At 46.3% G+C, this 60,948-nt stretch overlaps 1 protein-coding gene across 1 annotated transcript; it reads left to right on the top strand.

The window, feature by feature from the left end:
• The first annotated feature begins 740 nt into the window (after window positions 1–740).
• LOC144818411 (uncharacterized protein C9orf40 homolog) lies at window positions 741–30,952 on the top strand. The gene is made up of 2 exons (XM_078675785.1): window positions 741–1,133; window positions 29,960–30,952. The coding sequence occupies exons 1-2, from the start codon at window positions 777–779 to the stop codon at window positions 30,116–30,118; spliced, it is 516 nt and encodes a 171-aa protein (XP_078531911.1). The 5' UTR covers window positions 741–776; the 3' UTR covers window positions 30,119–30,952.
• Window positions 30,953–60,948: the final 29,996 nt, after the last annotated feature.

Genomic DNA, 60,948 nt, shown 5'->3' with positions numbered 1-60,948 from the left:
GACCAGGTGACAATTGCACTGCCAGGCCAGACCAAAAAAATCCCCCCCCCCCCCCCCCCCCCCCCCGCCGTTCTGCTGCCAGAGATGAACACCGTAAGTTCCCTAGGCATTGAAGTTACTTTAATAGCTTCACAGTGTTTTGTGCCCCTCAAAGTTCAAGCAGCTGGATGAATAAACAAAATGACCACACATGCATGGAGGGCAAACACTTTTTTGTGTGAAAGCAAACTTCTGCCCCATCAAAACATGTACTTGTATCTCCCAAAATGTGGGTGGAGCCAAAGACCCTCTCTAGTGAGTCTCACTTATTTGTCTGGCGACTGCCCCAGCCAGGCCATAAAAATGGCTATATTGGTCAGCTCAAGAATTATACAAGAACTGTTATCAAGAAGTACCCCGTTTTAATGACCCAGTCGTCCTCGTTTGAACTTTCCAATTACATAACCCAGGAGGGGTAGGAAGGACAACGAAACGGAAGAGAAAAAGAAGAGATGATACCTACAACAAAATATAACCAGAGAGTCAATTAACACTTGCGAAACAAGAAAACCGAGTGGAAAAAAAAACGCATAAAATCCTAACTAAGTAAGAAGGGCGAGTGCGAGCGGGCTTGCAGATCCCTGGACCTCTGGCAGAAATGGATGCGCCTTCTACAAGGCTGCACTCACCACTTGGGAAGAAACCATGGTTTGTCGGGAGGGGGCGCGCTCTCTTTCCCGCAAGGGGGCGGAGCTCGCAGTATTCGCCTTGTCTTCTGGAGGGTGACGCGGCGGCGCATGGCTAAGAGGCGAGGGGATTCTACGGTGGCGGTGCGCGCGCCCCCTAGCAAACGTTTCTTGGGCGAGGAGTGTCGCCGCGCGCCCTACGTGCCGCGGCCCCAAGCCAAGCGGAAGATGGACCTAGGGGAAGAGCGCCCCGGGGAGGGGCCTCGGCAGGCTCAAAGACCCCGCTTTGCCGCGCAGCCTGTCTGCCGTGCCCGCAGCGCAGACGGGGGGTTGAAGAGACCCCGCGTAGACGCAGGGATGCACGGGGAGCAGGAAGCGGTGCCTGACCCCGGCGCAGAGGGGGAAAGCCGGCGGCGCGGGAGCGCCGAGCCTATCAGGAGGAGCCTGTACGGCAGCCAAGATCAGCAGGTAAACAAGGACGATGTCGAGCCCCAGTACTCTTTATTGACTGTAGGGGGTAGGATGACCCAGATCAGTCTGTTCTCACCAGCCAACTGATGATTTTACGTGTGTCTGGTAAGTAATCTAACTACTGGCACGCGTCCACTCTGGCAGTTGGTAGACCACATTCTGACGCAGCAGGCGCCACTCAAAGATCGGCGGCTGAAGTACATATAACTACTATGTTTTAGGCTTGTTTCCAGTTGGATGCTACCTTTGATGACTGGGAGTCCGTCACTGCTCAGAAAAGCAACCCCCAAAACATTACTTTCGCTGCGAGCCCCCAAGTCTTAAAACTCACTTGTAATCCATTACAATCGTCTAACGTCAAATTGTGTAACATGTTTTTTTTTCTGGCTTGCAGCCCAGTTGTTGTTTTTGTTACGTGCGTTTTAGGTTGACGGTGTGCTCAGACACGTCTGATATCATTTTGTTGTTTCAAATACAGTTTTAGTAAACGTTGACGACCGGCGTTGTTTTGACTTGAAAGTTTAACGTTCCACGTAAAAGCCGAGCTAGGGAGCAAATCCATCACCTGTTAATTGCAAAGTTTTCACGTTGCACGGAGTCAGCAGGACTACATTTTACGAGTTCTTGGCTTTGTGTTACAAATCAGTGGTATGGTATTAATATAATACTGTGTTACCATTTGCTCCAGTTATCGAGCTGCCGGTAAAATAAGTTGGGGGACGCCGTCCACCCGCGTGGTACCCCGACTCGAGCCCTGGCTACATTCGTTTAAATGAAAGTAAGGACCGAGCCATTCACATGCACATTCAAGACTCGTTTCATTTTGCCCCTCGTTTTCTTTGCAGCTTATTAAGTCACTAGATAATGTTTTGGGTAAACGATCAGGCCCGGTTCTAGCAGGTGGGACAGGGCCTCCCAAGATAACACCCTGGCTCTCCGAAGGTCCATTTAGAGGTAGAAAACCTTGGGACAGATGTGAAGTCCGTGTGAATGGTGGCATTTAGCACGCACGTGTGAAAAGCCGGGGTACCAGCGGCACATTTTTTGTATCAGCAGAGGCCCACAAGCCTCCATCACACAGTACTTCAGAGATTACATAGGGCCAGAGCCTCTGACATTTTGATTCTGGTGGCTTCTACATAATAATGGATTTAGCCGCATTTGCCAGATTGTCCGCCATCTTCGACAAAATTTGCAGGTCTTGACACTTTTTTAATAGCTCAAACAGATCAAAAGTTACTAAAAGCACTACCACATCTCATGCTGTGCAGTGGCAGGACTTTTATCACACAGACATGGGTCACCTTTCTTTTGCTGATTGCTGTTTAACTTGTTAATGAGGTAAAGCATTTGTCCACCTTGTTAACATGTGAACATGGTGAATGCTGTTTCAAGATATGCCACACTAGGCCTCATTATGTGCCTTTTCTTGTTGCATTAGTTAGTACATCATACTGCATAATTTAGAATGGGGGTTGGGAGCACACTGCCTCACGGTCCCAGCACAGTTCGCCCCTTTGCATCCTGGTAAATGCAGTACACAGTTAAAACTTACTTCAAAATTAGCTGAAGTTTTTCACCAAAGTTGGTTCATACATTGCTGTATATCTCTAGACACGTGTTTCTGGGTTGAGCCCGTCTTTAGTAGAGAGCAGCAGTATTAGAGAGCAAAGAAAAATCATCTGGGGTTGCTGGAAATGCTGCCAAGTTTATCTCAGGTCACAGTACCACTCGCAGGCACACAGGTGCATCGCCAAAGCTAGTCAGCTTGCTGGCTCAAGGGAGCCTTTTAAACAGAATGGGGGTTGGGAGCACAGTTCACCCCTTTGCATCCTGGGAAATGCAGTACACAGTTCAAAATTAGCAGGAGTTTCTCACCAAAGTTGGTGCAGACATTGCTGTATATCTCTAGACACGTGTTTCCATCCTACTGCATAATTTAGTTCTCCCTTGCAGTGGCCCTGCATATGGCAGTACTAATCTGATGGGATTTTGCCACCCCAATATAAGTAATTGAGAATATGCATACAATCCATGTATTTTTTAGTAGTGGTTTGTTTTATTTTCTTTCTGCTGTGACCCTATCCTTAACTTTTGGCACTATATGAAAACACACTCCCAATGCCTCACGTTTTGAATTTTCTGAATTGAAAATACTTTTCCAAGTTTTACCCACACAAATACTGCATGGCGAGGAGCAGTTCCTGTTATACAAAGAACAGTATTGGCAGCACTGACATCTTGTACTGCCACTTTACTGCCTACTTCCAGTTTCCAGAAGTGACAGCTGAGTCAGACTTAGTTAGGAGCCTAAGACACGGGCCCTTAAGGGTGCAAGGAACTGTGCATTTATTATCTTCCAGCAAATGTTCTTTGACACATAGATATACTGTATTATAGGGCTTCGGTAACCCCCCCTCGGTCCTAAACCAGTAAGATAAAGTGGGCTAATGCACTAGCTGCCAAGATGTTCCTACAATCTGACTTCATACGTTCAAATATTACTACTCTGCTTTTCATTTTCGACTCGAGATTGTGACATTAGGTGCTGCGAAAAATGTATATGTCCTGCCACCATCCATATATAAATCTGAGTTTTTAGGTGTCCCTTAGCTGGGCAAACAACTCACTTATTTGAGCTACAAATGTGTTTTGAAGCATTTTGAAAGAAGCACATAACTCGTATAGACTACTAGTAATATTACCTATCAATTAACTCATAGCAGTGGATGTGGTGGTGTCCTTTCAGCAGAAATCCTGAACAACCCAAGTCCACAGCTTCCACAACTGTGGCTCTAAATGGTAGTTAACGTTTTTTGTAAATGTCTTATTATTAATTTTGTATTTAACACACATTAATCCTCTTCATACTTTGCTTACATGTTCATCCGTGGGGTTCAACAACCCCCTGCTATCACAACACAAGAAGAAGAAAATCAAAATGGCATGGCATATGGATTTGTTCTTACAAATCAGTCAAAGCATATAAGGGTTGTGTCTTGTAGGCTAAGTAAGAACCATATAACCACAAATAATAGCAGAAGACCTCATTTACATCACTGTCTGTGCCACCAGGCAGTTGCTACATCCTATAGGTACTTCAGTAGTACTACCCACCACCACCACGAACAATCTTAGCATGTAATTTGCACCTTCTGCCATGGTATTGACATCACCTTTGCCAATTGATGACAAAGGCCGCCCTACACCTACACAATTCATTAACAAATCTAGCATTCTGGAAAACCACCTATCCCATCTGAGATCACCAGGCATTGTGTGTGTGATATGTCAGATACTGTGCGCATAACCAGGGCGACCTTTTTAGGTTTCGACCTGGCGAAAAGCTGCGCCGTGCAGCTTTTCGGCGCAGGTCGAAATCTTTTGAGATACACTGTGTGCTTTAGTTCAGCCTCTCTCTTCCATTGGCTAGCTCCATAAATGGAGGCTAGCCATTGGAAGAGAGAACTGTCCGTCATTTCCCGAGGCGATTGGTGGGCATTCCCGACGATTCTTTCCCTCTCCACCCATTTCGCATCGTCATCGCTGCCGTGGGCGGGGCTTATTTTTTTTGGGCGTCCAGGTTTGTTTTGGCCATTCGGCGGCCGACCGCCAACGGAGGAAGCCTTCCTGACCCCCCCCTCCCGCTGTCCGTTCCCGCCCCACCCCTGTCCGTGTGCTTCATGTTTTTCCTGCGGCCTTCCTGACCCCCCTCCTGCTGTCCGTTCCCGCAGTCCAGGTGAGTACCCTTTCCCGCCCCCCACCTCTGAAGCATGCGGCAGAGCCGTGTGGGGCTGCCCCCAAGTGTGTGTTGAAGGCTGCTTGAAAGCATCCGTCTTTCATGTCTGAAGTCAACAGCTAAGAAAAATGCAGGAGCGCCGTAAGGCCAAGCCCCCAAGTGTTTGCAGACGAGTGCCATTTGTATGCCATTATACCATAACATGTACGACTAAAACGCATGTATTGCAAACAAAATGCAGAATTTTAAATACCTAAAATGATTGCAGTGTTTATTACTGTAGCGCCGAAATTGTAATTAAAAGCGAATCTAAGGGACCTTGTCCAAGAACGTCACCCCGAACTGTGATTCTAAACGCATTTTAAAACCACTGGAAGCCCTGACCTACATCTACAGCTTATTCTAGCGCTGGCCCTGAGCCCACTACTAACACCAGGACCGCCCATCGCAGCGCACAGCAAAACAGTATCACCGTCACTCTTAGAATTGTACAGATTTGTTAAAAGTTTATTAAAGTAAGAAAAATATTGTATTGTAATGGCATTTATATAGCGCTTACTACCCCTGACGAGGCGGCGAAGCGCTTTTTCTGCGGGTAGCCCGCTACTCCGATAACCATAGAGGATTAGTGTTGAATTAGTAAATAAAGTTTTTAAGATTCAACGTTGTAGTTTCAGAAGTTTTAAAGTCTATTAAATAAATATTTTACATTCGTTTTCAAGATTAAATATTTCAACATTGAAGTATTTTAATCGTACATTCTGGATTTCTGTTTTTATGTGTTTTATTGTATTCATAGCTGCGGCAAGCCATCGAAGAATGACTTTGCCCCGTGTGCATTTCTTTCCCCGTGTGCATTCATTGCTTGGCCCCTCTCCTGAGGCTGGCAGCTGACTGGTGCTGCGTTAAAGGCTGTTTTGGGGAAATGGGCAGCATGTCAGAGACACCACATCTTTCAGGAGAATTCAACATCTTACGGGTATCTTATCAATGTGATATGACCAGGCCAATACATTTTATAGAACGTTAGGAAAGAGAAGCAGGGAGCCATTGACTTCAGAGAGGCAGGGGTGTGGGTTCACGAGCCGACAAAGCCTCTCATTACTGAAGGGAAAGATCACACTAACTTTCAAGCGCCCTTATTAACCGTCCAAGCCTCGCATCCTCGGAGTACATAGACCTGTATATTTTTATTTACTTTTGTCGTTTGTTTTTTTAATTATAAAAGCACGCTCCACTACAAAGTACCAAGTGCCCTGTCCATTTGTACACCAAAATACATGGTATTGCATAGAACAAAAATATTATAGCATCAATAACTGTCAAATCGTTCCCTTGCTGTACATCATCCTAGAGCGGAGTATAAATGAGAATAGGTAGTACATGAATGTGCACGGTGAGCCAGTAAGAGGCGGGGAGAAGGGGAAGAAAGAGGGTGAGTGGAGTGAAGAGCTGCTGGAAGGCAGAAGTAACTCCGCCATTTGTCTAGTGATCTTTAACGAGTAGGATTGGTTTCTCAGTCACCCAACAGATAACCTTGTACATCTCATCCCCAAGGGCACACTTTATAGGAGCACTCATGGATACCTCTTGATTCTGATATGTCTCCCCAGCAAGAGAATTCTAGTATTGATTCAGATGATTCCGCTTCTGCCAAACCTGCAGTGACACCAGCAGAGGTGGTTCACAACTCCTTTGAGCCTCGTGGCATCCTGCTTGATGTGGTTCAATTCGAAAGGCGGGAATAGGAAGCCTTCAGGGATTTCTGTCCCTTCATTGGGTCCACCTGATGGAACCCATCAAACACAATTTCACTTGCCAATTGATGCAGCGGTGGTGTCTAGAAACCTTTGCTTTAAAATGTTCCCCTTTTCTGGCTAATAAAGACATCTGATTTGGCAGAGTATGGCTTGGAGGTCACTGTCAGGGAGCTCAGATGTGCAGTGATTAGGTGAGCCAAATCAACAAGATTATTATTATTATTATTATTATTATTAATCGGGTTTTATAAAGCGCAAACAACCCGGAGGCCTCGTAGCGCTAAGTACCGTCATACTAAAAGGGAAGGGATTAAATGAACAGATAAGTTTTCAGATCCTTCCGAAATTTTAAAAGACTAGGCTCACTGCGAAGGGAGGTGGGCAGAGAGTTCCATTCTTTCGCGGCATTCCAAGAAAAGGAGCGTCCGCCCCATCTGGTCCGTCTGATTTTGCTAACAGTAGCCAGAAAGGCAGTGCTGGATCTTAGGGATCTATGAGGGAGATAGGGTATTGCCAAAGAACAAATCATAGTGGGGGCATTCTTCCACATAGCTTTGTGCATAAGACAGAGATTTAAACAGCACTCTGGCCTTAACAGGGAGCCAGTGCAGTTTCTTCAAGGCAGTGGTGGCTGACTCTCGTTTGTTGAGGCCCAACAGGAGGCGGGCTGCAGCGTTCTGGGTCACCTGTAGTTTTTTTATTGTAAATGCGGGGGCACCTAGATATAACGAGTTCCCGTAGTCTAGGCGGGACAGAATAATGGCTTGAACCATTATTCTGCGGGCTTCAAAGGGGAGAAGGGGCAACACTTTTCTCAGCATACGCATTAGTCCAAAGCATGTGGCAGAGAGAGTGGTAGCTTGCTGCATAAAGCTGAGATTGGAGTCTAGCCAAATGCCTAGGCTCTTTATGTGGCACTTTGGTTGGGGTATGGGACCCATGCACGGTGGCCAATCTGACAGAGGGCTGGGAATGGTTGAATTGCCCAACACCATGAGCTCAGTTTTCTCGCCGTTTAATTTTAAATGCGAGGTGGCCATCCACTGAGCTACCGCTACCAAACAGTTACTTAAGTTGGATGAGGAAGAGTCTGCCTGGTTCATAGATACCACTAATTGTGTATCATCGGCGTAGGTGATTATATCAAGGCCGAAAGAGTGCACTATGTCAGCTAATGGTTGCATGTAAATATTAAAAAGGGTAGGGCTCAATGAAGAGCCCTGAGGTACACCTTGATCCAAGGGCCAGACTTTTGAGTGAATGGTACCCTCAACTACCCTGAAGGATCGATTTTCCAGGAATGACTGGAGCCAATACATGGCCTTCCCAGAGATTCCCATCCGATTGAGGCGGTGAAGAAGAATGCTGGTATTAACGGTATCGAAGGCGGCACTAAGGTCGAGCAACATAATTGCTGTAGTGCCGCCTTGATCCATTTGCTTCCTGGCCAGCTCAGTTACCGCCAGGAGGGCCGCCTCAGTTCCCAATTTTGGGCGAAAGCCCGCTTGGGAATCGTGGAGAAGATGATGGTTCTCTAAAAATTGGGTAATAGATGAGTTGACATGTTTTTCTAAGAGTTTGCTGATCCACGGAAGGAGGGAAATAGGCCGATAGTTGGCCATATTACCTGGATCCAGGGTGGGTTTCTTCAGCAAAGCCCTGACCTGTGCACATTTCCATGCGGTGGGTACAGAACCTGTGGAAATGGATGAGTTTAGTATATTGAGGATAACAGGTTTGACAATGTGCTCCATTTTTACTAACTGATAGGGAGGGGCAGGGTCTGTAGGAGATCCTGATTTCATTTTCATCATAATAGTCCCAAGTGAGTTCTCATCCAGCAGTGGAAACTCATTTAATGTTGGAGTCGTGACCTTAGATAAGCTGACTCCCATATCCTGGGATAGATTAGGTGAGCTAGAAGCTGAGGCAATTTTTTGTATTTTACTATAGAAATACTCAGCTTGACTTTCGCAGCGGGCCTGAGCTGTGCTTGGGTCAGCAGGAACCAGGGGGACATCAACCAGGAATTTTGCTATCTGAAAGATTTCTCTAGAAGAGTTGGAGGCAGTTAAAAAATTTTCCTCGAAGTATAACATTTTGGTTCGTCTAATTTCTAATTTATATTTTTTAATGGCCTCAAGGTGTGTTGTTTTGTCTATCTTACTACGAGAAATCCTCCAGTTTCTTTCAGATCTTCTGCATGCCCTTTTTAGTTCTTTAAGTTCAAGAGTGTACCAAGGTGATTCCTTGGACTTAGTTTTTTCTTTAAGGGCTTTGATAGGTGCAATAGAGTCCAGGGCTGTGCACAGCCATTTGATGTAATTCTCATATTGCGCTGCAGGGTCTGTTGCCCTTTGGGGAGGGGCGGCCGAAAGTAAATTGGCCCATTGGTCTGGGGAGACTTTGGACCAATCTCTTCCAAAAAGGGTGGTGCGAGGAGAGGGCTGAGATGGCGTAGCTGGGGTCCACTGAATAGGTATTAGATAGTGGTCTGTCCAGGTAAGAGGTAATGGAGTCCCTACTTCCAGTCTATTATCATTGCTGAAAACACCGTCAAGAAGATGGCCCTTTTCATGCGTAGGCACAAAGCCTTTCTGTGTAATCTGGAGAGCAGCCATACTGTCCAGAAATGCCTTAGCCATGGAATTGTTAGGATCATCTAAGTGAATATTTATATCTCCTAATACAGAGAAATTGGATCTACTAACCACAGAGTTAGCTATTTTTGACTGGAGTGAGTCAATGAAATCCCCTATTTGATTGGGAGGGCGGTATATAAGTACACCAGAGAATGAGTCTGTGGGTGAAAGTTCAAGAGTGAATAACATACTCTCACAATTAGAAATACCAGCCGATGAGGTTCTACAAAGATAATGATTTTTAAGAAGGATGCCTAGGCCGCCTCCTCTACCTTCTGATCTATCCAGTCTCTGCAAGGTATATCCCATTTGCAAAATAGAGGTGATATCCATGTCAGAGGTGTCTTTTAACCAGGTCTCCGTCAGGAATATTGCATCTGGTTCATGTTCCTCCAGCAGGAGAGACATTTGTGTGGCATGTTTGGTCAATGACCGGCAATTTAAAAGAAACATTTTGTAGGTTTTGTTAGATGGGGATTTATCTTGATAGCTGGTCAGTGAAAATTTACAGTGTAAACAGATACCGGAAGGAGCGTCCGGGAGGACAGAATGCTGACAGGTATGAGTGATCGGAGGCATTACGTTTTTTAGTGTGATAGAATCATACCTCATCGACCTGCCACACTCTGTACCGCCTCGCACAGGGGGCATGGCCCCTGGTCCCGTCCGGTCGCGGACGGGCGCAGACGGGCTCGCCTTCGGCGCGCCCGCTGCGCCCGCCCGCTGCGCGGACGGGGGACTCTGATGTTTATATCCAGTGTAGGGGGCGTGAGGAGGGCGGGGTCGCCGATCAACTAGACCGCGATCCTACCCCTACCCAAGATGTCGCCCAAAATGAATTCAGCGCCGAGCGCCCAAACTAGCGAGGCTTTCGAGCTGAGGAGGGGGTGTGAGGCCGCTCTGGGCAACGTAATTCTAGCACCAAAGGTAGGGCCAAACAGGATCTTTAAAATCGACCTATTAAAATATTTACAGTTTCTAAAAGTAAAGCTGTTGCATTCAGTAAATCCTGTTCTCTTTGCAATTCAAGAGGAGCAAGAGTGCTCAAGGGCCCCCGGCTTCCGCCTCAGGGGAGAAAAAGGAGTATAACAATACCTCGAGCAAGTGAGGAGGGACTCCTTTTGTATCCTGGGAGGGCGGGGTCGCCGATCAACTAGACCGCGATTCTACCCCTACCCAAGATGTCGCCCAAAATGAATTCAGCGCCGAGCGCCCAAACTAGCGAGGCTTTCGAGCAAAGATGGAGCCTAAGGCTGTTTCGAATTGTTCTTTCTTTTCCAAGTTATATTTGTCATAACAGAACATTCTTCTTTTCTATTCTTGTGTTCTACTTGAAGAGATGGGGAAAGTGAGAGTTTTCTATCTCTTAATCCTATTTGCCTGCTTGCAAATCATTTCTGGGACGGGTTTATAGAGCACAGCATGCTTCCTGCTCCTTCTGATGGCAGGAGAATGTGAAAACAGATACTCCAAGCAGACCATAACATGCTGTCCCTGAGCGGGAAATCAACTGCAGTGCAATGTGCATAGTTTTACGGATCGGGACTTTTTTATACATCACTTTGCCACGAAAATAACTCTAAATGCCTCGAGTTTGCCTCCCCCTGTGAAGTGTGTGTGGGGGGGAGCAAAGGTCTCTTAGGGATGCTTTTTTATTACACTGATCATGAAAGTTTCACTGTGCTCCGCCTCACCCCCTCAAAACACTAAATTAGTGATGTTTGTGGTATTCTCATTCTGCTCTCACCAGTTGTAGTCTTCATTCTTTTTCACCTAGCAAACAACAATTTTCTTTTGCTTCTCAAGTTCCAGATGTTGAAATGTAACTGGAGTAGGGCTGATTCATTGCCCTTCTCTTCTCTTGATGACCTTGAGAATCTGGTTCAGTGAAACATAAGTGTATGCTTATCTGTGCAGATACCATCGCTATCACATGTGCTGCTAAGATGGTATTTACAAGGGAGCAATGTAAGGGTGGTTGACTCAGGTTATGCTATTGGGCTCTTGAAATACATTTAAACCCATTGAAGGTGCCTTTAAGTGAAGTTTTATGTTTCATCGCACATTTCGTTGTTACAAGAATCTCCACTGTTTCTTGCAAATCTATCTTTTCCCGTAAAGGAAGGATAGTATTGGGAAGCTTCAAAGGGCAGGGTGGTTTTGGGGGAACACCGAGGCCTAGGATGGATACGAAAACTGCTTAACCGCATGCGTGCGGGCGGAATTCCGCCCGTACGCTGAGTTTTTTTAAATCGCATGTTACGTGACGAGCTGGGCTCGTCATGAGCGTGCGAGGAGGCTACCTCATGACGAGCCCAGCTCGTCATGAGCGTGGAAGGGGTTAAGGACTGGAAAACTGAAAGAGGGATGACAATGCTTCACAGGAGCTGGAAGGCTTCAGAGGGTATGGGGCATTACAGGACGTAGTCTTTCACAGGAGCGGGGATCTTTTACAGGATACAGTAGGGCTTGTGAGGCTTTATCAGTCGAAATTGTTTTTAGGTTTCGACCTGGCGAAAAGCTGCGCCGCGCAGCTTTTCGGTGCAGGTCGAAATCTTTTGAGTTACACTGTGTGCTTTAGTTCAGCCTCTCTCTTCCATTGTCTAGCTCCATAAATGGAGGCTAGCCATTGGAAGAGAGAACTGTCCGTCATTTCCCGAGGCGATAGGTGGGCGTTCCCGACGATTCCACACCTTGCTTGCACATGAGATGTATCTTTTTCACTTCCACAGACGGAAAATGCTATTGTTACAGACATGGATAACAGACAGCCCCAAGAGCTGCAGACCAGTAAATTAATTAAGGGGATTGGATAGTGTTGACCTAATAACACTTCATTGGCCTTATGTAGAGTTTCTTATTAGGAAGGCACTGGCATATCTTCGGACTCACTGGTGAGGCCTGCATACAGAATTACATTTCAGTCGCTCGGCTGTCAGCTCTCACAGCCCACACAGCTCTCACAGCTCTCACAGCCCACACAGCCCACACAGCCCACAGCTCTCACGGCTCTCACAGCTCTCACAGCTCTCACAGCCCACACAGCTCTCACAGCCCACACAGCTCTCACAGCCCACACAGCTCTCACAGCCCACACAGCTCTCACAGCCCACACAGCTCACACTATGCTGCTGTCTCTAAGAGAAGCACTTCCCAAATTCAAAACAGATCTCAGTTTCAGAGATTCATTCCCCAAATGCAACTACAGACATGTGCTTTCCCAAGGAAATATACTGCAAAAATAAAACAAGCATTTACAAGTGGGGCCAGAGACACGGACAGCGGGAGGGGGGGGCAGGAACGGGCACACGGACAGCGGGAGGGGGGGGGCGGGAACAGGCACAATCAAAAGGCAGAAGGCAAGAAAAAACAAAACAAAGTTGTATCTGTTATTTTGGTGCAGGCTAGAACCCACTTACATGAGCTAGCTGCACAAAGGCGGAGTCTCATTTCAGGCCTGGAGGGACTCCCTGCACAGGGAGGGAGACTGGGGACAGGCCTGAAGGGACTCACTGCACACAGAGGGAGACTGCACACAGAGGGAGACTGAGGACAAGCATGGGGGGGACTCACTGCACACAGAGGGAGCCTGAGGACAAGTCTTGAGAGACTCACTGCACACAGAGGGAGACTGAGGACAAGTCTTGAGGGACTCACTGCGTCAATCTTTTTGGTGCCCCCCCCCCCATATGTCCTCCTCCTTGGATCCCCTCACTATCACCTGGGCAAAAGTGCCCCTCCTCTCTCCATAGGCCTCTCTCACATACATTTCATTTGCTTTAAAGCCTGGTAAAGGCTAGATTTACTGTTCCTCTTAGGTATCCACATAAAATACAGATCTGTTCTTTGCAGCAGGAACATTAACCCTCTGTGCTACTTTATGGCAGCCAAAACTGCCTCAAGCTAAAATTATGATCTTTCTCTCTAGCAGAAACATTAATCACAAGAGTTATAATTAAATTTTCATTGCTGCCCGAAAGCTGGATGCACAAGGAACTCTGCAGCAGGTGCTTTTAAATCCTATGTAATTGCTAAACACAGCGCCTCCCTGTGGTAAGTGCCCCACCCTTCAAGGTCAGCACCAAGTGCAACCCCACTGGTAGCACCTCCCTAAAGCCGGCCCTGACCTAATTACAAGTGCATAACATCCTAAATCACGATCAAAGCAAGTCAAGGCCAATATTATGCCTGGGATTCCCTACATGTTTTCCAGCTCCTTTCACACAGAAACTCATACTCGCACACACAAACCCATGCTTCACACGCACATACATGACAACTCATACATGCACACTTACACACATACACACAATGTCATGCGCCCTGCTCCGCCTTCTTAACCTGAAGGTGTGGTGGTGGTGCTATTTGAGATCTGCATGGTATGTGGTCCAGTCAGGGTAGGCGGAAGTAGGGGGTGTGTGTCCTCACTGATCAGCAGATCCTAGTTCTGTGTGCCTCCCAATCTTGTGGGAGGGGGAGGGATGTCAGGAGCATGGGATAGGGTGTCTGGTAGCATAGTAGTGGCCAAGTCAAGAGATGAGCGAGAGAAGCTCTGAACAGGAAACAAGATATGGCGAGTGGAGGAAGAACATAGAAAGAAACAGTGAGTGGGAACCAGACAAGGGAAAACATAGGGAGCAGAGGAGGCTGGGGAGGGACAAAGCTCCTGATTTACAGTTTGTATGACGGGTACTTCGGCAGGGAAAACATCTGTAAAACCCCAAATAACACGTTTTTAAAAGTTATGCAAACCTCAGTTGAAGGCAGAGTTAAGCGTTCACTTAAAATGTAGATTCGTGAATTAATTGTGGGGGGACATTTTTTTTAAGTTTAAAAAAAAATGTGCGATTCCCCCAATCCTCATGAGATTATCAACAGACTGAGGAATGCCCTCGACATCTCTTGCCATGACGATGCTGCGCCATCAGAAACAAAGTGTGCATACAGTGAGCATAACCCAACAGGAACACCAATTTTTCTTTACAGGTGTCTATATTTAGTATGACGATTATGCAGGAAAATACGCATACGCTGCCACACTTAATGACATAAAATTAAATATGTTCATGTGTTGCTGCAAAATGGGGTCATGTTATAAACGTAAACACAGGTATGACAGGCAGCCCTTATATGCCGCTGCGTTATTTGAGACATTTACACCAGTAAAATACATTTATTGTGCTCAGCCTTCTAAACAGAGGCGCCTCAGCTGCAGACTGCCTTCGCGCCTGCTAGATTTGGTCGGTTTTAAGCACTTGCATGAAAACAGAAAGAAAAAATAACGATACATCGCTTCGAGCACCTTAAGAAGTGAGAAGGCGCTATATAATTTTCAATACAATAAAAAGGGCGATTTAACACAAGCTAGCCAATGAGATTATTTTATCTTGGGGTCAGACGGTCCTCCCCCAGCCCTCCCTTCTAAACCGATTGACCCCGGCAGTGCTAAAGGCATTAAAGTGTTGCAGTCTAGACATGAGAGGGGAGGCCGGGGCAGGCCCCGCCGGGGTGCTCGCTTTACCGTGCAGGAGAAGCCATAAGCAGAAGACCTCGAAGAAGGATAGCGTACCGCACTGAAGTCCAGCAGGTCACTCAACTCCTTGTCTGTCCCGATGGCGGCCATCCGCTGCTGCTGGGAGTTCATGTCAGCCACTCCGCGAGGACCCTGCACACAGCAAGCGAGAGGGGGACACTTAGGGAGCTCGCGGGCACCGCCTGCGCACTGTAGCTCAACACAGACTGAGGCACCGGCGACACACCCCCCACCCGGCCCCAGCGGGCTCTGCACGCGGCGGCGGCACAGAGCCCGACACCCGCGCCTGTTGTTCCTTCCGCCTATGCCCGCACAGACACTTTAATGCATCCGCCACCCCATTCCATTCCCCAGCTGCAACCAGGCGCACGGGGAGGGGGGGCACAACGCACCTCATAGCTTCCACTCACAACACAGCCATAGGGGGCGGCTGATCATTCATCCTGTATTATACATGCTTGAACCACAGGTGAACGGAAAGGCTGCTCCTGGGCGGTGCACTCAGATGGTGTAAACATCTCTAAATATTCTTGAATACACACAAAAAGGGCAGTCTGTTGCCTGTCAGAAATGCACCCGCGTGCATCGAGGGAACAACACTACTTCTTCGTTATACCAAGCTACTATTTTGCAACATCACAGTACACTAGCACCCTACAGTAACCCCAACCCTGTTCCACGGGTCTAAAACATAGAGGGATGGCCTCGGTGTCTCCAGCATCCTACCCTCCCGGTGACATTTATCCCTTCATCCAAATTCACTCACTCAGCCAGGACTCCAGACTCTCCTCTTCCGCCTCCGCCATCTTTACCGGTCGTACTCTCGTACAACGTCTCGCGAGAGGTAACGAACCAACAGCAGCAATAGTCTGGACCTGAAAAGGAAAGACGGGAAAGGATATTTTTCGACAAGACTTATTCCCACACCCTTCTTAAAATGTATTTTAAACATCCCTCAGAACAGATTGAAATAACAGACTTACTTTAAGGAAGAAAGTTTGCTGAACTTGAATCACGTCAATTAAGGGAAAGCGGGGGGGTGCGGGAAAGCACACGGACAGCGGGCGGGGGCGGGGAGGCACACGGAGGGGGGCGGGAATGGACAGCGCATCTGAAATCACTTTCAGTGAAAGGGGAGGGAACGGGAAAAACGAAACTCCGCCCATGGAAAAAATCTCGGGAACGCCCCCGAATCTGGTCCGGCCTTGACGGACAGATCCGGCACCCAATGGCTAGCCTCCATTTATGGAGCTAGCCAATGGGAGCCGGGGGACGTTCCTGAAGTCCTTATTGTTAGCAAAGGATTTCACCTGCGCCGAAAAGCTGCGCAGAGCGCAGCCTTCGGCAGGCGAAACCCAAAAACATGTAGATTACTCACACCGGAGGTCATCTGCTGGCCCACGAGTGGTGCGCACGCGCGCTATAAGGAAAAACAAGCAAAAGCACGGCCCCTTGTGTGTAACCTGACACACGAGGAATGCAGCTGCCCGCCACTGCTCGCTTCCGCAAGTCAAATGCTGTGGGAGTGAGCATTTGTCAAAAAGGTGAGACATGCGCCCGCGTTTAGCCATTGGCAGGCTACAAAAACAAAATGACACAGGCAACAGCCAACCAAATGCGTGGTGGTAGTCTGAACCACACTGAAAAGTTTAGAGTGATTACATGAAGCCTCCCATAGAGCAGCGCAGAGCTCGCCCTAAACAGGGGTTTGGGTCCGACTTCTTTGTTCATTACCTTATTTGTCAAATGTTCTTCAGACATTGGCTCGCTCAGTTGTTCGTCACTCTTTGGCCCCAACCCACAGCACTTCGTGGCTATATGTATGCACAGCCAGATAAAAGGATAAGTGGTCAAAAAGAAGGTCTTTGGTAGCAACTCCGTAAATGCATACAGTGATATTGACAACTTTCACTTACCAGAGTATTAGTGCACTTACGCAGAACTTTTCACACACATTTTTTCTAGGTTTAAACACTTGTACCACTTTGGTCTGTATGCGTAACCATAAATGCTGTTTTTTTCCAGCAAATTTAGATTTTATGTATGGGTGCAAACCTGCTTCAATATCTTATTGCAGCCTGAAGATGTAATTAAAAAAGTATATATTTAAATTTTTTAATTTTTTTAAACTTCTATTCTGAAATGCTAAGCAAGAAAGTGTTGCTTTGAATTTCTGTAGTCTGAGGGCACTAAATATGTCTGGGTTTCTTAGGGAATGTAGTGTGCTCAACTAGTTATGTAAAATTTAACACCAATCAAACAATTGAGGCAGAATGACTGTTTATCGTGCACAGGTCATTTCATGGCTGATATAACCCTGGGCGATATGGAAGCAGTAAACTATATATTGTCTAATTCTCTACAGATTAGGGGATCTGTTGGTGCAAGCCAGATCTTCCTTACTGTGACTGGTTTGCCAGTAGAAAACCCAGGTAATTCCCTTCAGCCTCCTTTGTGCAGGAACATATCCCTGCTTAGGTTTGACCACAGTTTTGATCCACTTAGCCTCCTGCTTATGGGGAACCTAAAAGTGATACTTAGTGCAGTGAATCGGGAAAGATGGGAAAGCAACTGAAAGCAAAATTTGTATTGTATGAACCAGTCTTTTGTTAACAGGTATCACTGCTGAACTGTTGACAATCATTCAGCAACCATATATATATTTTTTTATCATCTATGAATCCTGAGGTTTCTTTCTTGGGTACCTCATCCTTCACCATGAGTAGCAGGCCTGCAGGGTTCAATAAACGGATAACATGTTTGATTTTTAGCATGAATGTAATCCCATCAAATTTTCCTAATGCAGGAAAGTATATATGCCAAGTCTCGAACTCTTGCTTTGTTCCTTTTCCTGAGCATCAGGGTATCACACATGTATAGGTTTGATGTGAATACAAGAAATAAACTAGTTGCAGTGCATTTTGAAACTGCAAGTGAATTGCTGATTTAGGTTAATTGTTGTTTAGCCGCGTGTATTACCGGGTTGGGGTGTGTAATTCCTATAGCAAAGCAACCAGGACAAGGACAACACATTTCTATTTTGTCAGTGGGACAATCAGGCCCAATACCCTGCAACACAAACCCTTTGGCTGCCAATTTACAATTTTACATGCCTTGTTTTGGCATGGCTTTTGTAAAACTTTATTGTGGGAGCTGCTGGGTCTTTACTATTGTAACAAGCATTGGCAAAAAACAAAAACATGTTTTGGTCTCCAGTAATGCACAATACCATAGTAGTTTCTGGCACTGAACAAAACTACTTTGTGTGCTGATATGCTCCTTGTGAAAGAGCAGATTGCAATCACTCACAGAGAAGCCAGCCGATACATGGATAGAGAGAATTTTAATAAAAACAAAAGGTCTTGGTTAGCTCCAGACCTAATTGGGGGTCAATTTCTTAAAGACATTTACAAAAGTGCACCCCTGGTATGTGTTCTCGTATTATTCAGGTTTGCATATTTCATGAATTTGCAGAAGTAGACCAGGAAATCCCACTCTTTAGCACTAGCAAATGTGGATATGTAGATTTGCTCATGCGAAAATCTGTTGATCGTTTACAACACTGGAAGAAGTTTTACTTATGACCTTGTCTGAAGTAAATTTCCAACCTTTTTCAGTATGGGAAAAGATTAGAGAAGAGCTAGTGAAAACCCATAAAACATGCAAGTTAGTAGGTTTTCACAGACTCAAAGGGTCATTCCAATCCTGGAGCTATTGCTTACTGTCGCCTCCAACCGCAGTATGTAGATCTGCAGAAAGGTGACAAAATAAGGAAATTGCTACTATTCAATCCCAATGATAGCCTATCTGATTATGTCAAGGTTGATACTATTATCAGAGCTCCTTTAACCCCTTCTACGCTGATGACGAGCTGGGCAGGTCATGGCATAGCCTCCTCGCACGCTGATGACGAGCCCAGCTCGTCACGTAACATGCGCTTTAGAAAATCTCAGCGTACGGGCGGAATTCCGCCCGCACGCATGCGGTTAAAATTAGATTGCTGCCATAATTTGCCACTGTACTGCATGGCACCAAAGTGACAAATAGACTTGTTTTTTGTTTTTGTTCAGGACCAGTAGATTTATTAAGCAGCCTGTTTCATCGACAAGTAGATATTTTATTAAATTGCACAACCAGAGTCTTAACATTTACACGTCATTAGGTTTATATTGGGATGCCATACTGCGCTCGCTGTGATTGGCTGACTGGGACATCGCTCTGAACAAAGAAGTTTGATATGTTTTGGAAAAAGAAATGCTGAAAATCTAAGTTTGCTTCAGTCTTCATCATACAAACATCTCTGCCAAAGCTTCACCCAAATTTGTCTTCCTCTGGGTCACTTAAGTGTGGGTTTCATCAGACGTGGATTTTCAATGGGTTTGAAGAGATATCCGCAAAATAGAAAACAAACAATGTTTTTAATGGGTGCAAATTCAGTGGAGGGGGGGGGTATGTGACTGTAGTGTTTGGGGTTGGCAGGACCTAGGGGAACCTACCAATGACTGACATTTTTTAAAACTAGAGATACCGAGGAATCCAGGATAATGTGGCTTTCTTTTTTAAACCCAACATGTTTTTATTAGGCAGATACCTACGCAAATGTCAAAATGTAGTAGGGGAAAAAAATCACAATTAACTTTTCTGTGAAAGAAAATTCTAGCACTTAACTCACAGTGCAAATATTCAAAATATTCTTTCCCCCTCTCTCTTTCCCCCTCTCTCTTTCCCCCTCTCTCTTTCCCCCTCTCTCTTTCCCCCTCTCTCTTTCCCCCTCTCTCTTTCCCCCTCTCTCTTTCCCCCTCTCTCTTTCCCCCTCTCTCTTTCCCCCTCTCTCTTTCCCCCTCTTTCTCGCTAAATCTTTGTAGTGTGAATTCTTGGCATCTTTTTAACTGTTTCTAATGTTACTCTTTGCACATTTGTAGCTGTATTGAGTCTGATTGGGGAAGCTGGACTGGGCGGAGGATTGTGCTGAATAGAGCATTTTGCTTATTTTGGGCAGCCATTTTGGTTGGGCCGTCAGTCGTTTGCAGTTATCGGTCTAGTGGCCACCATGGGCCGCTTCATAAGTGCTCGAATGAGTACAGAAAGGCAGTTCGATGCGCTGCTGACACGTCAAAGGCAAGCTTGCCTGCACCCAGAAGGCACCAGGGGCTAGGAACTCTGCCTTCATATCTTTGCTATTATCTTCCATTCAAGTCCCACATAAAGTTTGTTTACACCACGGGTCCCCGGGGGAGTAGGCTTACAGGTGTAAGCGGTATCGGTTTGTTTTTAAAATGAGTTGCCTTCCCGTGTCTGAGGTCCATGATGGAAGTACTTGTCTTAGTGTGTTTATAATTTTTATTTTTCAACTGCCGGACTTGTTACTTGATGTTTTATTCCTTACAGAAACCTGGCTAGGTCTAGCTATATTTGCTGAGACAATATTTACCCTGCCTCCTGGCTACAGCATCAAGAGATCTAAAAGGCCTTGTGACAGAGGGGGCGGCAAAGTGATTATTCACAAGTTCTCTGTAGGCAATAGTCTGGTCCCTTGTGCTATCCACGATTGTGAAAGAACTTTGTTCCAAATCCCTTTTAACAAAAATGTTACCTTCTCTAGATTTTTAATATATATACCCGCCGTTCGAAAGCTTTCATAGATTATCTGGCTCCATTAGTACTCAAGATTTTCAACTTTAACCTTATCCGCGACCTGAACTTACACTTTGACCAAGCTAGTAAGAACGGGCTTCGCAACTTTACGGACAATTTAGCATCCATGGAACTGTCTCAGTTAATGTTGGGCCCAACGCATTTTGTGGGTCACCTTTTAGACCAGTTTTTTGCCATCCTTCCTAATTTGCGTGTCTCCCTCCTGACCTGGTCAGACCATTGTATGATGCCTATGGCCATTAACGTTGCTAACACCAGTAGCACTATCACTCCCAGCACGATTATGAAAAGAAATGGCAGAAATTGAATCTCTCTGAATTTCGGAGTTGCAATCCATCCAAAACTCCCCAGTTAGATCTTAACATGGAGCTTGCAGAGTCCAAGATAAAGTCATGGCTTACTTACTTCGGCCCTTAATGTCTTTTTACCTTCGCATCAGGATCAGGTAAAAAATAAAAAGTAAATACCGGCTCCCTAGTTCAATGAAACATTGGTTTCTGTATAGAAGTGCTATAAAGTGTTTGAACAAGCGTGGAGGAAGACATATGACACTAGCTAAAGTGCTATAAATGAGTGCAGTAAAAATCTTTCATAAAATTATCAGGAAAGCTCGGTTTGAGTTCTTCTGAAACAAAATGTATAAACAATAATAATCCGTCAAAAAATTTTTTTTCCATTGTCAACATTCTAATGAAGCCGACCGCATCAGTAGAGCAGGTTGAGGCCTCGAATGATCATTGTAATAAATTAGCTAACTACTTTGTCGAAAAATTCGATGATATCTAGTCACACTTTTCAACAAGTGATAGATCTCATAGAGGTGGACAGTCTTTGCCTGATAGATTTGTAGAACTGAATGTATTCGCCTCACTTGACACAGCCCTATGCAATCAAATTAAATCGGGTTCTCCTGATGACCCGATTAAATTTGAACTCATTTTATTCTACCGTCCTTTTTAGAGATTGCCAATTTGCCAGACTTTTTCTTCTGCAGCAGTATTTGGGACATGGATGCATGCAAAAGTAATTTGCCCTCTAAAGAAAGGATCCCTCGACACTGCTAAAGTTGAAAATTACCGTCCTATCTCCCTGCTACACTTTTTAGCTATAGTAGTGGTGAAAAATGTAAACAGTCTTCGGACTACTTTTCTAGGAGAAAAAGACAATTTTGACATCCCAAAATAGATTTAGCCCTTCCCCCCAATGGCATGGAATCTCAACACCTAGCGGTGATGGAGGCACTCCTTAATGCGGCAGATGAAGGCAGCTGATCTGCTCTTAATCTCCTCGATGTGAGTGCTGCCTTTGACACTGTATTGCATAAGGTGCTTCTCCGGCGCCTTCATGATATAGGGATAGGAGGTATGGCCCTAATTTAGTTTACCTCCTTCCTAAGCCACTGATCCTTTCAAGTAATATCTTAAACCCCCTTTTCTTCCTCACAGAGAACCTTGGAACATAACAATCCACAGTGCTCTGTGATGAGCCTTACCCTCTGTAGCATTTATGTCAGGCCATTAGGAGAGGTTGTGAAATCCTTTGGGATCTCTTTATTTTCATATGCTGACTATACTCCAATTTTTGTTGCACTCACTGCAAATGTGACGAAAGATATAACTTTCATGATTGCAGTTGCCAGACGGTCATAAAGCATTTTGGCATATGGTTGATTAAGCACTCTCCTTCGAAACCCAAGTTAGAACACTAGAGGGTGCTTACTTTGGCCTTTTAAGAGGACTCAAACCAATCATTGGTTTCTTCCATCCTCCAATCCAGCAGTAGATAATTCAATCCTTAATCTCGTTGAGCCTGTTCTACTGCAACGTTCTTTATCTGGGCGCCAACGAGATTGGTTATCAAGAGGTTACAGTTTGTCCAAAATGCCGCTGCCAGATTACTCTATTCTCTCTCCAAATTGTATTCCGCCTCCTGGCTCCTTCATGAATTTCCTTGGCTGCCCATTGAGAAATGCATACAGTTTAAATCCTTGAGTACAGCTCACAAGATCTTTTATGCACTGGGTGCCCCTATTCCCTCCACTCGGCTGATTTATATATGGTCCTTACTCTACAGTTCTAAAGAACTAGATCAATAGGCTGTTCTTTCCATGCCCTGGCCCCTGCCCCATTGGTACAACGTATCACTATTTTTAAGGAACGCTGAACCATCTTCACATTAGGAAACAGCTCAGAACTTGGTTATATGCAGTGTAGACTTCATAACTTTTTTTTTTTTAAATACTGTGCTCTCCCTTTTATGCTGATCTATCTTTGCATGGTATATTGTGTTAATAGTGTAGCATTGGGAAGCCCTGTTGCTGTGGCAGCAATGCGCTGTAGACGTTAAAAAAAATTTACCTTCTTTTTTGGTACAAAAACACTGAATTTTACATATAGGAAATAGTTGTATTGACCCCTTTCTCCTTTTTGTTGTGACAATTGTTCAGCTTTATAGAATGATGATTTTAACAGCATTATTGATCCGTCACAGTCCTTTTACCCTGTCCTCCCTATAGACCCCTGTATGCTTGCCAGACCCCCACATCTTTTCCCATTTCTTGGGGCATCCTCTACTCGTGTATATTGTACATTCTGCTTGCCAGCACAAATCCAAATTGTACATTCTGCTTGCCAGCACCAATCCAAATAATTTTTCCATTAATCTACTGTAGGAGTGGACGTTACCCCCTCCCTCCCCAGTTTTTGGCAGTATTTAGTTTTGCCACCACTGCTGGCAATGCCAACCATTGCTTTACGTGTCTCGGACAGTTTTCATCTCCTGCGCTCAACAATAGGAACCATTTTGGTACCCTTTGTAGCGTCATGCCAATTGTTGCTGCCATCTCATCAGCTATTTTCTGCGAGTATATCTGGAGCATTAGGCACTCCCAGAGTGAGTGGTAAAATGATCCTTCTGACTCACACCCCTTTATACATTTTTTTAACATAGCATCTGGCTCCTAGCCCAGGTACAGGCACATGTGTCTGTGCCCCAGCAAGGAGCTAGCAGGTGTTTAATTGTTTTTTATTTTGGATGAGAAAAAAAACACATTGTCTCCAAGACAAAAGGATGGTTGCCACTGCTGGTTATCAGTCGGCCGGGGCAGTGATTTGAACCGATACACAACTCCCAGTCTGCATTCATGTTACAGGGCCCCTCTCTCACTGGTCAACCAAACAAGGTGGGAATGGTGGTTCCAAGTAGAGAGTTGGTAGAGGTGATGGGCAAGATAACAGTAACCTAAATGGAGTAGATATAAGCCACCAGACTCTGTGTTAGCAGAGGTCTTGCATCTTCTTAAATGAAGGATTTTATTTCTTGCATCTTCTTAAATGAAGGATTTTATGCCTGAGTCTGTGGGATTTATAATTGGTCTCCTTACCTCAAGAGGTAATATCCCAAACACCTAATTGTATCTTGGGGTGAGCAGCAACAATGGGCGTGGTGGAACAGAACATTGGTATTGCCGCACATTTTGCCAAGCTTAAGCTATAGCCTGAGAAGTGTGTGAGGAAATCATTAAAGTACATCAAAGTGGACAACAATAAACTGAGGTCAGTGATTCTGATGAGGATATTGTCTTCATAGAGGAAGGACTTTATAGGTCTCAATTGACTGTTTATGTCCTTGATCAGGGGTGAAGACTGAATGGCTTCAGCTGATAGTTACGGAGCGAGGATATATAGAAGAGGGGATAATGGGGAAATCTTTAATTAAGCTGTTTTTTATTGAATTGGGCCTGGAAAGAAATACTCCCTGGTTTTTGGGTTGTAGGATAATGGTACAACTATTCCACTATATAAATAAGTTCCTGAACCTGTCCATTCCATAAAAAGAGTATCCCATATTCCACCCAATTGAATGATTTTTTTAGCGATCTGGAAAATTGTTAGTGCATCTTCCTCAAAATCCATGGCAGTCCATAGTACAGGAAGGTTCTCTGGTGTTTCCTGGAGGAGCACCATAGAACAAAGCCCACATCGGTGAGTGTTGAGTAAGGGAAAGACTTTACATAATCTGGTTACCAGAATCATTGCCAAGTTTCTGATTAGTAAGTTGGAGGTAGATGGATCTGTAGCTCCCACATTCCAGTGGGTCGTTGCCTTCTTCAAATGTAGTGTTATGATAGCCATATTATAGATGGCGCCCAAGAAGCCTAAGGTCTGTGCTCACTAGAAGTACTCGCAAAGCATAGAAGCCAATTCAGGTTTTCACATCTTAAAACATTTGCTGTTAAAGATGTCTTCACCTCGGGATCTACAAGTCCGTGTTAGGGAAGGGAGTGTATTATATGGTGTGTTAGTGCGACCTCTCTATGTAATGCTTCCAACTCTTTAAGTCCAGTAGGTTTCATCTGTAAAACCCTCAGTAGCTATGGTAGTGAGCAGCATGGCTTACACAAACAAACAAATTTAAAGGATTTAAACCGCACCCAAACATTTGCAGAAGAAATGGACACAGCTCTCAACAATTCTGACACCAAGTTTATTTATCATAAAAGCAATAATAAAAGCAATTTCACTGATTGATCCACGAACCAGCTTTGGCAAAGTCAAAGAATCAGACCCTTAGAATCCTTTTTTAAGGAAAACGCATGTAACTGTCAGTGCGATCAGTTTAAAGTACTTGGGGCGACCAACTCCGTCGGGGAGCTAGTCAAGGGGACCAGTAAGGTACTCTAACAGTTAATCTTCCCAGAAGTTGTAGTCCTTCATTAGTTCCAGGCCCTTTATCTGCATTGCAATGGATTCAAATGGACTGGTCCTGATATTGGGGATGAGAAATACTGAAGATGCTCAAAGTATGCTGTGGATGCAATGCGATCGATGGAAGTCTTCCAGCAGAGATTCCTCCATTTACGAAGATGGTGGGGGTCCCTGCTGTAGGATCAACGTCCCAAGAAGTCCTCTCCAGTCTGGCCGAATTCTAGTCGCCATTGGACTACCATTACTAATTGCCTGTTGTCGCAGTCACAGGAAAGCCTCCCTGTGCTGATAACTCACATTCTGAGGGTCTCAGCAACTCTACGGCAGCCCTTGAGCTCAGCAAACTCTGGTGCAATTCTGTGCGTCATGTCCTGGTCCTCGGTGCTGCAGGGCAGAGGTGGATAGTGGTTTAAAGACTTTGGGCTACAAACTTGCCCAAGCAGGCTTCTTCAGCTGTTGTCTCTGTGCTGCAGACAGGAGGCCAGTCAACTGACCCCTCTTTCCTTGACTGGCCTCTGGAGCCAACTTCTCCCCAAGCAGTACAGGGCAGGCGCAGTCAATCTCTAAGCTAGCCACCAGGTGAAGTACTCCTCAGTGCAACCTCTTTGTTGATACCCGGTGCAGCAGGGCAGTCCTCCTTCAGTACTTCTTCCAAGTCAGACAAAATCTGAGGTCTGGGTGCCCTCTTTCTCCTCAGAGTGCCCTCCGGCCAGGAGGCGGTCGGTAGCTAATGGGCTACCATGATCCCTCCCACCTGATAACTACTTCCTGTGGTGTGGCATCTGGCTATCCCATGATGTACCATTCTGCTCACGCTCAAGATGGCCAGACCAGTTTGTCTGTGTTCAGTCCTCCCTAGCCCGCTCAAGGTGTGGCTACCTGAGGGTTGTACACGCCTGTGCAAACCTGTTTGGCAACAGGTTTCTCTCCTCTGCTTCCCGTGCCAGCCTTCCTACCTCCACTATATCTCAACCCTCCCTCCTAATGTTACACATCAACCCTTCAAAGGCAGCTTTACCTTTTTACGCCTCCCTTTTTAGGACTAACAGCCAAGTTTCTTTCTGCAGGAGGGAGTGACACCTTCCTTGCCTGTAATCCCTTGGTGTTCTCTTCCCTGAGAGCATCTCTCTCCAGGAGGGTAGAAGGCTATCTTTTTGGAGCAGGCTCCATTTGTGCACTTGAAGGCACAGGAGTTTTAAAGGCAACAAAGTGGCAGCTTTGCTAAACCTACACACTGCAACAAGTTGCATTAATTCCAACTTAAGACACAAACAAGTAGGGCTTAATATAATGAGTTGTTTCATACTTGGAGTGCCCACTTTGTACAGTTCAGGAGCTAGTACAGCTGAGAGGGCCGTGTTTAACTCTGGAAAGCATTGGTCGCCCAATTGGCGAGTACAAAGAAACAGTCGTTTTGTTGGTTTTACTGTCAGGACATGAACATTACATGTCCTGCTTGTGCCATATGTTGCACCTTGCCTTTAGAACTTGGTAGGCCTGTCATTGGGGTGACTTACACACATGTACTGGGAAAGTGGCGGCTTTGCCATTGCTTTTAATGGCCAAGTTTGGCCAACAGGGAGTGTCTGTTCTCCCAGTCTCCATGGCAGACTGGAGGAGGACCCGTTTTACTTGGGGGACTGCCAGTATGGCACAGCCAGTAGTGCAAGCCCTGTGGTACCCCTCTAACTTACATGCCCTGGGATCTAGGGCACCATTTACTAGGGACTTACTGGTAAGTTAGCAATTTCCAATAGGGTACAGCCAATTCGGCATGCACTATATGGGCCGGGCACTGCCGCTAAGATCTGGTTAGCAGGCCTTGATGCATTTGAAAAACCAGCAGCATCAGTCAACGTACGCGTGATTATACAAAAGAGGCATTTCCTTACAGTTGATATGTTTGAGCTAGCCTCATTGCCATCATTTAGAGTAATTTCACAAATCATTGTCCTGTCTTTCGTCATTCAGCAAACTTAAATGCACTGATTTAAGAAAACATTCCTCTTTGGGTGAAGTGTCCTGCGTGGAGATTTATAAGTGCACCTAGAACGAAAACAATCATGCAATGCAATAGATCTCACATTACTAAAAGTTTGAGCTATTGGCGCTTCGTTATTTGCAACGCCAATAGGTCAATCTTTCAGTAATGCGAGACCTATTGCATTGCAAATGCTTGTTTAAACTTGATCTTACTGCCAGGATCCCATGACGTTCTTCAACATAAGGCCTGTAGAAAAGGGCCTAAATTCCCCCTCCAGATAACATGGATGGGTGCTGCACTTACACTGGGAGGATGGGGGAGAGCGCCTGAAATTATTTTATTGTAATGGAATGTTTTAATTTCACTTTTTTGTCAACAGACCGTGCTTTTAGAACAGTTACCCCTATCAAAAGTTTCATGCCAGCAGCAATGACTGGAGGTGGGGAGGGTGTGAGAGTGAAGAGTCACGAGATGGCTTGAACTGGACAACCAAAAGAATCAATTGGTGATGTCCACTGGGAGGGAACCAACCCCTGAAAGGTGGTACAGATGCACAACATTAACCAACCGGAGAAAAGCAGGTCAACAAACCAACCAAAAGGGGTGGGCGTGTCCAAAGTCCCCGATAGCAGTAGCGCATACACTGCCCAGGCTCGACCTAATAAGGTTTCTTAGATGTCCTCCTGGTGTCACCAGTCGAACCATATGGTCTTTTATCTCAGGGATAGCTTGCAGTGTTTTGCACTTCCATAACTAGTAAACGAGCATCCTAACAGCTTTTTTTCCTTCGCTTGAAATGCCTCTCTTTGAGCCTAACGATGATTTTTTTTTTGCTGCTGTAGTGTATACAGTGTTGAGCGAACCTCTCCTCCTACAGTCAGCATTGAAAACAGAGGAAGGTTGGATCCCTTATTCAGCGGTCAAGTAAAGTGAGACTCTGCCTTGGCTACACAGAATCACCTAACAGGCTCCTCTATGTCCCATTCAGAGTCTGGACTGAGGAGACAAATTGCTCATTGTCTTCCCTGTCAAGGTGAGCATGAGTCCACATCTGCTTCTGTTCTGGCAACCTTTCTTTAGATGCCTCCAGCATTGCACAAGGGATCTGCGGCAGCTATGGAAAGGTCTAGCTGACTAGGGGAATTACCAGAGACACTCCTGGTTACAAACTCAATTCATAACATCTGGCATAGCAGAAGGCCAACGCAGTAGTCTGTGGGCGGAACGAGCTGCCACGAACCTCCAGTCACAGAAAGTTATACTCCTTGTCTGAAGTTAAGCATCTACCAAGTTGTGGTTGGAGATTAAATATTGTAGTAAAGCCATATTTGTTATATTACACTTATCCAGGAGTCCAGCCCTATCCAGCATCGGGTCTATGACTAACTTTCACTCTTCCTAATCCAAAATAGATTAGAAATCTTGACAATTGTCGGGGAAAAAAATCCTACCTTATTTAAGGACCTGCGCAACCCAGCACGGGTTTGGCAGTCAGTTTCACAAAGGCATATCTGCCCTATGGATCTGTCCAAGAACAGAGAATGATGTGCAGGAGGTTTTTGTGCATCACTGTGCAAAATCGTATCTTTCAGATAACCTTGAGCTTGCCAGTGAGTTAGCAGGGGATAGTGTGTGAACGGCACCCATTTATCACTCGGTCTTTTTAGTTCGCCTTCTTTGTTTGGGAGGTGCATTTTCTGTAATAACACTCTGCTCCATCATCCATCTCTCGCTAACTTAGAATTAGTAAATATGTCTGCTAATGTTCACTTCACCGCAATTATCGAAGACGAACGTTCATCCCTTTCTCTTTGCCCTGAGTGATTAAATATTCCATTTGGAGTTTTTACTTTTCCCTCCTTACGAGCTCCTACTCCAGAAGGGCATCTATCATACCACCTGTTCACAAAGTGTACTTCAAATCTCTCAGGTGGAAGACTACATTGCTTTGGGCTCTCGATTCAGCTTGCACAGCCAATTAACACATGACTTGACGTCACAAAAACCTTTTTAGTTATCTCTGATGAGACCTTCCCTCATCTCCACTTAGTTGCACTTGAGGTAAATCGTCACCAAGAACATCTTAGCAAACACCCTCTGTTTCTTGTCCTTATGAGGAGGCAAGTTCTTTCGAGAGTATGTGCTCTGTAAGACTTTGCTTCCACTTGGAGCCCCTAGGATAAATTACGGAGAGGGAGACCGGAACCAAGTTTCCCACTTTTGTTACAGTTCTCTTTTTAACAAGCACATGAAAAAAGAGCTATCACAGTCTTGACAAGGAGCTAAAATAAACCAGAGAGCTATCCAGTCATTGCAAGGGCAGACCCAAAGTTCTCTCTAGGTCACAGTAGGGGTAAAATACTGACCGCTGCAAACACTAGTCTACCTATTTACTGGTTTAATTAGATCGATGTAAATGCTGGGGTTCAAATATTTCTTGCTTAGGAACTTCCTTGCAAAGAAATGCAGTAATTCTAGTAGACACCCGCCAAGTTAATTAATATTCTAGAATGAGTGCATTCTCTGTAAAAGCTCTTAGGGCCAGATGTATCAACGGGTTTTACCCATTCTGTGTCTATGGGAAAATGCTTTAGTACATATGGCCCTTAAACTCTTAGTTTAATAATTTTGAAGTAGTCCCATCCGTTTTCAATCCTAATATTCCGAAAAGTAATCAATTTGACTCACTTGAAAAATGTAATATGGTCTGTTTATTGTCTTGTTATAAAGATTAACATGCTTATGTGAAAAGAGCTTTTATTTTCTAATAAGTGATCTTTATTTTTAATCTACTTTCTTTTCAGGATGGAGAAGAATGCTGGCAGTATAATTCATTCCATTACTGGAGAGTTCCGTTGCCCAATATTGATCTCTCTGACATTGTTCATTTGGATGAGGAAAATATAACGGAATTTACACCTGCCAGTCGCACTGAAGGAGCAGAAGTTGAAATGGAGAGTTAACCTTTTTTCTGTCAATGCCGACTACCAGAGCATATGTTGGATTTGAAAGAAATCTTGTTTTGAAAATAACAAGTCTATTTTGATGTGTGAGAGTAGAGATCATTCTTTTGCACGTCTTCGGAATCTGTTGTCATCTAAAGTTATGTGGCAGAAATCTACACTTATCCCTCTTCTAGAAAGTGTATATGCATTTGCAGAAACACAATCTAATTTCTACATTTTTGATCCGTAAAATGGTCTGTTGTGAAAACGTGTTGATGAGCAATAGCAATTAATAGGCGAGGCGTTTTAGCCTTGCTGTTGCACTCGAGAACTTTCTGTATTTTTTTCTGTTTTCCCTGTACAGAATTGTGTAATGTTTGAGTACATTTTTTTTTGTTTCTTTTCTGGGCACACACTTAATATACATAAATGTTTTGAATCACAAAATTGATACTTTTCTATCGCAGGTATTAATTTAAGCCTATGAAAAATGTTCCTTTTAGTCCAGAATTCTCATCTTTGTTTAAAACTCGCTCAACATGTCAATTCTTTACGAATTCCAATGGGTTTGGTATGAAATTGACTAAAACCACTAATCTTCCAGTCATTCCAATTCTGGGAGTATGAAAAGTGTGAGGAGTGAAACACAACCAAACATTTGTTATATTATTTCCAACGTCTAATTCAAATCAACATAGAAGCTTGAGAGAAACTGTTAATAGCATTACTGACCGCATTCTGGGGTCTACTGGTTGCGTAGAGACCTTTATATCAAAATACAGTGTTTTGTTAACTGTTGGATATGATCTGCATCAATAAAACTGCTACTTTTTGTATGCAATTTCAAACAAATAGCTTCCCATCATTGTTCATCATGCTTATACAAGTTGGCATCATTATATCTAATGTCTTCGCTAAAAAACATGTTTTGAGAAAATGGTCTGCATGTGTCTGTGTACAACCAACAGATCTGTGCTGATGTATGGTATAGAAAGCATTTAGTCTAATAACTTTTCACACCCTTCTGCCTTTGGTGCATAGATGGAAATATGTTTTCCTTGTGTGCATTTTATAGTCCTGATAGTAAATATTGCTTTGAAACTATTTCCAGAATGTTCAAGATCTGGGATTCCCCTTGTATGTTCTCTAACTCCAGTTCTCCACACTGCCAAGGCAAGATTTCTCATCAGACTTAAGGAAAAACGCTGTTTTCCAGAAATAAGTTATGTTTCTGCCCCAGTGGGATATACATAGTAATTTGCCATCCCAACCAAACTGCACAGACTTACTGTATAGGAATTGAGATTGAAGGGTTGATTGAAATGCTGGCTGGAGGGACTAATAGAGTGGGTGTTTGCCGCTCAACCCATGGGCCAGATGCATCAAAGGGTTTTGCCCATTCTGTGTCTGTGGGAAAATGTGTTGATGCATATGGCCCTTGGAAATTACACATGGTGGCCATGTTTGACCTAATAAAGTGGGATACTTAACGGACTGGAGAGGAGTACAGTGTTTTGTGATAAAATGCATGATTGTTATACTTTGATGCACACAGCACCGTCCTATGTGCATTGACCTGCTGTTTTTTAGGATCTAAATTGATAGACATGAACAGTAGAATAATTCCCTGCTGCAAGTGTTGATCCCACCTTTTCTTCACACTTTTGAAAGTGGGTGTACAATTTTAGCATGTCCGTTGTAGTGCCTGGCGTAAATGTGGCACCTTGGGACACCCACTTCAGAACACTTTCTGGACTTGCGAATGAATGAATGAAGGAAAATGTATAAAGCGTGTGGGTACCCGGGGGCATCCCATCGCTATGGCGCTGCTTAAAATGTAAGATGATCAAGGAAAGAAAAAGATTTTCAGCAGTTTTCTGAACTTGAGGTAATCCGGTTCAGAGCGTATGTGGAGGTTGTTCTAGAGCCTGGCTGCATTATATGTGAACAGTCGGCCTCCACTACGTGATCGTATAATCTTAGGAACGAAGATTAAACCTTTGATCTCAAATCTAAGGGCTCCGTTGGGCACATAAGGTTGGATCCAGGGACGGATCTAAGGCGAGCCCTTTCCAGAGAATGCCTTGTAGGTGATGGACAGAGCCGTAAATCTAATTCTTTCCTGAACAGGGAGCCAATGCAGGGTAGCGAGAGCGGATTTCGTGGAGGAGCGTCTGGGAATATTCAGCAGCATGCGAGCTGCGCTGTTCTGTACCGTTTGAAGTCTTTTGATGGTGGCCTGGGGGGCTCCCAGGTACACGGCATTAGCATAGTCCAGTCGTGATGGAATAAGGGCTTGGACTAGCAGCCGTCTAGCAGCAAAAGGTAGCCGAGGGAGTATCCTTCTAATCCTTCTTAAAAGGCCATAATAGCTAGCTGCCACTATGCGTGATTGTTCCTTAAAATCGAGGTCACACTCAAGCAAGATCCCAAGACTTTTGATTTGTTTTTTTGGGACGGGGGGCAACTAGGCCGGAGGAGGTCTATATTTAGAGGGGCGGATTTCCCCAAAAGCAGGAGTTCAGTCTTTGATCAATTGAGTTTTAAAAATGAATTATTCAGTTAGACATCCTCACGGCAGGTGGCTAGATCAGGACCATATTGGTTGTATTGCTTCATAGAGATAGCTGAGTATCGTCAGGATATGTGACAATCTGTACACCAAATGAACATACAGTTTCAGCCAGTGAGCTCATGTAAACATTGAACATAGTGGGGCTAAGGGAGTATCCCTGTAGGACCCCACATGTTAAAGGTATTTGTTGCGAGGAGTATTCTTCTTCAAAGACTGTAAAAACCCTGTTTTGAAGGAAGGACTGTAGCAATTTTAATGCTAATCCGTTCACTCCAGCCTCCCTAAGTCTTTAGATCATTAGATGGTGATTTACAGTGTTGAAGGCTGCGCTACGGTCCAATAGAATAAGGGCAGTGCAGCCTCCATTATCAAGGGTCTTCCTTGTTTCCTCTACTACAGCCAGAAGAGCAGTTTTGGTACCCTGTTGAGGTCTAAATCCTGTCTGAGATGAAGACGATTATTGTTTTCCAGAAAGGCCGATCGGATTGAATTAATGTGCTTCTCCGCTAATTTACTTACTCCAGGCAGTAAGGAGATAGGTCGATAATTTCCCCAATTTTCTGGATCCAGGTTAGGTTTCTTTAAGATCAGATCAGATAAGGACTAGACCGCTGTCTGAACTGAGAGGAGCCATTAAGGGCTGGACATGCTCCTTCTTGTACCCAAGACAAATAAGTAGACTCCAGGGTTTAGTTGGCTGACCTGTGTGTCTACAGGGAGACAAGCTGCAAGAAGCCTTTTCCTGGAAGTACCCAGCAGACCAGTGGTAACCGGACCTGGACTGCACCCTGCTGTTGGCCTCCGAGTGCCTCTCTCGAATTCCTTGGGAACTTAACAAATGTACTCCTGTGGTTAATTGGGACTTAAAAGACGGAGGCAGAGGGCACACTCTTTGACAAGGATGAACCTGGTTGGTATATTTGATCCAGATTCCAACACGGTCAGCGGGAAATCGCCACTAGGACCTGGTCTGCAGTGACCATAGTCTCGCTGGTGCGTAGCGCTTTTTGGCGTTATTTCTACTTAAAACTTTCAAAAATCATATTTCTGTTACCCTTTGTTGAATTACCGCAAGTTAAACCTATATATTCTGTGCCATTACTACCAGGGGGTTGAGCTCAAGTTAATTAAGATATAGAGATGTGATTACTCTTTTAGGAGGGCAGTCTCCCACTCGAAGTAATAATCCAAATTTTTACACCACTTTTGTTTTATTTGCCTCTCTGAGCCAGTTCTTTTTCTGGTTTGTTAGAGAGGAACCATTGTGGGTGTTGCTTTTATCCAATTTCCACAGTTTTTCTCTGGAAATGTTTGTTAATTCACCTGTCTCTAAGTCTTTCCTCACTAGAAAGCATTTTCAAGCTTTCTTTAGCCTTTCCAGTGAGTGTTCAGTCACAATAAGTTAACTTTTTGTGAAGTCTATTTCATGTGGCAGGAAGAAAATACAATTTCGTATCCCCATCGGTTTTGCTGCTTAATTTGAATGTTGTGTAAATATGCACAAAAGGACACTGAAAGATCGTTGGGGTATCAGACTGCTGGACAAACTTTAAGGTCAAGGAGGAATGGAAAGCAAAAAGGGGCCATCAGAGAGTTATACAGCTACTGTGCCCAAGCCCTCGGCCCCAAAGAACACCCAAAGGGGGCAATTCCAGGGAGAAATAAAACCAAAAGGGGGCAATGGAGAGAACATCATTCCTCTCAATCCCACTTGACATCAGCCTGAGGTAAGATGTTGACATATTTGCTGTTGAGTTTGATATTGACAGTGAAGCACTACTACCATTCGGCATAATGAAGATCTTCAATGTTGAAGCAATTCCCAGTATCGCTTTCTCTCTTTACCATATGAGACATGCTTTGCCACCACGGCATGTATCGATGTCAAGATGCTTTACGTCAAAGCACTAGACTGCATCGCTTGGGTTGAAGATGAAAATATTGTCCTGTGCATCTTCAATAGCCAAAGTGTTATCACAAGGGAAGATACTCAGATTATTTCCTAATTCGGTTGTAACACCAGTCCCTTTTTGTCCTTTATCTTTCAGGATTGCATCTTTAAATCTATTATAAACTCCATTGAGACCTTTGCGTATGGCTCTGCCTGTGACGCTGAAGACAATGGTTTCAAGGCCAATCTCGATATCTCTGGTCGGAAATAGGCATCCTTCTAAGAAATTCCCTCAGCATCCACGTTCACCACTTCCTTTGCAGGAGGTTCTCTCACAGGATTACCATCCTCCATGGAAACATAGGCTGGAGGGGTCTCTTTCATGGTCCCTTTCGGAATCGATCGGATTGGTTTCAAACACCTCATTAATTTATAGTCTTATCTCTTTCCCTGGAGTGCCAGCTACGTTTTGCGCCTGGAGGATTATATATCATTTCAAGAAGTCCTAGCCACTCCTCTTAAAGTTCCTTGTATAACCATCTCAGTAATTCTAGAGACTGTTTAACTTCAGTGAACACCTGAACTGCTACCTCCTCTAGTACTTTATCTTTTGTTGCTAGGAGAACAAAAATGTTGGCTATGATAGCAACTAATAATTCTGTTAACCCTCGCCTGTTAAACAGACGTCCTCAGAATGATTTTGTGATTTGCAAACAAAATGGAGAAATGCCTATTTTGTATACATTGCAGGTTGCTTTTTTTCGAAAGTGGTTGCAAAAAAAAAAGAGGCAGGCACTCTACTGGCTTTGTGCTGCTGCTGAGCAATTGAAAGTAGGATGAGCAACAGGCTAGCAGGCTGGAGAGATGTTAACTTGTTCTGTCGCCTGACATGTAAATGAACAGAGCCACGTCCTGTGCAATAGCCTGCATCCCACCTCACGTTTCAGTGTGGCACCTGTGGACTCAGACGCCCCTTGGAACTCCCTTCTGCCCCCAACCTCCTCTGCACATTGTCACTCCTTTTTGTCCCTCTCCTTCCGCTGTCCGCTGTCCCTGCCTCCCATGTCTTATCTGTCCCCCACTTCTCCTGATGCCCCTTGACTTCTCTCTTTCCCCCCCGTCTACTGTTACCCCCATCTTCTGCACCTGTGTCTTTCTGGACGCTGCCTGCCGTGTGCACTGCAGGGGATGCACTCTGTGATGCCAGAGAGAGTAGAGATTTCATACTGCAATCTGTACTCTGGCTCCAATTCAAGATGGTGTGCTGCTGGAGACTGCACGGTTACAGATTGTGACAGAGCAAAGTTTGAAGCAGTGACAGAGCTCTGTCTGTGCAATAGGTTTGTGATAGGCACATTTTCGGTCTTCCACAAAAATACCACCATTGAACTGCCAATTAGTTTTTTTTGGCTGCAAAGTTTGGCAACTGAAGCCACAGAATCCTGGAGTTGGGGGAGGGTGTGATTAAAGAAATACAGACCCACAGGGTCAGACTTGGGTTTGCCATGCCTTCATTCTAAGCCAAATTGATTTTACTTGTTGGCCGTCGGAAAGCATGACTCTTCAGCTTCAGAAATTTGATCCACCAACCGACAAAACAAAAGTAAGGATGATGCATGAAAAAGATCTGTAGTTTTGCTGTCATTGCCTTTCACGCTACTGTCACTACTGCCCTGCTTGGGAGGTATGACAACCACTTTGGGAGACTTTGAAAAACTTTGCAAGCAGTTGCCTAGAGACAACCACAGGATTTCAGTGAAATGGTACAGGAGTAGCTGCTGATTTCAAACCGAATCGCCATTTGTTCAATAACCCTGGAAAGACGGAGTTGGTACTCCCAGGCAATAGCGCAACCAGCTGGGGACCTCATTTTTGGCCGTCCTCAATGGGATCGTCTCCTTCTCTGTCGGTGAAGAGTCTCGGGGTCACCCTTAGCGCCGACCTCTCACTGAAAAGTCAGGTGGGAACGGTGATTTCTTCCAGTTACGAAAGATCAAGAAAATTGCTCATCTGCTCTCACACTCTGCCCTTATCCAGGTGGTAATTGCCTTGGTTCTCTCCCGTTTAGATTTTTCGAATTCTATCTATTTAGGCCTTCCCCTGGCCCTCTCTAAACGCCTACAGATCGTACAAAATCAGATGGCCAGATTAATATTTAAATGCAATTGTAGGAGTTCGGCGAAACCATTGCTAGCCACTCTTCATTGGCTTCCCCCTGTCCACCGGGTTACCTTCAAGGTGGGCTGCCTGACCTTTAAAGCTCTTCATGGTAAAATTCCCAGGTTCATTAATCATCTGATAAACAAATACGAACCGACCCGCAATCCCCGCTCTGCCCACCTGTCTCTTCTTACCTTGCCTTTTTACAAAAAGAAACGACTAGGCGGATGCCGATTCACTTATTTGGCACCTAAGATCTGGAACTCTTTCCCCCTGTCACTCCGGAGCTGCACTAAGTTGGCGGAATTCAGGGGTGCACTGAAGACCTGGTTATTCAAGCAAGCGCACGGTTAGGGTACTGTTTACCATCTTTCTCACCTGTAGCACCATGAAACCCCTGGGTGCCCACGCGCTTGATAAATTTTGAATAACATAACCTCTAATTATTTGGTAGTACGGGACTACTACCAGAGAATTGCTTTGAGGAGGGCATCTCATTTGCAACGGACATCTTTGAAGACAGATGGTCAGCTAAAAATCCTTGTTCATTCTTTCTCTGGATTGTTGCTCGTTGGTCCATATACAGAGGCGGAAACGGTGCACATGATAAATGAAGCAGAGGCCTTTAAAACAGTGGGGCAATAAGACATTTTTCAGACCTCAGTATTGCCAGAAAGAGTGTAGGTGCTGTCCCCAGCAGAGAGTTAATTTTCCTCCATGGCCCGATCATCAGTGTGGCCAACTGCAGCAGTTACTTTTACTATCCTAAACAATGTCAAGTCTTCTCAAAGCAAGCAATCCATTCAAAGTAGAAAAGTTCTCCAGACTCGAATCCCTATTCTTTGTTGATTAGGTTTCCAGATAAACTTCAAGAAGTCAAGTCTGGTTCAAACCATTCCTTGTTCGGGAGCAACCTTAGAAAACGAGGACGATGAAATATCATTCATCCGCTTCGCATCGGACCCCAAACCCAACAGTGTGTCCAATATCTCTCCTCGGTTCAATGGTTTTGTTCATTGCTGCTGTACCAAACATGATACTTCATATGAGGCTACTAAAACCATGATTGGAGGATCAGTGACTCATAAGAAACAGCTGGGACAACATGCTCAAGTTCCCTCAGTCAGCAGTGCACTCAAGCCTGGTGGTGCATGTAATGACGTGTTTCTCCTTATGTTTTGGTGCTTCTGTCAGTCACCAGGTCATTACTTACCACACCCTTTCTCAGGTTACAGAAAGACACCACATTTCACAATACTTACCCAAGAAAGAAATAAACACTAACAACATATAAGACCATTACTGAGGAGCTCGCAAATAAGTCACAACACCTCCCAATCCAAGAGGGTACGCAGAAATTCACAACACCTCCTAATCTAAGAGGGTACACAGCGCATGCTCCTCCTAGCAATGTAATTTAGACATCCCTGATGGGAGGCATTTCCCTTCCGTATCAACAATTACCCATTAGAGGGGAATCGCCCATCCCTCTGTAAGTACTTGGTAAAAAAGGGGTCTCAACCATCCCTCACAAGGAATACCAACAAATGATATGCTCTAGGGTTTCTTTATTACATGATAATAGGATGACAAAAGAAAGAAATAACTAAACATCACAGTAAAAATTAGCAGCAATCATAGATATACATAGAGCCTGAAAATAAAAGCATAGTTAGATAAAGTTAGATATACATCGAACACCTCACCATAATCTTAGGCGTCTTGTCATCTGAAGAAGGGTCCGTCTCTCTTTCCCTCTCTCTCTGGTTGTGTCCGGACTCTCTGTGGCACACACACGTCTGCACGTCTGCAATGTGATGTATCATCAGACCGCCAAAAAACCAGACCAGCATCTCAGCTCAGCATATCAGAATCTCTCAGCATCTCAGAAGCTCTCTGCCTCTCAGAAACTCTCTCTGCCTGCATCTCTGAATCTCAATCTCAGAAACTCTCTGAATCTGAGCCTCTCTCGGACCCCCCTTTCTCTAATATAGAACTCTCTCCTCTATCGAAGCTTCTGGAAGAACCCGCCTACCTTTCTCACAAGATTCCTGTACTTTTCCACACCAAGCACCCAACAGCAGCTGGCCAAGCTTCTGTTCTGGCGCCAATGCGAAGAAGGCACATTCCTCCTGATAAGAACTGGTCTGCTCTGGTTCACTGCCGGTGAACAACACATGTAATCTCAAATATCACCTCTCACCTACAGAGGCTCAGAAGATGGCTGCAGTTTAGAATATGGAGTTGCTCAAGCATAGGCCTCTACTACTTGGAAAGCAGAATGATATTATACCCTGTCAAAGCCAATAGGCTAAAGTCATAATTCACCTAACTCAAATAACACTATGCACTTAATCCCGCAGTATCCCCTATGGAGCACATGTGTGCACCATCACCAACAACACTGCACCTCGACATCCCACACCTTCTATTCTTTGGCAAGATTATTGTAATGCAAGACCATCCTACATTAAGGCTACAGTAACCTAGCACACTAAAATCAGTACACAATGGTGGTGATCGAGGGTCATCAAAGATCATCAGACCACTAAAGTGGCTCATGTACTACAGCAGTGTTTCCCAAACTGGGGTCCGCGGACCCCCAGGGGTCCGTGACACATTCCCAGGGGGTCCGTAGGGAGCAGTTTTATAAACACAGAAAAGTTTCTTGTATAATTAGCAGCTTTCGAGCAACACTAAAAGTGTCAAGAAAATGCCAGTGATTTATGTAACTGCTGGAGAGAGATGAGAGTTTTTTTCCGTGGCAGCTATAACTTACCTAATGTAGCACAGAGGGTTAATGTGCATACTGCAAAGAAAGTGTAACCTGCATTTTAAAAAGCAGTATGTTATGTGCATAGGTCTGTGGTTACTGCTTTTGTCACAGAGATTATTTTTTTACTGTGCACTTCACAAATGACAATCGTAATCTTGCAGAGGGACCTATAAACCGTCATCAAAGAGCTGCTTGCAAACTGCATGGTATCAGTTAGTAACATGTTTTTCCCAGTCATTCATTATCCTGATGCTGCTTAAAAGATTTATTTGGATGGAAATACATTGTTAATGCTAAAGTCAGTGCTAGCCACTGTGTTGTGTTCTGAAACCTGAGTTTGTGCTTTTCCAGACTAAGCACTATTTAAACATGCCTACCAATATGAACGACATGTGAATACTACACCTTGTAGTCCCCTTTACCTTTTATAACATTTTCTATACACTGATTTACATGTATGATTCATTGTCTCTATATATGTGTGATGTAAAGTGCTCTGACATCCTACAATGGTATGAGAGATGCTATAAAACAAATGAAATACATGTGACAGAGGGGCTATTCCTTCAATATAAAATACTAAGGGCCAGATGTACGACCCGTTTTTATAAGCGCAAACGGATTCGCAAACCCGCTTGAGCATGCAAAAACCTATTGGCCCATGTACATAGACTATTTCGTGAGTCGCAATTTTTTTGCGACTCGCTAAATAGGTTTTGCAACTTGCTATTTGGAAGGGGTACTCCCTTACAAATAGCGAATCTCAAAACCATGTACACATTTTTTGCGACTGCAATTGCAGACGCAAAACACTCGCAAATACCACCTACTACAAGTAGATGGTAATGCATTCGCAAATGGGAAGGGGTCCCCAGGGACCCCCTTCCCCTTTGCAAATGCATGCTAAATTATATTTTAAGGGCAGGCAGTGGTCCCAGGGACCACTGCCTGCCCTTAAAAAATGAATCAAAAACGTTTCATTTTCTTTTCTTTTAAATGCATGGAAAACGAGCTGCATTTTTAAAAAGAAAACTGCTTTATTTAAAAGCAGTCCCAGACATGGTGATCTGCTGAGCCTGGAAGGTCACCATCCCTGGTAGGGCTGACATTCCCAATGGGCTCACAAATTGCGGGAGACTCATTAATATTAATGAGCCTTGCAATTTGCGACCCCATTGGGAATCCCAAACAGTGTTAAACACACTGTTGTACATTTCATTTAGCGACTCGCAATTAGCCACTCGCAATGTGTCGCCAATTGCGAGGCGCTAAATGAAATGGTCGTACATCTGGCCCCAAAATCCTTAGTAATTGGAGTATTTGTTTTGTGTGCACACGTGTGTTTTTTTTTTTAATTACTGTTTTAATATTTGAAATTTAACTCATACAAATTGCTTGGGGGTCCCCGTATTCCAGTGGTGACTCAATGGGGGTCCTCAGGAGTCAAAAGTTTGGGAACCACTGTACTACAGTGCAAAACAAACAATCTAATTCAAGTAGTTCTGTTTCTGCAAGATCTACCTACCTAGATATTTGTAATGGGTGTCTCATTAGTGGGGTAGGTTGACCACCTACGACATCTACATGTTTAGGGCCTATGGACACACACCACATCAACCTCTTGGAGCTGAAAGCAGTCCTCCTACCCCGCACGGCGTTCCTGCTGTCCCTAACCGCAGATTGTATCTTAGTGTCTTGGACCTCGCCCTCTTGGCAGCCTTATCCCTAAACCTTTTGCCTCCTATGTTTCTGACCTGTTTTTGTTTGCTTAAGTCTCTGGGCACTTAACCACTGCTGATCAGTGCTAAGCTGCATATGCTCTCTGAGTAAATTATGATTGGTTATCCATGATTGGCATATTTGATTTACTGGTAGGTTTCTAGTAAAGTGCACTGTGTGTGCCCAGGACCTGTAAATCAAATGCTACTAGTGGGCCTGTAACACTGATGTTACCACCCACACCAGTAGCCTTTCAAATGTCTCAGATTTGCCACTGCAGTGTCTGCACGCTCTGTTTTTAACTGCCATGTCGACCTGGCAAGTGCACCCACTTGCCATGCCCTAACCTTCCCTTTTCTTACATGTAAGTCACCTTTAAAGCAGGACCATGGTACCTCCATGGACAGGGTACAGTGTATCTGAAGGGTAGGACATGTACTGATATGTGTTGCATGGCCTGATCGTGAAATACTGCCAATTTCGTTTTTCCCTATTGCAAGGACTTGGCTCTCCCATAGGGTATCATTGGAACAGCCTTGTTACTTTCAACTGGGAACAGCTAGAAATTTGGAATTTAGGCTCCGAGCTCTGGATTTAAAAATGCATCTTTTAGTAAAGTGGTTTTTAAATTGTGTTTGAAAATGCCACTATTAGAAAGTGGCCATTTTCTAGCTTTACCCTTCTGTATGCCTCTGCCTGCTTGTGGATTCACTGTCTGGTTTTAGACTGACAAGGGCTGTTTGTGCATTCACTCCAGCCACTCCCACAAAGGGAGCTGAGGTGTGCCCTGATATGCTGATGGGTCTTCCTGAGCTAGAGAGGTGGGAGGATTTGGGATGGACACCTGAATAGGCTGTGGCTGCCTTGCACAATTCTTTCTCCACCCCCTGTAGTGTGGCTGCACCAGTGAAGGCAGAACTGTTTTTTACTGCGCAAGAGAGACTGCCTTACAAAGACTTCAAAGGGAAAAAGGAATATAAGTATTAGACCTAAAACCCCAGTACTTTAGATTACTTCTGGGTCAAGAGGACTGTTAGATTTGGGGGTCTCTAGTTGGCACAGGTACGTACTTGTGACAAATAGGGACCCTTGCCTCTAGGCAGGGTAAGGAGGTACACTCCTAAAACATCCCCTGCTCACCTCCTTGGTAGTTTGGCACTAGCAGACAGGCTTATCTCAGAGGCAGTGTGTAAAGCATTTGTGAACATTTACAGTAATCAAGTGACAACGCTACAGATGGACACCACACAGGGTTTATAAAAAAAAATAAGTATTCTTCATATAGAGTTGTCACAAGACCACAAATGACAAACATCCACAATACTGTACTTAAAAGGGTAGGTTTAGCTTAGTTATCTTTAGATCTTAAAAATGCGACACTTTGAGTCAATGTACCTTACGATGCGTCACGCTTCCACAACGAAAGTGTTGCAGAGATGGAGATGCGGCAAAGATCCGGTGCAAAGAAATGGACGTGAAGTTTAACCTGATGCGGCACGCTTCAACGATGTTGATAGAAGTCTTGACTCGATGCTACAGCGGCAACACCCTTGTTCCGTGATGCGATGACAGCGGCTTTGGCAGCAACACTCTTCTCCGACGATGCGAGAAGCTTCTGCTCGATGCGACACCCTTGTTCTGTGCTGCGACGACAGCAGCTCCGACGGTGGCACACTTCTCCGTGGATGCGAGGCACTTTTCTTGATGCAGTGCAATGCGACAGCTACAGTGGCGACATCCACGCTGCGACGGCGACACGCTTCTTCCTCGTTGCGAGACGCTTCTCTTGATGCGGTGCAATGCGACAGCTACAAGCGACATCCATGATGCAGCGGCTGCAATGGCGACACGCTTCTTCGGGGTTGTGGGACGTTTCTTGAGATGCAGTGCAATGCGACAGCTACAGTTGCGACATCCACGATGCGACGGCGACAAGCTTCTTCCTCTTGAGTTGCGCTTCCAGCTACAGCAGCAGGCACTTCCAAAGAACTCTTGGGGAGCAGGGGGTTGAAGTCTGTTGTCCCTGAGACTTCAGCAGGAGGCAAGATCTTCTCTCAAGCCCTTGGAGATCCTTACAAGTTAAATAAAGCACACAAAGTCCTTTCTCCTTTCTTTGGTAGTCAGGCAACCACTGCAGGCAAATCCCCAAAGCAGCACTTCAGCTTAGGGATAGTCTCTCCTCAGTTTCTTCAGGTTCCTCTCCTCTGCAAAGGTTTCATCTTGTTGTCCAAAAGTGATCTACATTCTTGGGATCAGGGCCCCAATACTTATCCCCCCAAATCCTTTGTCCTCTGAGGGCAGAGGGGCCTTTGCCTAGTCCAAACCAGTGCTGGAGCACTCTGTTTACATGACTCCTTTCCTTTCACAGTGCAGGGCAGAATCAGACGCCCCACAGGAGGTGAAGCCAGCATTGTGGAGGGCAGGCCTAGTCCTATTCAGGTCCCAGGTGCAACTCCTCCCTCCCATCTAGATGCAAATCTCTCTCTTCACCACTGGGCGGACCCACCCTGTCTCCTGGAATCCCCCAGTCCTGTCACTCAAACTCCAGGCAAGGAATACACAACCTAGCAGAGGCAGGCTTGGATAGTTGGACAAAAAAATAACTACTTTCTAAAAGTGGTATCTTCAAACACAGAATGTTAAAATCAACTTCACTAAAAGATGTATTTTATCCTTCTGAGTTCAGGCATACTAAACTCGAAATTATACCATGTTCCCCGAGTCCGTTGGGATTATAAAATGTAATAATCTAACTGCATTCTGGCCTATGGAGAACAGTTAGCCTGGCAATAGTGAAAAACGAAAATGGCTATAATTCACTATTAGGACATGCCACACACACCGGGGCATGTCCTACCTTATACTTACAATGCACCCTGCCCTTGGGCCTACCATAGGGGCGTCTGATATGAAGAAAATGGAAGGTTTAGGGACTGGCACGTGGGTGCACTTGCCCAGTCAACATGGTAGTACCAGACTGCACACAGGCTCTGCAATGGCAGACCGGAGACACTTTTATAGGCTGCTTCTTGGGTGGCACAACCAGTGCTGCAAGCCCACCAGCAGCATTTGGTTTACAAGCCCTGGGCACACTCAGTGCACTGTACTAGGGTCTGACAAGTAAACCAAATCAGCCAATCATGGAGTCACTAATCCATACATCAATTTACAATAGGGAGAGCATACGCACTTTAGCACAGATCAGCAGTGGTAAAGTGCCCAGAGTGATAAAACCAGCAAAACAGGTCAAACAAAATACAGGAGGAACGCAAAAAGTTCAGGGATGGCCCTGCAACAAGGGCCAATTCCAACAAGAACCCTCTGCCAAGGAGAAGGGCTGATGAGCTGTGAGGAGGAGTACTGTCCCTTTGCTGTGTGCTGCTTTGCTGGGTTGGTTTGCAGCTGCCTGCTTCTACTGATGCAGTGGGATTACCAGCTAGGGTTTATCTCTAAAACACCATACTCACCTGGGCCCATTAAATATTCATGCAATAAGCTGGCAAACTTGCGCTGGCGATCAGGGCTTCTTTTTACCTTCTAGTGAATTATATCTGTAAAGCAATTCTTACCAATACATTATCACCTTAGTTCTCAATTTCATCTGGTTGATAGATCAGGTTGTTAGCATAATAGGCATAAATGACATTTACCTTTTATTTGAATGACCACAGACTCAGAGAGTTTTAAAACCTTTATCTATGCAATAATTTTGTGAGTCAAATACTAATACGTGTCAAACACCAAAACCTTTCAAAGAGAAATTATGATTTAAGTAAAGACATAAAGACTTAGTAAAATATCATGACGTTGGTGCTGGACCCGGGGTCTACGGCCCACCTAGGGTAGCTTAGCACAGAGTGGTAAGGCCTAACTCCAAGGCAATTGTGTTGTGCTTGCGTCACACTCAATACAGTAGCACAGCGTACTTTCACTTAAAAATGACACCACACGGTAGTTAGAAAAGCTTTATATTTCCTTTATGTTTGTTTCTCAGTTGTATCACCAATAATAAATTCAGTTCAAACGTCTTTATTTCAATATATTCATCATAAAAGACAGGCTAAAACACTATCATCTTCTATTTACAGCAATTTATCAGAGAGAATCAGATAAGTGAATTAAAAAAAAAACAGATATTAAAATCTTGGTTTGGCCATTAGACCCAATCGGATCTCTTTCCTATACATGGTTACACCATTACACTGTAATACTAAATGGCCAAATAATTAATATGCATAAAACAAGATTAAATAAGCATTTAAAGACGTCCCAAGAAATACATTGAATATAAAAAACATCAAATAGTTATCAACATGTGGATATAAGGTGCCTCGCTCTGATAACCCAGCTCCATCCCAAAAATTTAGCGACCGCAATAGCCAGTGGAGCTGAAGTTATTGTCCTCAGCCGCCAAATAGCCTCTTTTTCCAACCGAGTTCTCAGGTTTTTACAAATTGGTTTTAGCCATTTTCTCCGGGGGGCTAAGTAAGCGGGGCAGACAAAAAAAACATGATCAACTGACTCTATTTGGTCGCTACACCATGGGCAAGTGGCCATGGTCAGAGTACCCCATTTCTTTGTAAAGGATCTCAATGGTATCGTCCTAACCCTGAAATGGTGGTACAATTTCCTCTCAACACTCTTGGTAATAACATCCCAATAGATTTCAAACAAGGGATCAAGCTTGTGATTCAGGAACCTACCAGTCAGGGAAATTAGATCAGACTGAGCCACAAGTTGGTTCCTTTGGGCCGCCCAATATAGATCTTTAAATACCTTTTTTGGCGGGAATACATTACCACCAGGGTTCAACCACAACTGACTTAAGCCCATTTTCTCTAGCAAGAATTTAACAGACTTGAACCATGGGAGGTTACCAGAACCTACTATCAATCTAACATCTTGAATTTCATTTGCAAAAGATGCGAGTTCTGGAGTTGACCAAATCCTCCTCCATAGGGCAATAGTCCTAAAGCGTGCGGCTTCATCAATTGGTTGACATCCTAGATCCAATAACAAAGGTTTCATGGGAGTAGACTGGGGCAAACCAACCAGGGAGCGCAGAAATTTGTTTTGCACTCTTACTAGGGAGGGCAGATCCGAATGACCCCAAAGGTCCGCATCGTACAATATTGCTGAATGTATTTTAGCATTGTAGATTTTAAGTGCAGGACCGATTCTTTAAGTTATTGAGGTTCTCTGTTCCTTAATGAGACACCCTGTCAGATGGGCAAACTTCAGGGAGAGTCCATCGATCTGTGCTTTCCACCTGGCCCTATTCTCAAGGATTACCCCCAGGTAAGTCATTGTTTCCACCTGCTCCAATCGAGTATCATTCATTGTGACATAACCCGCCTGGGACCTATTTTTTGATAGCACCATACATTTGGTTTTACTCACATTGACCTGTAGGTCATTCATCTTACAGAATTCCTGAAATTTATTCAGTGCTATTTGCAGACCCATTTGGGTTTTGGAGAGGATAAGGGTATCGTCGGCAAAAATAAGGAGGGGAAACTTAGTGCCGCCCAGAGAAGGGGCGTCTGTCGGTGTGTCCGCAAAAAACTGCACTACTCTGTTAATAAATAATAAAAACAGAGTCGGGCTAGGACACACCCCTGGCGTACACCATGTGTAACCGGAAATCTCTGGGTGACCTGCCCCTGCTTCCCCCATCTAACTTGTGCATAGTTTGCTTAAAGCAGTCTTATAAACAGATCCAGTAGGTCACTAGGCACACCCATAATTCTCAAAGCCTCCCATAACTTAACTCTGGGGACAATGATCTAGTCTAGACTTTAGGTCTACAAACGCTGCGTAGATCGTTCCACCACCCAGGGACACCACCTTCCAAAAAATAAGAATAAATCTGAACACCTGGTCGATCATGCTGACACAGGATCTAAAACCGGCCTGCATGGGGGATAAGATGTTCTCACTATCCATCCAGACCTGAATTTTAGTCAACACCATCCCAGATATGATTTTTTGGGATTGCGTCTATCAGGCTAATTGGACGGTAGTTCCCCGGGACCGAATGATCCCCCTTTTTAAATATGGGAAGAATTTCAGCTCCCAACCAAGAGTCCGGAATTGGAGCCCCGTTTGCGATTGCATTTGCAAGTATTGTAATGTATGGCACCCACAACCCAGGGGCATATTCAAATAAATCAACCGGAATACAATCCATTCCTGGGGCCGTACCAACTTTAGTAAGACCCAGTGCATTCTCTGTATCTTTGCACTCAAATGCTACGGGGGGGGGGGGAGGCACCACGGCCCAGGCTGTGCGGGGATTGATTCCGGTACACCACTACCCACTGTTTCAGTACCCTTAAACTGGGATTCGAAATAAACTACCCAATCCGCTTCGGCTACGTGATTGGAAGGGGTTTGCAAATCGTTACTCCTCCCCCACTTTACAATCTGCCAAAACTTAGTCTGGTTATTAGACAAGCTTGCCTCATATAGGTCCGACCAATACAAATCTTCCCAATCCCTTTTTGCCTCGTTCTGAATCTTTTTATACGTCTGCCTTGCCTTCCTGATATCTACACTTACACGAGTCTTTAGGGCAATAATCAGGGCACTTTGAGCCTCCCGGCACTTTTTGTTGTACTATCTGTGTCCTGGTTTCGCGGCCGAGGTGGCCAAGGGCTTTGTGTTTTTTTTTTTTAGAGAAGAGGGCCTTCAGAGAACTAAATAGATGTTCATGTAATACACTTATTTGCGCCAAATTATTAACCAAAGGGTCAGCCAATGCCTGCATGGCGTGCAGAGTATTCGAGACTAAGTTGGAGATCTTATCAAGAACTACAGGGTCTTCCACTATCATATTCCATCTTACCCTCCGCCTGTCATTTGTTAATATGGCTTCAGCAGTGGCACACTCGGTGGGGCTACTTTCAATTGGTCTATTTTCAAGCTTCAAACTAAGAACCAAGGGGTTATGATCACTCTCCGGACGAGGAAGAACAAACATATCCAACAGAGATGACCAGTACTCTATTTTTATAAGAAAGCAATCAATTCTGCTTGTTCTAACTCCATTGTCGAATGTGACCCTACCCGTTTTATCTGAAATTGATCGGCCATTTACTGCTCACAGCCCCCATTCAAGACAAAAACCTAACCAATGGAGTGTCGCCTCTGTCGCTTTTTTGATGGGTTTTAAAGCAAGGGGGGAACATTCCAGAGCATATCCTCTTCTACAGCAAAGTCCTCGCCACTGCCTGCTTGGGGCTCTATGGTACAGTTAAGGTCCCCGGCTATAATTACAAACTTATCCCTCCCTAACAAGCCAAGTAGGGAATCAAGCTCTTTTATAATAGACACCGGACTCCGACCACCGGGTAAGCCACGAACATAAACATTAACAATATTGATTTCTCGGTGGTCAGGACTAATGAGTTTTATTCCAAGGATATCTGGGTTGGACACAGTCACCTCTATGGACCTGTATTTAAGTGACTGTCTTACCCAGATAGTCAGTCCACCTGATGCTCTACCCTTACCCGTCCTGGTAGCGGGTTTGTGAAAATTAAGATAACCTAGGCGATATATGGGGTCTATAGCCCTGGTCTCCTGGAACAGTAGGATATCTTGAGTATCCACAAATTCAACCCACTCCCCAATAATTACCCTACTCTTTAGCCCTGCGATGTTCCACGATACTATTTTAAGGGGGACTTCCTGGCTAGCCAACTGAAGTGTGACTGTGTTACAAACTAGTGTACTTTCATCCCACTGAGGGGATTCATCACCCAGCAACTCCGCAGCGCTGTTAGCCACGAGGGCATTCTCCCCATGCGAACTCATCTCTACATGTAAGCTGCCGGGTTGCATGGGTGTGACATTTCCATCAGGTACTATGGGAAGTCAATCCACACCCTCTAGATCTACAAGAGGGTCAAATCTATTAAACACGGGGAGAAAAGGATGATGCACCGCCCGAAAAAAGGTAGGTGCACCATGGGGTCCTCCCCGGCCATAATTAGGAAATTGAGTTTGACGGACATATTTTGTCCCTGGATAAAAGTAGTCAAGACTCAGGGATTGAATATCTCCTTCTCTTCCATACCTAGGCGCTCTTCTGATGTAATCTACCACCCAGGGGTCCCTAAAATTCACTACAATACAATCCCCCTCTAAGTCCTTAGGACTGTTGCCCACCCAGTTCACCCTTCTTACTCCCAAGATCTCTGTATTCGAAGAAGGGGGAAGAGTTCTATTTCTATTAAGCCAGTGGATCACCTTGTTTTTCAAATCCCCATGTGACTCGACTTTCTCACCCCCTAAAGCTCGTACTCCCACCAATATTATTGAGTATGGTACAGACTCTGGGGGAAGATTAATACAAGGGAGACTATCTTTACGGACCTCCCTCGCCTGCAGGGGTTGATTATTACTCTTTTTCCCTGTGTTTGGGGCACTCTTTGGAGGCTGTGGCTTAGGCACAGCCTCCGTCCCACTCCCCCTTGTCCCGATTATGTCCGGGACTTTTTTGCCAACTGGCTGTTTCTTCGGGCATGATCGATCCGACTTACTGAAAGAATTGGTGCTAGAGACCTGAAGAGCCATCCTAGGTCTATTACCTAGACCCTGATCAGTATTAGTATTGTCTGGAGCCCTGGTACTATCTATCTTTCTTACCAGGGCATCCAATGAGTGAGTATTATCTGTAACCTGTTTCTCGATCTGATCAAGTTTAGAGTTAATCATTCTTGTTCTCTCTAAAAGAGGTAGCATCAACGATTTCACCAGAATTTCAATTTTACCCAGAAATCCTCCATCATCAAATACACCTGGTGGGGAAAGGTGGATAACCTCTGTTGGAACCGTGAGCGGGCTAGAGGGCCGGATAACAACAGGTGGAGATTCTGAAATACTAACATTCTTTTGGATTTTGTCCCGAGCACCCTTTAGAGGACCACCCCTTCTTTTCCTACTATTAGGCTTATTCGTAGGTGTTGTGCCCATGTTCTGACTAATCGGGGGGGAGCTATGAACCAAACGAGAATTTGAAACTCCTAAAGTATTAATACTAGGGACCGGACTGGAGTGCGTGTCATTGGCAATGGGGCTACCCACATCCTCGACAATCTCAACAGGCTGGAGGCTAGTATCACAACCTGGTGGGATTGAAGGTACGGGGGAGACCACAGTACCAATACGACCTAGGGACGAACGCTTCCCCGTTAATAAGCGCTTCTCCGCAAAAGCAATCTCCTTTTCAATGATTGTGGTGGCCCTTTTAAAGAATTGATCTAGGGTGCCAGTAATCACCCCACCAGAGGAGGTAAGAGTTACATGTCTCTCCTTACCAGATCTTAAAGACATTATAACTTCTTCCTTTGAACTTCGGCGTAGGCAATAGTCATACAAAATCTTATTAAGTACTTAGCAAGAATAGAGTAGTACAACAGATCATCAACAGAATACAAGAAGAAAGAGGGGGGGGGGCGGCCCGACCTTGGACAGCCTTAGACGGCCCGCCCTTTGCCCAAGCTTAGCCCGGCGGCCGCCCGCGCGTGTCCCGCGTGCGCATTACGGAATGGCCTGAAATAGGGAAGAGGAGGAGGGGCGGGAAGAGAACACAGGTACGGCAGGTCCGTGAGCCGCAGAGCACCCTGGTCCTCGCAGTCCCGCGCTGCAGATGATAGCCCAAATCAGCGTAGTCCCAAGGTCAGCAAGCAAGGATTTCCCCTGCAGGCAATGGCAGAAGTGGCAAAAGAGTCCTGACTACGAGCGGCTCCCGCCAAGAGGGGGCCGCAAGTCATTTTAATCCGCCAGCAGGAGGAGGGTGGGAAGAGAACACAGGTGCGGCAGGTCCGTGAGCCGCAGAGCACCCTGGTCCTCGCAGTCCCGCGCTGCAGATGATAGCCCATATCAGCGTAGTCCCAAGGTCGGCAAGCAAGGATTTCCCCCGCAGGTAATGGCAGAAGTGGCGAAAGAGTCCTGATTACGAGCGGCAAATTCACATTTCAGACATTTGATTTGGGTTACTTGCTGTTGTAAACATAAACTGTGACAAGATTTCACTTCCCGGGCAAATCTTACTTAGTCAGAGCATTATAAAGCAGGCTAGCGGTGAAAGTTTAATTCAGTTAATGTCTCCCTGCAATATATCAGTAAAAGAGGAAGGCTCTAGGCAGTACTACTATATTTTACCACCACAACTAGGCCACAAGCATTAGATTTCATTAATTGAGACACAGGTCTAGATCAGATCGATTTACCAGACAAATGAGCAATTAACTGTTCTGGGAGGGGTACATTCAGAAGCAGTAAGTTCAAGCAGACTGTTGTCTTTTAATCATTGGCAGTGCCCTTAGAGTCTCAGCAATTTCAGTCAACTTTCATTTCCTGCCGGTTAAGTTCCCTCTTCTAATAAGTCCCTCCCTTGGGAAATTGTGTGAGGGAGTAGTGCTGTCTCAATTACTCCCCCTCCCCTTCTTCCCGCTACTTCCAGCGGTTCTCAGTCAAGTGTTGGAGGTAGTAGTGGGACCCTTTTTCACCACCTGAGGCCCCACACGCACTCCGGCGATCTTACCGGGTTTTTTGTCAGTTCTGTGTCCCAGCCAGACTATTCAGCCACTTCCTGCCACCATCGCGATTAGGCTGCCACGATGTCAGCATCTGCCCTGTAACGCGTGCAGCCTCCCAGCAGCTGGTCTGAGTTGGGGCCTTTCAGTGTCACTCCCGGGCGTTCTAGATGGCTTTCGCGTCCCGCCCTCTCACTCTTCAGAGAGGGAGGGAAGTTAGCCCGGGCCCTGCCTCCTCCGATCCCGCCCCCTTCTTCCGGACACTTTCCTCCTCAGCGCTCGCACAGGCTTCCGCAACACCGCCTCCACTCCGCCTTTGCATCTTTACAACGCCACTACTCCGCTTGCCAACCTCGCCCCCCTCACCCCTGGATCTCCTCAGTGGGGGACCGCGGTCGCTATCAGCCCCAAGCCTGAGGCAGCAACCCAGCGGCAGGGATTTTGGCGGCCCACAGCAATAAGGTGAGGTTTGCGACGAGTGGGCCAATGAACCAAGGGCAGTGGCGGTGATTTATCCTGCTATACGTTCTGAGGAGATGGCTCGGGTGTTTATTTGGCGGGACAGCTAGAAAGTCTTAGCTCACCCAAACTCCGGTCGGCAGCAAGGTTAAGGAGGGCAAGGACGGTGGTCAGGAGCCCTTGTCAGCATCAACAGCTCGCACCCCTCAACTCCCTGGTCAGCTGTCCTCCGCTCTACAGGATAAGAACCAGAGCTTCGCTAAGGGGGAGGTCTAGGGATAAAGTGGCCCCCAAGGAAGTGGGTATTGTCAGGGCTTGATCAACCAGCAGGGGGTAGTGTCAGCACAGGGGGCTAGCAAGTCTAGAGACAGACAGACCCCCCCTTAGTGCACCATCCTCCCCACAGGCAGCCTTAACTCCTGACCAGTCTCACTCCCCTCATACTCACAAAATGGCTGCCCAACATTCCACCTTTTATAGCCTGAGGCCAGTGACTCCAGAGTGGACCAGAAAGTTCTGCCTCCCTATGGCCCCAGGTCATGAGGTGATTTGGACAGGCCACCATTTTGTGTTTCCCCTACTCTCCCTCCATTTTAGAGGAGCCCTTACGCCACATTGTTAATGAGTAACCATGGGCGTCCAGAGACCTAGGGTCAACAACAAAAAAATTCAGAAGGCAAAAAGAGGATAAAAATATTAGGAGGGACCACCCAAAGGGCTGACAGGTCTAACACGCGTCCCCCCAACTGAAAGTGGGGAGAGCTACCCAACCCCTTGGGAGTTCTCATCACTAAGGCGGAAGTACCTTGAGAGACGTTCTGCGTTTACGGGGTCCACTCCAGGCCGATGTTCCACCCTGAAGTCCATTCCCTGTAGGGAGATGGACCATCTCAGCAACTTGGGATTCTCGCCCCTCATTTGCATTAACCAACGAAGGGGCCGGAGGTCAGTTTGAACAAGGAAGTGCGAGCCAAACCGGTATGGTCGCAGCTTCTTCAAAGCCCATACCACCGCAAAAGCTTCCCGTTCAATCGCACTCCACTTCCGTTCCAGGGGAGCAGTCTCCTTGAAAGGAAAACCACAGGTTGGTCCAGACCCTCTTCATTGAGTTGCAATAACACTGCCCCAATGCCATGCTCTGATGCATCCGTTTGGACAATAAACTCCTTGGAAAAATCAGGGGCCTTTAAGACGGGAGCTGCACACATGGCTTGCTTCAGGGTGTCAAAAGCTCATTGACACGCCTCAGTCCAGACTACCCGTCAAGGTTGTTTCTTAGATGTAAGCTCGGTTAGAGGTGCCACAATTGTGCCATACCCCTTGACAAAGCGACGGTAGTATCCTGTGAGGCCCAGGAAAGCTCGGACCTCCGTTTGAGTATTAGGGGGTTCCCAGGCCATGATGGTCTCAATCTTAGCCTGGAGGGGCTGCACCTTCCCCCTGCCCACCAAGTGGCCTAGGTACACCACCGACCCCTGCCCAATCTGGCATTTGCTGGCCTTGATTGTCAAGCCAGCCTGCCTCAAGCCTTGAAGGACAGCCTGAAGGTGACACAAGTGGTCCTCCCACCTGCTGCTGAAGACAGCGATGTTGTCAAGATAAGCAGCAGAGAAAGTCTCCATACCGGAGAGGACCTTGTTCACCAGCCGCTGAAACGTGGCAGGGGCATTCTTGAGCCCAAAGGGCATCACACAGAACTGGTAGTGGCCCTTAGGAGTGAAGAAGACTGACCTTTCCTTTGCTCCATCTGTTAGGGAGATCTGCCAGTACCCGGATGTGAGGTCAAAAGTATTTAAATATTGGGCAGCTCCCAGATGGTCAATGAGCTCATCTGCCCTAGGAATAGGATGAGCATCAGTCTTCGTCACAGAGTTCAGTCCCCTGTAATCCACACAGAACCTGAGTTCCCAAGTGGTGCCCGGTGGGGCAGCTTTTGGTACCAAGTCAAGTCAAGTCAAAAGATTTATATAGCGCACTACATACCCGGAGGGTCTCAAGGCGCTTGAAGAGGGTGGGGAATTACTTGTCGAATATCCAAGTTTTAAGTTGCTTTCTGAATGCTAGGTGGTTCTGAGTGAGACGAAGGTGAGTGGGGAGTGAGTTCCAGGTTTTAGCTGCGAGGTAGGAGAAGGATCTACCTCCCATGGTGGTTTGTTGATGCGAGGTACGGTAGCAAGGGCTTGGTTGGAGGATCGTAGCTGGCTGGAGGGGGTGTAGAAGGAAAGTCGTGTGTTGAGGCATTCGGGTCCAAGTTCGTAGAGTGCTTTGTGTGCGTGGGTTAGGAGGCGGAAAGTGATCCTCTTATTGACGGGAAGCCAGTGAAGGTCTTTCAGGTGACTGGAGATGTGGTCTTTACGCGGGATGTCTAGTATGAGTCTGGCTGATGCGTTCTGGATGCGTTGGAGTTTTTTCTGGAGTTTAGCGGTGATACCGGCGTAAAGGGTGTTTCCGTAGTCCAGGCGGCTTGTAACCAGTGCATGGGTGACGGTTTTTCTGGTTTCGGTGGGGATCCAGCAAAATGTTTTTTTGAGCATGCGAAGAATGTTGAAGCAAGATGATGAAACGGTGTTGACTTGTCTGTTCATGGAGAGTGAGGAGTCGAGGATGACGCCCAGGTTCCGTGCGTGGTCCGTCGGGGTGGGTGCTTTTCCAAGGGCCTCTGGCCACCACGAGTCATCCCAGGAGGAGGGGGAGGTACCTAAGATAAGGACTTCTGTTTTGTCTGAGTTTAGTTTCAGACGGCTGTGCTTCATCCACTCGGCCACTTCTTTCATTCCTTCATGTAGGTTGGTTTTGGTGGTGTTAGGGTCTTTGGTGAGTGAGAGGATCAGTTGAGTGTCGTCGGCGTAGGAGATGATGTTGAGGTTATGTTGGCGTGCGATGGCCGCGAGGGGGCTCATGTATACGTTGAAGAGGGTGGGGCTGAGTGAGGATCCTTGTGGTACGCCGCAGATGACTTCAGTGGCCTCTGACTTGAATGGTGGGAGGCGGACTCTCTGGGTTCTTCCGGTGAGGAACGAGGTGATCCATTCCAGTGCTTTTCCTTGGATTCCGATGTTTCTGAGGCGCTGTAGAAGGGTGCTATGGCAGACTGTGTCGAAGGCTGCGGAGAGGTCAAGGAGGATGAGGGCGACAGTGTCTCCGTTGTCCAGTAGAGTTCGAATGTCGTCTGTTGCTGCGATGAGGGCGGTCTCCGTGCTGTGTTTGGCTCGGAAGCCGGACTGTGAGGAGTCGAGGGATTTGTTGGTTTCGAGGAAGGCGGCGAGCTGGTTGTTGACAGCTTTCTCGATGACTTTGGCCGGGAATGGAAGGAGCGAGATGGGGCGGTAGTTTTTGAGTTCGGTGGGGTCCGCTGTGGGTTTTTTCAGAAGGGCGCTAAGTTCTGCGTGTTTCCAGCTTTCCGGGAAGGTGGCGGAGTTGAGGGAGCAGTTGATGACGTCTCGGAGGTGCGGTGCTATGATGGAGTCAGCTTTGTTGAAGATGTGGTGAGGGCAAGGGTCTGTGGGGGATCCTGAGTGGATGGAGTTCATCAGGCGGATGGTGTCCTCAGTGGAGATTGGGTTCCAGCTATTAAGGATGTTCAATGGGGGGAAGGTCCTGCAGAAGGTTGGGTGGGTTGGTCTCCGGGTCGGTTGTCGAAGCTGTTGTGGATGTCTGCGATTTTGTTGTGGAAGAACGAAGCTAGGGAGTCGCAGAGGGCTTGAGAGGGGGTGATGTCGTTGGAGTTGGCTGAGGGGTTGGTAAATTCTTTGACGATGTTGAATAATTCCTTGCTGTTGTGGGTTTGTTATCTAGTCGGTCTTTGAGTGCGGCTTTCTTGGCAGACCGGATTAGTTGGTGGTGTATGCGGGTGGCGTTTTTGAATGCGTCTCTGGTGCTGGTGTTTGGGTCTTTTTTCCAGGCCTTCTCGAGGGTGCGACAGAGTTTCTTCGATTTCTTAAGATCATCGTTGAACCAGGAGGCATTTTTGCTGCCTAGTTTGATTTGACGTTTTTTCAGCGGTGCTAGGATGTCGGCGCTGTTCGATAGCCATTGGGTGAGGTTAGTGGCTGCTTGGTCGGGGTTTGAGGAGTGGGCAGGGGGGTTTTGAAGAAGCGATGAGGAGATCTGGTCGGTGGTGATTTTGTTCCAGTTTCTTCGCAGAGTGGGTTGAGGATGGTTGTGAGTTGTGGTCTTATTGTAGATAAAGTGTACGCAGCTGTGGTACGTCCAATGGAGGGCTGTGGTGTGACTGAAGGAGACATGTTTGCTGGAGGTGAAGATGGGGTCAAGTGTGTGACCTGCGATGTGGGTGGGCGTAGTGACAAGTTGTTTGAGTCCGAGGTTGGTGAGATTGTCCAGAAGGGAGGTGGAGTTGCTGTCGTTGCTCTTTTCCAGGTGAAAGTTGAGGTCTCCCAGTAGAATGTAGTCCTCGGAGGGGAGGGCGTGTGGGGTGATAAAGTCAGTGATATCGTCGCTGAATTGTGCACGGGGTCCTGGTGGCCTGTAGAGGAGGGTGCCTCTGAGAGTGGTCTTGGGGTCGGTGTGGATCTGGAAGTGAAGGTGTTCGGTGTTGGCAAGGTTGACGTCTGAGCTGGTTGAGATGCGGATGGAGTACTTATGGACGATAGCGATACCTCCTCCTGTTTGGTCGGTGCGGTCCTTACGAATGATCTTGTATCCTTCCGGGATGGCAATGGTGATGTCTGGGGCTGAGGAGGCGTTCATCCATGTTTCAGTTAGGAAGGCGACGTCGGGAGAAATGGTGTCTAGTAAGTTCCAGAGGTCGATGGCGTGTCTGTGGACAGAACGGGTGTTGAGCAGTATGCATTTTAGGTGGTTGGAGTCAGATATATGTTTTGTGTTCGTGGATGAGGAGGTTTTCTTTGTGCCGTTGAACTTGCAGGAGTAGCATGTGAAGGGTCCATGGGTGTGTCCAGGAGCGGCTTGGGCGCAGTTGGGGAGTCGGCCGGGGTTAAGGGCTAGGAGGGTGGAGGCGTCGTATGTGATGTGGGGGGGGGGTGGGTGGTACGGGGGCCAGGGGGTCTGGCGCTGGGCGCGGTCCAGGTGCGGACGGGCGTAGACGGGCTTACCTTTGGCGCACCTTCGGGGCGCGACCGCTGCGCGTGAACGCTGCGCGATTGTCCAGCTGTCATAAATGGAGGATGGAGGATGGAGGGGGGCGGAGCGGCTGGGAGGCGGGAGCGTGGGGGGAGGGACGGGCTGAAGGCACAACCAAATGGCGATCGGTTAAAATACACAACACACAGGCTAACACGCCGATATTGGGCACAAGGAAGACAATAATAGTAATGGAAATGTTAACATTAAATTAAATACTCCCGTGGGTACTGCTGAGCACAAAGTTAGACACTCGGCACAATCAGTGAATAAAAACAGCAGCAGTGCGAGGCGCTTGATGAGGAGAGCAGCGCTACGATTACTCGGCACAATCAGTCAATAAAACAGCAGCAGTGCGAGGCGCTTGAGGAGGAGAGCAGCGCTACGATACCAGAAGCTGCAGGAGGCGAGGGGGAGCAACCGCTGAGTCCGGAGACAGGCTGGTTACAGGGCAATGTCGGACCGGACGGTGAGGATAGCCAGTGGGTGGGCGGGGTGGCTGGGAGGCGGGAGCGTGGGGGGAGGGACGGGCTGAAGGCACAACCAAATGGCGATCGGTTAAAATACACAACACACAGGCTAACACGCCGATATTGGGCACAAGGAAGACAATAATAGTAATGGAAATGTTAACATTAAATTAAATACTCCCGTGGGTACTGCTGAGCACAAAGTTAGACACTCGGCACAATCAGTGAATAAAAACAGCAGCAGTGCGAGGCGCTTGATGAGGAGAGCAGCGCTACGATTACTCGGCACAATCAGTCAATAAAACAGCAGCAGTGCGAGGCGCTTGAGGAGGAGAGCAGCCCTACGATACCAGAAGCTGCAGGAGGCGAGGGGGAGCAACCGCTGAGTCCGGAGACAGGCTGGTTACCAGAACCACTGGGCTGGATCAGGGGCTACTCGAAGGTTCAATCACTCCCAGCTCCAGCATCTTAGTGACTTCACTAAGGATGCTGGCCTTCACCTTATCTGACAGCCGGTAGGACTTGGACTTCACACGGCTGTCCCCTGTGTCCACGTCATGGGTACACAGGTGGGTCCATCCCGGAATAAGGGAGAACAGCGAGGAAAACTGCTCCAGGACTTGACAGCAGTCTCTCCGCTGTTCGGGAGTTAGAGATGGTGAGAGGATCACCCCCTCCACTGACCCATCCTTCTCTTGGGACACAAATAGATCAGGGAGAGGATCACTTTCCTCTTCCTCTGCTCCATCAGTCATCATCATCAAGATGACCTCGGGCCTCTCATGGTAGGGTTTGAGGCGGTTGACATGGAGCACCGATGGGGCTGCCTAGGGGTCTTAAGATCCACTAAGTAAGTGACATTGCCCTTCTTCTCAACCACTTCAAAGGGGCCTGTCCAGCGATCCTGGAGGGCACTAAGCTCTCCAGGCTCCAACTCCACAAGGTGAGCATTGTGGTCATACCACTCTTTCATAACTGCCTGGCTGACTTCCAGGTTGTCAGAAGCTTGCTTCCACAACTTAGCCATTTGGCTACAGAAGGCCAGCATGTAGCTCACCACATCCTGGGGAAGCTTCCTGGGAGTCTTTTCCTATCCGTCTTTCACCAGGCTGAGAGGTCCTCTGACAGCGTGCCCATACAGAAGTTCAAAGGGGCTGAAGCCCACTCCTTTCTGTGGCACTTCTCTGTATGAGAACAGTAAACAGGGTAGGAGGATGTCCCATTTCCTCCACAGGCTCTCAGGCAGACTCCTGATCATGCCCTTCAAGGTTTTGTTAAACCTTTCCACCAGACCATTGGTCTGGGGGTGGTAAGGGGTGGAGAACCTGTAAGTAACTCCACATTCCTTCCACATGGCCCGCATATATGCTGACATGAAGTTGGCCCCCCTGTCGGACACAACTTCCTTGGGGAAACCCACTCGGGTAAAAATCCCCATCAGGGCCCGAGTCACCGCAGGTGCAGTAATGGTCCTCAAAGGAATAGCCTCTGGGTACCGAGTGGCGTGATCCACCAGAACCAGGATAAACCTGTGACCGGCTGAAGTGGGTGGATCCAATGGCCCAACAATGTCGATGCCCACCCTTTCAAAGGGGGTGCTAACGACAGGTAGTGGTTACAGGGGAGCTTTCAGCTTAACCCCTGTTTTCCCACTGGCTTGTCAAGACACACACGTCCTAGAGAAAGTGTCGGACGCCACCCTCATCTGAGGCCAGTAGAAATGGGGGACAAGCCGGGCAAAGGTCTTGTCCTGACCCAGGTGTCCTGCCAAGGGAATCTCGTGAGCCAACTCCAAGAGAAAGGCTCGGTAACGTTGGGGAACTACCAAGGCCCGTTACGAACCGTGCACCGGAGCCTTGGGTTCACTGTAGAAAAGACCATCCTCCCAGTAGATATGAAAATTCCCTGCAATGTTACCTGCTGCCTGGGCTTCGGCCTGTCGCCTCAGATCCTCAAGGGTAGGGCACTCCTTTTGCCCCTGACAAAACTCTTCTCTGGTAGGTCCTCCCTCCACATGCCATTCCGCAGGGATAGGTAAGTCCTCCAGGGAGACAACATCCTCCTCCGTGGACTCCGGGACTACTTCCTCAGGTGCCCCATCCATCTCACGGGGTGTGGACGCCGAGGCAGGTTTTCCCTGTCCCCGGATCTTCCCCTTTTTGGCAGCTCGCTGTGCCTTTGTTCCAGGCTCCAGCCCTTGCGCACTCCCCCTCCGGGTAGTCGCAGACCTTGTGCTTGCACAGGTCCAATCAGGTGTACCCAGCATCTCTGCATGCGTCCGGAATTCCACCTCTTTCCAAGCATTGTGCTCCAGGTCATTCCCCAACAGACAATCGACTGGCACGGCAGGGCTCACCGCAACTCGAAGGAGACCTGCGACCCCTTCCCACTCAAAGGGAACGTCAGCCACAGGATAGTGACCTATTCTGCCGTCAGCCATCGCGGCGGGGTGGAGTACGTTTGGGATCACCTGCTCTGGGGACTCCAGCTGACTCCTCATCATAGTCATACTGGCACCTGTGTCCCTCAGAGCTTCCCCTCTCTGGCCGTTGATGGTGACCCACTGCCCATACTTGGTGGTATTTGGGGGCACCTGGATCTTAGGAACCATCTCGCTGTCTCCCAGGGACACTAAGGTTATTCCCGCCCACTCACCTCCCTTATGTAGGGGCAATTCCTTCCCGAGCACTACACTAGCCACTCCCGGGGTTTTACCTCCAGTGGGAGTGGGTGGTCTCTTTGGGCACTTGGCATCTCCCTTATAGTGCCCAATCCCACCACACTCATAACAGCGGACAACTCTAGGCTGCTGACTATGGTCAGGATAGGGGGGTTTTGGGGAATTAACCTTAGGAGTGTAACCTGATCCCTTTCCTTGGAAACTGTTTTGGGGGCCTTTTGAGAACTCCTTCTTTTTGTCTCCCCCCTCTTTCTTCTGGGGAGTGCCCTGACTAGCCCTTTGGGAATCCCCTCCAGTCCCCTTTGAGGACACCCGGGTACTAGCCCAAATATCCGCCTCCTCTGCAAGCTTCCTAGGGCTAGTCAGCTTGCTGTCCACCAGGTGTTGACGCAGCTCCGGAAAACATTTCTCGAGTAGGTGCTCCTTTAATAACAGGTCATACAACCCCTCATAATTAGTCACCTCACTGCCTTG

The sequence above is a fragment of the Lissotriton helveticus genome, chromosome 2_1, assembly GCF_964261635.1.
Source record: "Lissotriton helveticus chromosome 2_1, aLisHel1.1, whole genome shotgun sequence".
NCBI lineage: Eukaryota > Metazoa > Chordata > Amphibia > Caudata > Salamandridae > Lissotriton > Lissotriton helveticus.
Note: the sequence above shows the minus strand (reverse complement) of the source record. Positions and strands in the feature narration are given on the sequence as shown.

Excerpts from the sequence above, each read along its gene's own strand:
- LOC144818411 (XM_078675785.1), top strand. The coding sequence starts at position 777 with ATGGCTAAGAGGCGAGGGGATTCTACGGTGGCGGTGCGCGCGCCCCCT. Across the intron at positions 1,134-29,959 it reads ACGGCAGCCAAGATCAGCAG|GATGGAGAAGAATGCTGGCA; the intron begins GTAAACAAGGAC and ends CTTTCTTTTCAG.